General features: G+C 46.7%; 10 protein-coding genes across 10 annotated transcripts; all 10 read right to left on the minus strand.

The window, feature by feature from the left end:
* Window positions 1-19,426: 19,426 nt before the first annotated feature.
* LOC136454364 (E3 ubiquitin-protein ligase SINA-like 5) lies at window positions 19,427-20,089 on the minus strand. Its single transcript, XM_066454811.1, has 2 exons — window positions 19,973-20,089; window positions 19,427-19,855 (listed from the first exon to the last, which is right to left on the minus strand). Exons 1-2 carry the CDS (start codon window positions 20,087-20,089, stop codon window positions 19,427-19,429), a joined length of 546 nt encoding a protein of 181 aa, XP_066310908.1.
* A 1,205-nt stretch (window positions 20,090-21,294) lies between these two features.
* Window positions 21,295-22,906, minus strand: LOC136454365 (putative E3 ubiquitin-protein ligase SINA-like 6). Its single transcript, XM_066454812.1, has 2 exons — window positions 22,820-22,906; window positions 21,295-21,723 (listed from the first exon to the last, which is right to left on the minus strand). Exons 1-2 carry the CDS (start codon window positions 22,904-22,906, stop codon window positions 21,295-21,297), a joined length of 516 nt encoding a protein of 171 aa, XP_066310909.1.
* A 253-nt stretch (window positions 22,907-23,159) lies between these two features.
* On the minus strand, window positions 23,160-24,760 carry LOC136454366 (putative E3 ubiquitin-protein ligase SINA-like 6). The gene is made up of 2 exons (XM_066454813.1): window positions 24,674-24,760; window positions 23,160-23,588 (listed from the first exon to the last, which is right to left on the minus strand). The coding sequence occupies exons 1-2, from the start codon at window positions 24,758-24,760 to the stop codon at window positions 23,160-23,162; spliced, it is 516 nt and encodes a 171-aa protein (XP_066310910.1).
* A 253-nt stretch (window positions 24,761-25,013) lies between these two features.
* Window positions 25,014-25,427, minus strand: LOC136454367 (putative E3 ubiquitin-protein ligase SINA-like 6). The gene has a single exon (XM_066454814.1). The coding sequence runs from the start codon at window positions 25,425-25,427 to the stop codon at window positions 25,014-25,016; it is 414 nt and encodes a 137-aa protein (XP_066310911.1).
* Window positions 25,428-26,071: 644 nt separating this feature from the next.
* LOC136454368 (indole-2-monooxygenase-like) lies at window positions 26,072-28,990 on the minus strand. Its single transcript, XM_066454815.1, has 4 exons — window positions 28,789-28,990; window positions 27,712-28,166; window positions 26,953-27,387; window positions 26,072-26,829 (listed from the first exon to the last, which is right to left on the minus strand). The coding sequence occupies exons 1-4, from the start codon at window positions 28,988-28,990 to the stop codon at window positions 26,203-26,205; spliced, it is 1,719 nt and encodes a 572-aa protein (XP_066310912.1). The 3' UTR covers window positions 26,072-26,202.
* An 11,055-nt stretch (window positions 28,991-40,045) lies between these two features.
* On the minus strand, window positions 40,046-41,660 carry LOC136454369 (putative E3 ubiquitin-protein ligase SINA-like 6). Its single transcript, XM_066454816.1, has 2 exons — window positions 41,574-41,660; window positions 40,046-40,474 (listed from the first exon to the last, which is right to left on the minus strand). The coding sequence occupies exons 1-2, from the start codon at window positions 41,658-41,660 to the stop codon at window positions 40,046-40,048; spliced, it is 516 nt and encodes a 171-aa protein (XP_066310913.1).
* Window positions 41,661-41,913: 253 nt separating this feature from the next.
* On the minus strand, window positions 41,914-43,528 carry LOC136454371 (putative E3 ubiquitin-protein ligase SINA-like 6). Its single transcript, XM_066454817.1, has 2 exons — window positions 43,442-43,528; window positions 41,914-42,342 (listed from the first exon to the last, which is right to left on the minus strand). The coding sequence occupies exons 1-2, from the start codon at window positions 43,526-43,528 to the stop codon at window positions 41,914-41,916; spliced, it is 516 nt and encodes a 171-aa protein (XP_066310914.1).
* Window positions 43,529-43,781: 253 nt separating this feature from the next.
* On the minus strand, window positions 43,782-45,382 carry LOC136454372 (putative E3 ubiquitin-protein ligase SINA-like 6). The gene is made up of 2 exons (XM_066454818.1): window positions 45,296-45,382; window positions 43,782-44,210 (listed from the first exon to the last, which is right to left on the minus strand). Exons 1-2 carry the CDS (start codon window positions 45,380-45,382, stop codon window positions 43,782-43,784), a joined length of 516 nt encoding a protein of 171 aa, XP_066310915.1.
* Window positions 45,383-45,635: 253 nt separating this feature from the next.
* Window positions 45,636-46,049, minus strand: LOC136454373 (putative E3 ubiquitin-protein ligase SINA-like 6). Its single transcript, XM_066454819.1, has one exon. It carries the CDS (start codon window positions 46,047-46,049, stop codon window positions 45,636-45,638), a length of 414 nt encoding a protein of 137 aa, XP_066310916.1.
* Window positions 46,050-46,692: 643 nt separating this feature from the next.
* Window positions 46,693-49,611, minus strand: LOC136454374 (indole-2-monooxygenase-like). The gene is made up of 4 exons (XM_066454821.1): window positions 49,410-49,611; window positions 48,333-48,787; window positions 47,574-48,008; window positions 46,693-47,450 (listed from the first exon to the last, which is right to left on the minus strand). Exons 1-4 carry the CDS (start codon window positions 49,609-49,611, stop codon window positions 46,824-46,826), a joined length of 1,719 nt encoding a protein of 572 aa, XP_066310918.1. The 3' UTR covers window positions 46,693-46,823.
* Window positions 49,612-69,033: the final 19,422 nt, after the last annotated feature.

The raw sequence follows: 69,033 nt of genomic DNA on the forward strand, positions 1-69,033 counted from the left end.
CCCTATCACCTTCCTCGCTGTCAGAGGGGATCTCCACTACCTCGATCTCATGGCCTACCGGTAGACGTTCCGCCTCTAGACTGGCTGCATCTCCCCCTGGCACCTCTAGCTCTGACCGGGAGGGTGAACCATGCGGCTCTCTGCCCAGCAAGGCTGAGAGCTCGGTCTCCCTCTCCTCTTTTGACGCAACCAGTGGGGGAGGGGCCATAAGGGTCACCTCTGATACAGCCTTCACTGCCGCCAGGATCGCCACCATCACCTCCGTCGCCGCCGCCGTACTTGCAATCGGCTGTGAAGGCACCGACGCCACCCTGCTCTCCCCGCCACTCGTCACGGCGCGCTGCAAGGTGGGCCTCCACTCCTCCCATATGGAAGTTGCGGTGATGCTCAGTCCCGTCAGCATCTTGCCGCTGTCGAAAAGAACAGGTCAGTCACACTCCAAAAACTCAACTATGAGATCAGAAAGGAACAAAGAATACATACCGGGATGCAAGCGATAGGGCTCTGAAGCCTCGACCCACCGACAATGGGCCCGTTGGATGGGAACCTCCCACGGGATGTGACTCGTGCCCCCTCACTTCAACTGGGGGAGTCGATCCGGCCGGCTCCTGATCGGCCCACGAATCACTGCGGCCTCTGGCTCGGGGCACACCGACTAGAGCAGCTGGTGGGCCATCCTCCCATTATGGGTCACGCACTGGTGCCAGCCCTGACTATTGTACCTTCGGTCCTTGCGGGGTCAGTGCGGCATGCTTGCTCTTGTTAGAGCAGGCACGCCTAGCGGCACTCGACCTCCCACCATCCCTTCCGAGGGTCGTGATGGCGAGAGGTCGTGTGTCTTGCGAGTGCCGTGTGACTAAGGTGGTTGAAAGGGGTCAGGGCTGACCCCATCTTTAGCGCCTGGCCTGCTCTGCTCGGCTCTTGCTTGGCCTCGGTCGTTTGGGCCCTTGCTGACTGTTGCGTTGCAGGCCACGTGGCCTGCTAACTAATCGGTACTTTGAGACACCCAGGGTTGTGACCCCGACAACTTCCATTCTCAAGTAGCAAGGAGATGTTGTATTGAAAGCGCATGTTGCAAACATATGTTTCAGGTGTTTCAAAGGTATGTTGCAAGTGGTTGCATTAGTGTTGCAAAAGTAGATCGGGATGTTGCACATGTGCAATGGCTATACATGTATGTTTCAAGTGTATGTTCAAAATGTTTCATTTGTATCAGACGTATGTTACAAGTATTTTTATCAGGATGTTGCAAAAGTAGATATAGATGTTACATATGCATGCATGTTGCAAGCGTATTTTTCAAGTAGATTTGGTGTTTCATACGTTTGTTGCAAGTGTTCATCTGGATCTTGCATATGTTTGCAATAGTTTTCAAGTGTTTTTAGGTATTTTTTTGTAAATATTTCAGACGCATGTTTCAAGTGTTTCATCTATCTTTTTTGTATGTTGCAACTGTTGCATTTGAATGTTTCAAAAGTAGATCAGGGGTTGCACATGGGAAGCAGCTGGCGACGTGGGCTACGTTCGAGGCGGCGCGGGCTCGCTGCTAGGGTGCTCGCCCATAAGCCCGACGCGATGGGGTGCTCGCTCACTCGTTGAGCGGGTGTCGTTCGACGCTAGAGCCCCGAATCGAACGTCCGAACGCTAGCTAGTCCGTATATAGAGTGGATCCACGATTGGCTTGAAAACTGCCTCATATGCAAGACATCGCGTCCCTTGTTGCATTGGCATTGCCAATTTGTCATAGGGATTAGAAACAAGACTTATTTATGTGCCCACATTTTTTGCACTTAGTTGTAATATGGCATTTTTCAAGTTATAAGCAAAGATATTAATCCCTTATATTTTGAACAAGCACATAGCTCGATATGAAGTACTTGGTTCAATGTGAAGTACTTTGGGTCTAGTTGGAATGCGAGAATTTCACGGGTGTCGTGCATTAATTTGATATGAACCAATTCAATTTCACATGAAAAACACAATAACAGAAAATTTCTCATGTCCCAAAGAGGTCTTTAGGCCTAGTTCCCAGTAGTGGTTTTATGTGTGCTTTATAAACATTAGATAAGTTGATGTGATATAGACGAGACTGGTCTACGTTGTCTCAGGGAACACACGCAAGTCGCACCAAGACTTCCTACTTGCATGCAACACTGAAACCCGCGAATGGATCATGACATTTTCTAAATAGCACCAACCAGACGGCCGGAGAACCCACACAGCGAATGCTAGCTACCCATCCATGATCCATGTGGCAACAGTGAACCGATGAACGATCGAATAATCAGGAATAATCACTGTCATCCTCTCGTCACTGTCACTTTCACCCCACCAATCACATACGAACGTGATGCTGACCGTGGGCACGACGCCCGCTTCGTTTTCCTCGTCGGAGAACTGGGGCAGAACGCAGAGGAACTCCGTCGTCGGAGGCCAGTCGGAGAGCGGCAGGGGCTGTATATCGTCCAGCGCCGTCGTGCCGCGATGAGAACAAAAGCACGAGAACTCCACCCTACACCCGAACCCGGTGGGCTTCAGATACGGCGGAACGCCGACGAGGGAGACGGCGCGCCCAGGCGGCCGCGCGGTCGGCTTCACGTTCACGAGGAAGAGCTGGCCGTCTTCCTCGCAGCAGAGGACCTGCGCGCCCGGTTCGTCGATGCCGAGATCGAACTCCTTGAAGTAATCGAACGTCGTGGACGGCCAGCCGTGGTGGCCGGTGAGGTGGTCCAGGAGCTGCTCCGGCGGACCGGCGAAGCCGCAGCCCGGCTCTGGGCATAGGCACGGCGTCAAATTAAGAAAATCTGAAGAGACTTTCTACTATGTCCATCAACTTGTAAACTCGCGTAAGGCATGATACAACAGATTGATCGCAATCTATTTGCAAATTGGTGTTGACGTTGTATACAAGCTAACCATTCCAAACTTAAATAAGTAGCATAAAAGTGATCTCTCTTTGCTGGTCGACATTAAAGATGGAGCCATTTGTTGGTGGGTTTTTTTTTATTATGTCAAATTCCCTCCGAGACACTGCGTCTAATAAAATATTTATTTTTCGCTCCGGAGAAGAGAGAACAATAGTGAAATGTCATTTTTACCCTTAGCCCTTTCTTCTTCCGCCCTTCTTTCTATTCTCTGCCTCACCTCTGCCTCCATTATCCCATGCCGCCACCAACCACGCTGCCACCCTCCCGCGCATCCACCTCCCTGCCGCGTCGAACATCGGCGAGCTCGCGCGGCACTCCTTCTCCACCCTTGAGCCCACATTGCCAATGCTGTGTCATCTGCACCCCTACTTCCCACGCGCTGCCGCCTCTCTGCTCACCACCCGCCGCCACAGAGTCGAGCACCGCCAGCCCCTGGGGAGCCTCTTCTGCTCGTGAGTCCGCATCGTCGCCATCGTGCCATCTGCGGCCCTGCTCTCCACACGTCGTCCCCCCTCTGCTCGCCACCTAATGTCTATCTGAGAGCCCACCTAAGCCTCACGCCGCTTCTCGCACGTGACGCCCTAGCGCCATTGCCGCCGCCGCTCCCCGCCTTCCACCACCGCTAGTCTCCCTGCCTTCCCCCTCCGGCATCTAGCCGGAGGCCAGAGGGAGTGTGGATCCATCATTTTTAATAAGTTTTTCTAGTATATCGAGTCCTTAAGGTCAGGGTCTTTCTATGCCAAGTTTCTTGGTATTGGAGATTTATCTCCTCCTCTCCGGCGACGACGAGGGGGCAGGGTGGAATTGTTTTCTCCATGGCGGCTCTGTTGAAGATGAGGGCAACAACTACGACGTCAACTACTTCATCGGCATGACGACATGGAGACTTTCACTAGTAGAGAAACGACCTTTGATCCCACCTCGAAATTTAGCTTTAGTCCCGGTATTTTTTGCGCCCGGGAGTAGACAGACCTTTAGTCCCGGTTTGTAGCTCCAACCGGGACTAAAGGTCCCTGCCCAACGGCTACTGCGGCAGGCTTTTGCTGCAGGGGACCTTTAGTCCCAGTTGGAGCTACCAACCGGGACTAAAGGTTCACTTTTACTCCCGGTTTGTACCTCCAACCGGGAGTAAAAGTCTATTCCCGGCTGGAGGCTCCATCCGGGACTAGAAAGAGACATTTAGTCCCGGTTTCTGTATACAACTGGGACTACAGTTCCCCTCCTATGTACCCCTTGTTCCTCCCCGAGCCCGAGCCACTTCGAGCTCAGTGTTCTTGCTTCATCGCCGGTCTCTCTTCTTCCTCATCACCGGTGATCACAAGATTTCTTCCATTCCTCCATCGATTCTTCGGTTCTAAAGGTTACCAACTTTATACTCTCATGTTTCATCAGTAGCTTATTTCATTTTGTGGACTAGATATATGTGGTTTTTTTATGGTAGTTTTTTTATTTGTAAGCCATTTAAGCTCAAAATCACTTTAAAGTTTGCATATTTGGATGAAGGAAGGTTAAAGTAGTTATTCAAAACTAGTATTGAGCTTTCATTTCTAGCATGCATAGCCCACTTCATGCTTTAGAGATATAGAGAATTTTAGAGTTTTTTTTAATTTTATTTGTTTATAAAATGAGAAATTTATATTATATTAAAAATGAGTATAGAGAGTAGATGGCAACTGCTTCTGGGTCCTCGGCCTCTCATCGGGTTACAAAGCGACTGAGGCCGGACCTCTCTCTCATTGCATGCGGCAAGTGTGAGGAGAAGATTATGATGGAGTACCGGGTGAGGAAGGAGTGTCCCAACAAGGGCCGTATCTTCTACAAGTGTCCAGATCGCAATGTGAGTTATTTTGTCGCATTTGATGATTATGGTAAATTTATACTTATTTTCATGATGATTGTGATTAAAGTTCTAATTTTTTGTTTTAATTTCAGTGGGATGGCACTGGATGTTCAGGCTGGTACTGGGAGGAAGAGTATGTTGAACATGTGCAAAACTCTCTTGCACAGGCGGTTACGGCAGCTGATGAGGCAGTGATCCTACGGAAGAAGCCCATAGATGTTGAACAAACGCATGATCTGTCTATTTTAGTTGGGATTGGTCGCGAAATCCTTATGCTGCTGAAGTGCATTTTAACTTTAGTTTTTTAGTGATAGTTGGGATTGTCTACATTGTAGCGAGACTTTCATAAATTAATACCATGTGTGGTGGCATGCATGTCGTATAATTAACTAATTATGTTCTAGGTTTTAATATAGTATGCATGTCATGTAATGCAGATGAGACGGTATTGGATGTACAATGCTGATCGCTGCTCCCAAGAGTTTATTGAGGGCGTGCATTCTTTCTTACGTGTGGCTGAGGCAAACAAACGTGATGGTTTCATGTGCTGCCCATGTGTCATATGTAAGAATTTGAAGGAATATGCTAGCTCAAGGAGTCTTCATTCACACTTGTTGAAGTCGGGTTTCATGCCAAACTATATTTGTTGGACGAAGCACGAAGAAACTGGGGTTGTAATAGAACAAGGTGAAGAAGAACAATGGGACGATGATGACATTATTGCTGAATATGGGGCCTTCAATGATACTGCAATGGGGGAAGCTGAAGAAGAGGTAGGGGCAGAAGATGAGCCCGCTGATGATCTTGGTCAGGCCATTCGTGACGCACAAAGAGAATGATAAAGTGAAAAGGAGAAGATCAAGTTCGAGCGCATGCTAGAGGATCACAAGAAATTGCTATACCCAACTTGTGATGCGGGGCAGAAAAAGTTGGGTACCACACTGGAATTGCTGCAATGGAAGACAAAGAATGGTGTATCTGACAAGGGATTTGGGGAGTTACTGAAAATCCAAAAGAAGATGCTTCCGAAGGATAACGAATTGCCCGCCACAACGTACGAAGCAAAACAGGTAGTCTGCCCTTTGGGATTAGAAATCCAGAAGATACATGCATGTCCTAATGACTGCATCCTCTACCGTGGCGAGGAGTACGAGAAGTTAGATGCATGCCCGGTATGTCATGCATTGCGGTATAAGATCAGGCGAGATGACCCTGGTGATGTTGAGGGCGAACGTCCCACGAAGAAAATCCCTGCCAAGATTATGTGGTATGCTCCTATAATACCACGCTTGAAATGTCTGTTCAGAAACAAAGACCATGAAAAGTTGTTGCGATGGCACAAAGAAGACCGTAAGGTAGATAATATGTTGAGACACCTTGCTGATGGGTCCTAGTGGAGAGCAATCGATAGAGAATTCCCGGAGTTTACAAATGATGCAAGAAACTTAAGGTTTGCTTTAAGTACAGATGGTATGAATCCTTTCGGGGAGCAGAGTAGTAGTCATAGCACTTGGCCTGTTACTCTATGTATCTACAACCTTCCTCCCTGGTTATGCATGAAGCGTAAGTTTATTATGATGCTAGTGCTCATCCAAGGCCCAAGGCACCCTGGCAACAACATCGATGTGTACCTGAGGCCACTAGTTGAAGAACTTCTACTTTTGTGGAACAGACCAGGTGTACGTGTGTGGGATGAGCACAAACAGGAGCACTTTGACCTGCGAGCATTGTTGTTTGTAACAATCAATGATTGGCCTGCTCTAAGTAATCTTTCAGGACAATCAAACAAGGGATATAATGCGTGCACGCACTGTTTTGATGACATTAAAGGTATATTCTTGAAAAAATGTCGAAAGGTCATGTACCTTGGCCATCATCGATTTCTTCTTGTGAATCACCCCCTAAGAAAGAAAGGCAAGCATTTTAAAGGTAAGGCAGACCACCAGACCAAGCCGGGCAACCAAACTGGTGAGGATGTACTCAATATGGTCAAGGATGTGAAAGTAGTATTTGGAAAGGCATATGGCAGCGAACCTGTTTCGAATGACGCTGACGGTCACGCACCCATGTGGAAGAAGAAGTCCATATTTTGGGAGCTACCCTATTGGCAAGTCCTAGAGGTTCGTAGTGCGATCAACATGATGCACCTGACGAAGAATCTTTGTGTGAACCTATTAGGCTTCATGGGTGTGTATGGGAAGCCTAAGGATACACTTGAAACATGACAGGACCTGCGGTGTTTGAAAGAATGAGACAACATGCATCCAGAGAAGACAGATGATGGACGCCATTACTTAAGTCCTACCAGCTACACTCTTAGCAAAGAAGAGAAGGAAAGCATGTTTGAATGCCTAGCAAGCATCAAGGTACCATCTGGATTCTCCTCGAATATAAAGGGTATAATAAATGTGACAGAGAAGAAATTCCTAAACTTAAAGTCCCATGACTGCCACGTGCTCATGACACAATTGCTTCCCATTGCATTAAGAGGAATTCTACCTCCAAATGTACGTCTAGCCACCGTGAAGCTATGTGCATTCCTAAATGCAATTTCTCAGAAGGCAATCGATCCAATGGATCTAGCTAAACTATAGAATGATGTGGTTCAATGTCTTGTCAGCTTTGAGTTGGTGTTCCCTCCTTCCTTCTTTAATATCATGACACGCCTAGTTCACCTGGTCAAGGAGATTAGCATTCTCGGTCCTGTGTTCCTGCACAACATGTTCCCCTTTGAGAGGTTCATGGGAGTCCTAAAGAAATATGTTCACAACCGTGCTCGACCAAAAGGAAGCATCGCCAAGGGCTATGGAACAGAGGAGGTCATTGAGTTTTGTGTTGACTTTATTCCCGACCTTGACCCGATTGGTGTTCCTGAATCACGACACGAGGGGAGACTAAGTGGAAAGGGGACACTAGGGAAGAAACCATATATTGGTATGCAGGACAATTATTTTAATAAAGCACACTACACAGTTCTACAAAACTCCTCTTTGGTGGATCTATATATCGAGACACATAAAGAGTTGCTCCGATCCGAGTTTCAAGGGAAGTCTGAAGCTTGGATTACGTGTCAGCACATGGAAACTTTCAGCGACTGGTTGCGAAAAGAATGTCAGGGTGATGAGAGTATTGATGAGCAACTTTATTTGTTGGCTAGGCAGCTATCATGGCATATCCTCACATACAAAGGGTACGAGATAAATGGGAATACATTTTACACAGTAGCCCAAGATAAAAGAAGCACCAACCAAAACAGTGGTGTCCGCATAGATGCCACCGACCCTAATGAAAATAAGCAAACATATTATGGCCGCATAGAGGAGATATGAGAACTAAACTATGCACCTACTTTTAAGGTACCTTTGTTCAAGTGCCAATGGGTAAAGGCGACTGGAGGCGGGGTAGCAGTCGACAACCAGTATAGAATGACAACCATGGACCTCAACAATATTGGGTACAAAGACGAACCGTTCATCCTTGCCAAGGATGTGAATTAGGTGTTCTATGTCAAGGACATGGCTACAAAACCGAAGAGAGGGAAAAACAACAACGACCCAATCAATGAGTCAAAGCGCCACATAGTTCTTTCAGGGAGAAGAAACATCATCGGAATTGAAGACAAGTCAAACATATCAGAAGATTATGAAAAGGATGACCAAATTCCACCCTTCACGGTGACTAAAGACCCAAGCATCCAGCTAAATGATGAGGACACTCCATGGTTACGGCACGATCATAACCAAGGGATATATGTTAAGAAAAAGTTCACTACTGTGCCCGCTTGATATATATAGTGATGTATTAGACCTATTATGTAATAATTGTGACTTCAGATTTTATTGTCGTGTTTTCATATTTTCTACGGTTCAAATGAATTTTCTGCTAGACGGTGGATTTCCCGTGGAGAATGTGTGATGAAAAACCAAATGATGAACGCTAATAAGATGTGAAAACTAATTTCCTGTCAAAAAACAATAGTTTTAATGATTTTAATTAAGTAGTATATTTTTGCATGGTGTAAATTGTAATTATTATTTACACTATGTCAAATATTTATATGGTAAAACAAAAGAGTTTAGTTTACAAATTTTTGTTGCGTATAATAATGAAAAACCAAGTCAAAGAATTTTTTTATAATTTTGTTGGATAATATTTTATTTATTAGGCAATTAATAACTCTCTACATATTTATATAAAAGAAATATATAAAAAAGGAAAAAACTTACTTTACTCCTGGGTGGATCAACCACTCGGGACTAAAGGTGGTGCTTTAGTCCCGGGTGTATACACTAGCCGGGACAGATCCCCCTTTACTCCCGGGTGGATCAACCACCCGGGACTAAAGATAGAGCTGCAGTTTTCGCAGCCCGCCCAAATGCCCTTTACTCCTGGGTCGTGGGTACACCCGGGACTAAAGCTCAGACCTTTAGTCCCGGTTGTAATAATAGCCCGGGACTAAAGATTCTTTAGTCCCGATTGGTAGCTCCAACTGGGACTAAAGATATCCCTTTATAACCCACGCCCTAGTTCTCTTTCTCTCTATCTCCGCCACGCCGTCGCCTCATCTTCTCCACCAGATCGATCCAGCAGTGCCGCCGCTCCCAGGCGACCACCCTACCCTCGCCTCGTCAGCGTGCCTCTTCTCCGGCCGGCCAGCGCGCTTCTTCTCTGGCCAGCCAGCGCGCCTCGCTCGTCCTCGCTGGAGTGCGCGCCGTCCTCGCCCCCAGCCCCAACCTCGCTTGTGCTCACCGGAGCACGCCGAGCCTTCACCGCGCTGCCACACCGGAGCTCGCCCGAGCCTTCCCCGCGCGCGCTGCCTCACCGGAGGGCGGCCGAGTCTTCCCCGCGCTGCCACACCGGAGCTCGCCCGAGCCTTCTCCGAGCGCGCTGCCTCACTGGCCGAGCCTTGTAATTAGTTTCGATCTCTTGTATGTGCCTGTCTGTAGCATTGTATGTTTGAGCATGTTTGAGTTTCTGTAAAACACGACGTGCGGGACGGCGGAGAACTTGTGCTGCTGATCGACTCCACACGGCTACGGTGCCCAGCGGTGCGGCTCATTTCCATCGGTAGCGCCAGGCAGGTGTCAGTCATCGTCGTTCAGCTCTACCGATCATGGTTTTGCGGTTGCGTTGCTGTCTCGTGCACTTCGTTCGTAGAATCAGAGCCCAAACAGCCGGCCTGACAGTTTTTGTTTTGTTGCTGTGGTCCAGGGTGCAATGCAACGCAATGACAATTGACAATGCATTGCTAGGTCAAAATATGGTCGTTTCTATGGACTCCGCGACTAAACATTTTAATTTAACTTTTTATGAAATGAAAAACTTAGAAAATAGTTAAAAAATTATAGAAAATCTGTACTAGTTGAACTTGCGGACCGTGATTAGCTCGGCGAGCATGTTCTCTACCGAGCGGTAATGGACGTTAAGGAGGAGCTTTGATTCTACGTGGGAGAGCGGCAATGGTCATGGAAGACCGTGTTCCCTTCCTCGTAGAATCGGAGCTCTTCCTTGGCCACGTACGGTGCCGTCCGGTGGAGAAATGCTCGCCGAGATGATCACGTAAGCAAGGTCAACTAGTACGGATAGTTATTTATTGAAACATGTTTTTGAGCTATAATTTGATGGATATTTGATAACTTTAGACCTACAAATGTCACAAATGTTACTATCCTCGGCAACCTAAATGTCCGCGAGCTCGCTGATATCGAGCAGGTCACTTAGAATTTTTTTTCCATGAAATGAAATACATAGAAATCATGCCTTTTATTTTTTAGAATTAATTTTTCCATGAAATAAAAAACTTAGAAAATAGTTAGAAAATTGTAGAAAATTCGTATTAGTTGAATTTGTGGACCGTGTTCATCTCGGCGAGCATGTTCTCTGCCGAGCGGTAACGGACGTCAAGGAGGAGCTTTGATTCTACAAGGGATAGCGGCAACGGTCGTGGAAGACCGTGTTCCCTTCCTCATAGAATCGGAGCTCTTCCTTGGCCAAGTACGGTGCCGTCCGGTGGAGAAATGCTCGCCGAGATGATCACGTCAGCAAGGTCAACTAGTACAGATGGTTATTTATTGAAACATGTTTTTGAGCTATAATTTGATGGATATTTGATAACTTTTGACCTACAAATGTCATCTGCAAATGTTACTATCCTCGGCAACCTAAACGCCCGCGAGCTCGCCGATATCGAGCAGGTCACTTAGAATTATTTTTTTCATGAAATGAAATACTTAGAAATCATGCCTTTTATTTTTTAGAATTAATTTTTCCATGAAATGAAAAACTTAGAAAATAGTTAGAAAATTGTAGAAAAACTGTACTAGTTGAATTTGCGGACCGTGTTCATCTCGGCGAGCATGTTCTCTACCGAGCGGTAACGGACGTCAAGGAGGAGCTTTGATTCTACGAGGGAGAGCGGCAACGGTCGTGGAAGACTGTGTTCCCTTCGTCGCAGAATCGGAGCTCTTTCTTGGCCAAGTACGGTGCCGTCCGGTGGAGAAATGCTCGCCGAGATGATCACATAAGCAAGGTCAACTAGTACGGATGGTTATTTATTGAAACATGTTTTATTTTTTATAGATATATCTAGTGCAGTAAAAGCTAGATGGCTGCCCCGAGAGACAACATGGATGAAGAAATGATGAATATTATCAACACCGGCACTCAATTTGCCGATGGTGACCAACAGGATGTAGATGACGTGAGTCAATACCTAGCTCTTGAAGAAAACCAAGAAAATATTGTACAAGAAAATACTGGCGAGGTATATATATATATATATTTATATATATATTTGAATATTGTATATATATTTGAATATCTATCATCTATTATGTGTACACATGATATTTATTTATTCTTTTTTATACGTAGCCCTCTGGATCGACGACCACAACGGCGAAAAGCAAAAATATTCGAGGCCCGAAAAAGCCATTGGAGGGACGCTACATAATATCAGAATTCAATATCGAGATAGGTGAACCACTTGGTCCACATGCAAGGAAATTCGTGCAACACTATGGGTACCTTGTAAGGGACAGAGTTCCGATCAGTGCCCGTGAATGGAAGCAAAAGATCAACAAGCCTCATGTTAGTTTTGTCTCTGATCTTGATAAGAATTTAATTTGGGATGATATACTTCAACATTTCACGTTGGAAGCGGATGATTATGATGATATCAATGATCGTGAATTGAAGGAGCTAGTTTGAAAGTGGGCTATGAAGAAGATGGCCACACAATTCTAGACTTGGAAGAAATCCCTATACACGAAATACGTCAAGAAGAACCTAACGCCCAATTTCAATACTAGTGGCCTGCTCGCGAAGTTGAGGCCCTACTGGAATAATTTTGTACAGTACAAGACATCGGAAGAGGGTGAGGAACGGGTCAGAAGGAACCAAGAGAATACCCGACAGAAGGTATACCACCATGGCATGGGATCTGGTGGCTACGCGACTACCATTCCCAAGTGGGAAAAAATAGAAGCGGACATTCTTGCCAAGGGTATCACACCAGAATCACTCAATTGGCCCAAACGCGCAAAGAATTGGTTTTTCGCTCATGGGGGAAGACTAGACCTAGAGACCGGGAAGCTGGTTCATGGCCCAAAACTCAAAAGAGTAACACAAAGATTATCTTATGTTCTACAAGCTAAAGCTATTGGTGTGTTCAGGCCCAATAGAGAGAAGGATGAACTGACGTATGCCATCGGGACTGCTGAACACTTTGGCCGAACAAGAGGTTTAGGACGAAACATTTCTTGGGAGCATGGTTTCCCTAACGACAGAGATACCTATAGAAGCCGGCAGAGAAGGAAGGATAAGGAAGCAGCGTGGATCAACAGGTTGGAGGAATATGTTCGTGAGTCACGGGAGGCGTTGCTTCAAGCACATGAGCGCGAAAAAAACATGCAAGCTAGAATGCAAGATGAAATCATAAAGCAAGTGTAAATAGCAATGAGTGCCCAAAGGCAGGCATCAGATGCAGGAATCAACATTAATATTAGCCCCCCTAATCAGTTGAAAAGCAGTTGCGCTTCCACGGAGTTGCCAAATCAAGATGACGTAATGCTACGTTTCCCTGTGGATGACATCACTACATCATTTACATCATGTGAGCTACATATTCCAAAAGAGAATGCCACAATCATGGTGGCTCTTAGTGTTTTTTCTCCTCCAGATCCTACCAAGACACCAAAAATCCATGGGGCAATAATACCACCTGGATATGTTAGTGTCTCAGTGGATAGAGTTAACAAAGATTTTAGTGATCTGGCTCTTGATATTCTAGGAGGTGATGGGGAGAAAACTCTAGGAGAAGTAGAGAAGACATTCATACTATGGTGCAAGCGCTACATCATTATTCCTGGGGTCTCTAGTCCACCGCCGCTTCCTCAATTACCATACAATAGGTGCGGACATAAGTGAACAAAAAAATTCACTAATTTTCTATTGACATGCATGATTAAAAATAATAATTTCTTATACCTAATTATTCTTTTTTGTACCCACACAGCAGGATCTCCGCCAACCTAAGTCCAATTATCCAATCTCCAGATCATCGTAGTGCTCCAGGAAATTAGGTGGCAACGCCGCCACCGCTGCCACCTCCAAGGAGGTCTCCAACGCCTCCAAGGAGGTCTCCAATGGCTTCCCCGCTTCCCTTGATGACTAAGAAGTCAGCTCCTAAGAGGTCCGCCCCGCAAACGAAGCCATTGGCCCACCAGCCGGCAAAGAAGAAAGCCACATCTAATCCAATTATTCCCCAAAAACTGTCTTACGAGAAAAGTGAAAAGGAATTAAATGCTATAGTACAAAAAGATGTGGATAGTTTCTTCGAAAAAGTGAAAAAGCAACGAGAAGTGAGGGAGAACCCGGAGAAACCGTACTTCTACCTACCTCCAGATCTTCTAAGAAAGAAGGTGGACCAGAAAAAGCGGGAATCTCAAAAGACCCTGCCAAAATCGGACTACGACCGCTCTCTCACCAAGTCATTTGAGGCGGCGCAGAAAAAGACTAGACCAGGGAAAGGTGTTGCACAACTCGAACAACAATCGCAACAATCAGTCCCCCCTCTTATCGTTCGTAATGAATATGGTTCGAACTTAGACTTAGACGTCGATTTTGAGGAGCTAGCTCGGTTTTACGAGGAAACTGGTTTGGACCTTGCCCAAGTGCTCGCTGAAGGACCATCTGCTCTGAAAGTGGATCCTTGGAAGAAATTTGAACATGGAAAGAGTCTATGCAACCCTGAGGCCTTAGGTGATCTAGGTACGCAAATGTACCTGCTAAACAAGTGGTACATGGCGGCGTATGAACGGGGAGAGGCCTTTGTTCCTGTCAGAGTTAGAAACCAACATTACTTCCGTGGCGATGACATTATATATGTCGAGTTTGTAGAATTACACCAACTATGCCACCTGGACTCTCTCGACAAAAGTCTCATTAGCTGCTATTGTTTGTAAGTGTGATTATTTTCTACTATTAAAGTGTATATATATAAAGCTACATGTATATATATAAATTATATATCCTCACACTATATTTTTATATATGCAGATATGAGATGACAGAACTCAGAAAGAGAAAGGATAATGATATTGGTTTCATTGATCCAAATGTCGTATTCAAACACCCTAACCCCCGCCTCAATGGAAAGCTGAACTCAAGAAAAATCTCATGAGGTTCTTAGTGAACCAACAAAACAAGAACATACTCTTCCCCTACAACTTCAAGTGAGTGTTAAATAATTAATGTCAATCATATGGATATTTGTTCAATTATTTGCTTACTAACTAAGCTATCTCCCACATATATATATGTTGACTCTAGTTAATGTCGATCATATTTGTATATAAAAACATATGCAGCAATCACTAGATATTGATGGTCTTCGATATGGCCAATAGTCGCTTGAGCATCTTAGACTCGTTAAGAAAAGAGCAAACAGAGTACCAAGACATGATAGATATTATCCAAGGGTAATTTGATCTCTCTAGCAACTATATATACCCCGATCTCTTAACTGTAACAATTATTAAAGGCCAAATTAATTTTTTGTTTTATTGGGTGCAGTGTTTGGAAAAGTTTCATTGAGGAACACCACATGAAACATTGCAAAGCGCCACTGGATGTAATCGCACACAAAGTAAGTACTATATATATATATATATATAATTCAATTAACACCATGCATGCTTTCAATTCACTGGATCTTTTTTCTCGTAAAAGTGGGTTCTGAGGCAAGAACAGGGGAACAACTACTGCGGATACTATGTTTGCGAGTTCATCATGGCGTACGTAAAAAGAACTCCTGAAGAGATCCTCAAAGTACGTTATATAAATATATTCATATATTCACAATTTCTTTTGTTGCTCATATATATAAGTAATCACGTGACCAACACACACATATATATATATTAATACTTTTCCTTTAACTTTTATTGAAGACTCTATGGTTGAAGGAAAAAGTCATACGACGTGACCAACTGAAAGCAATTCAAGAGACCATAGCAGGATTTCTTAATGACCAGGTCCTCAACCCCGTCGGCGAGTTCTATAATGACGTCAACGAAACATGGAAGCCAAACTAGATGGAGTGAATTTGTTATCCCAAGGATATGATAGAATATACAATGCAAGCTTTATTTGTAATATATATATATATATATATATATATATATATATATATATATATATATATATTATATGTACATAAAATAACGTACAATATATGTATATGCATGTAATATATACGTTAGTTTCATACTTTAGTTTGTATAAAATGTTCGAACATTATAAACGTGTAGAATACATATATTACTACCAGCGTAGAATGCGTATTCAAAAACCAAAACGAATCATCAATTAAAAATAGAAACAAAAAGAAAAAAAGGAAACCTTTAGTCTCGGTTGGTAATACCAACCGGGACTAAAGGGCCGCCCCACGTGGCCAGGCCGGCAGGCCTCTTTAGTCCTGGTTGGTCTTACCAACCGGGACTAAAGGATGGGCCCTTTAGTCCCGGATTCGTGCTTCCGGTTGAGAAACCGGGACTGAAAGTGTTTCCCAACCGGGAGTAAAGCCCGTTTCTCTACTAGTGTTTTCTTTCTGGACGGTGATATCAAGGCCGAGATGATGTCGCCGCCATATTATAATTTTCTCTGATCTCATATCCATTTTGTTGTGGTTAGATCTGGCCACGATGAAGGACTAGGGAGAATAAGTTGCAGATGAGTCTTCCTGATTCTTCGGTGGCAGAAAGAAGAAAGAAGACACAAGAAAGAAGAAGCTTCTCAACTCCGTCTGCAGGAATGTTGGTCGTCGTTCGTTGGGCATATGTTCTCAGGCCTTTTGCCGAGTGTTTGCCTATGCGGTCATCCATACGAAACGTCATACAAGTTTGGATTTCAGATTTGGAGCTATTCACAGCGTGGGTATAATTTTTAGATAAAAATCAGTTTTTGGATATTTGTAGTGTATTCTAAAGTGCTTGTAACATGATGATGTTTATTTATAGTGTATTCTAGAGTGCTTGTAACATGATGATGTATCCAGATATAATTTAATATAATTCTTTTTTCGTCTAAGAAAAGCCTTACGCTGCTTGAGTTTAGGGAGCAATGGCCAGCTCGCCGTGCGGCCTCTCTGGCCATGGGCGCTGCTGCCGTTACCTGGTTGCAAAAGTGGAAGGAAAAAGGGAAGAAAGGGAGAGGGGAAGAAGAAAGGAGGAAAAAATGGCATTTTACCACTCTTTCCTCTCGTCCAGAGCAAGAAATAAATATTTTATTGGATGGTGTCCAGGAGCAGAGCCAATTTGACAACAACAAACATGTCCACCAGTAAATTGCTTCATTTTCAGTGTCCACCAGCAAAGGAAGAGGTCACTTTCTATGTAGCTTTTTTTGCCAAATAAGTAAAGGTGACTCCAGTAGTACCTCTAAAACAAATTCCCTACTTGGCCGAATAGGTTCCCAACTTGGTTGAATATGTCTATTGTCACCAGAAATACTCCTATTTTTCAGCCCCTACTCTACTATATATACACAATGGCATAAGCCTATCTCCGCTCATGCCTTTTCAAATTTAACATATGGAGTTGTCCTAAGTCAAACTAATTTAAGTTTGATAAAGTTTATAGAAAAGAGCACCAATATTATTACATCAAGTTAGTAATGTTAGGTTTACCATGAAATATGTTTTTATAATATACTTATTTGGTATGCAAAAGGGTCTCTAGCTAAGTTGGTTAGGTGGCTCGAGTAACACTCCTTAGGTCCTTTACACCCCGTAGGAGCGAATTTTTAGGTTGAGGTTTAAAAAAACCCTCGTCTGTCCCACATCAAAGCACAAGTCTAAGGTCCAACTTTGGTCATAGTCGTTCTCACATTTTTAGTATAATTATTTGGTATCATGGTTGTTATAACCTTTTACTATAATTTTTACTATAAGGTTAGACAAAATTGAGATAGTTTGACTTAGCATGATTGTAAATTTTAATTTATTTGGGATGGAACAAGTATTGTCTTTGTTGCCACAACATTTTTAAGAAACCAGTGAAAAAGCGAGTTTCATGGCACGATTACAACTCAATATGAGTCATAAAATTAAATGTCTATAAAACCATAGAATAAAACTTTTCATTGAAAACGAGTGTTTTATTCATATTTTATTTCATTCTATATGACATGGCAGGTTTGGAAACAACGTCATAAAACTTATAACTGAGACTGGCCTAAGAAAGAAACGAAGTCTTTGTATCGGCCGATGCGTGAGGAAACGAGCCGAGCTGCGTTGGGGAGAAACCGGTCGTTTGTTTCCTTCTCTGCCTAGATCTCCTGCTCCAGCTACGCTCCCGCGCCTCTCTCCCATCTTCCCATGTGGTCGTGTCCTCCCGCCTCCTTCGTGCTCGAGCTATACGACTGCGGCGCTGCATAGAAGTCACTTAAAGGCACATTTTCGACGCATTCATCTCACAATAGATTTTCACGGATTTGGGGAAAAACCTAGTGGGCAATTAATTGGTACTTCATTTTTAAGTTGACCACAAACTGCTTACGCTAATTTTAGTGGAGAGTTTTATAGCGTCATTTCTAAAAATGTAGAATGCAATAATGAAACATGATGAAGCAGTCACTCTCAAATCGTTTATTCTTTTGTTTCATAAACATTTAATTCTATAACTCGTTTTTGTTTCATGAACATTTAATTCCATGACTCGTTTTTGTTTCACGAACATTTAGTTCTATGACTCCTCTAGAGATGGAAACCGAGCCAAGAGAGTTTCATCACCATTAAACTCATATCTTCTCTCTTCTTAAAATTACGACCACATAATAAAAAATGCTTATGTAGCAACCTATTAAATGTAAAGGAAGCTAACACTAAGACTAGCCTTGGGTACTCCCAACCTAGAAACCAGATCGTTTCTATGACCATTAATTAGCGTAACAACTAAGCAAAAGTTGATGTAGCATCGTTGTTAATGAAGAGAGAGAAGAAACTATGGGCATTAATTAGTGTGACAACTAAACACAATATTGATGTGTAACTACTTGACTTGGTAAGTATGGAACATATTCTCAATAATTGTGACTGCCGTCTTAGTGGGGAGTTTCATGCCATTATTTTCAAGAATTTTATGTCATATAGAATGAAATTAAACATAGATGGAATATCTCAATGGAAAGTTTCATTCTATGATTTCATAGACATTTAATTTCATGATGACTCATAGAGAGTTGATAATCGTGCCAAAAAAGTTTCATCTATATGAAACTCACTTCTCTTTGTTCTCGAAAATGTTGCCACATCATCAAAAACGCTTATATGACAGCGTATTAAATGTAAATAAAACTCTGATGAAAATCTCACAGCCCTATACTCCCTCGGTGCGAATCATTTAAATTATAAAAACTATGTTAAGTTTGACTTATCTTTTTTTATATATATAGGAAAGAATAACGACATCTATGATACCAAATAAATACTTTATAAAGATATATTTTATAATGCTGGTGATATTAATTTGGTTCTATAAATATAGATGTTCTTTTCTATAAAATTAATCAAAATTTAAATAGTTTGACTTAGGCCAACTCTAAAAATTAACTTATTTTGAAACGTAGAGAACAAGAGATTACTGAAACAATCATATATATAGTACGAGCTAACTAGATCATGGCTTCGGCGATACAAAGCATCTCAACCTCAACGCCAACCCACTAAATGATCAAAATATCCAAATGTAACACCAAGAGTCCAAGACGGAGATCCCACAAAAGTCTACTGATGAGTAATCAAGAATTACCACGGTCATCCTCGTCACTCATTGCCATATCCTCATCGCTCTCAACGTAGTTATTATCGTCCAGGTCGTCTTCTTCATCAACAGCATCAATACACATGCGATGTTGACCGTGAGCACTATGCCAGCGTCGTCCGGTCCGTCCGATACCTTGTTGGGCACAAAAACACAGATGGGGCGCCGAGAACCATAGGACCTCAGGGGCCGTAGCTCTCATGTCGAAGTGCCGCGATTGCGCGTAGAGCACGATCAAGAAAGACACCGAGCACTGGAATCCGGTGGCGGTGGGTTTAAGGTGCTCAACGGAGACGAGGGAGACGGCAAACCCAGGTGTCTCCGCCGCCGCTTGCACTCTAGCTCACGAGGAAAAGCTGCCCGTCGTTCTTGCAGCGGAGAACATGCGTGCCCGGTTCGACGATGCGAAGATCAAAGGGCACCCAGTACTGGAACGTCGTCGACGGCCACTTGTGAAGGCCGGCGACGGCGGTGAGGTGGTCCAGGAGCTCCCCCCTCTTCCCGGCTAAGTCGCAGCCAGGCTCCGGGCACTCGCACGGTGCGTGCGGACACATCAACCGGTGCTTGACATGATAGTAGTAGGCGGTGTTCTCGGTGCACCCGTTCTCGGCGTAGTGGCAGTCAACGAGGATGGATTCGACGGCGTGCTCCACGCTGAGGCTTCGCGCGAGGTTGCCAGCGGTACATCGGACAGAGTAGCCGAACGTGCACTTCTCTTCCGGCAGATCGCCGCGGCAGGGCGAGCAGATCATGTGCCCCTCGGGACACTAGAAGGAAACACGATGCAAAGACTTGCGTCAGAACACATGCATTTTTATTCCAGAACACCAAGCCATTGCCAAGTTGATCCATCAACAAAACGTTCTTTTGTCAAATGAATTAACCTGGAATATCGGAGGCCTGAGGGGCTCATTGCATTCGCCGCAACAGAATGCCGCCTCCTCTATGCTGCACTTGATCCTCTTGGCGCTGCTCTCTCCTTGTTCCTGAACATCTCCCATATACCCTTGCTGCTGCTGCTGCCGTCGTTCTTCTCCATCTCGACGAACCAAAAAAGGAGAGAGAGAGAGAAAAAAAAAAACAATCCACCCCACTACTACTAGCAATAATAATAGGCTATTATCTCGCCACTGGTTCCAGTCTTCCAGATATATACTTTTATAAGTAACTGAGATGTGCATGCGCGCGGTAGATGGAAAGGTTACATCAAATTAAGTGCATGCATGCATGATTACTTGGCTAATTACTGCTCGTCAAACTGAAAGAATATGAGAAGGCGTTGAGTATCAATCAATTTATAGGCTCTCGTTCTCGTGTAAGGCAATGCACAAGACGTGCAAGGCATGACATGATACAGCAGATCGATCTCAATTTGGACTAACCAAACCAAGGACTCAGGAGATCATGATACAGCTGCTCGAAAAGGATCTTGTCGGGCACCACGTGCAGTGTCTCACTAAGAGCGAGTATAATAGCAGGCTGTAAGCTGACTAAATGCTAAGGTGGAGGAGAGAGGGGAGGAGAGAGATGAGAAGCGGGCTGTAAGCTTACAGCCGGCTTGGGCATAAGAACCAAGAAAGTCTGTGAGAAAGACAAGTGGGTCATGTATTAACTGTAAAGAGCTAACTACTATATGAGTGGGCTAAGAGAAGACTAAAAGAAACCTTACAGCCAGCAAACCGGTTGTATTATTAGCCTTGCTCTAAGAGGGTGCAGGAGGGGGAGGAGTACTTGGACATGCCTAAGCTATGATTGGGTGGGGAAGGAGTTTTGGAGGGGTCTGGCTAGAGGAGGAGATTGGAGTGTTGATATTTTATACCTAGGGTTTATTTCATTAGTTGAGCTATATTGGTGGGTTGAATTTACCTCGTCACTCATTGCCATATCCTCATCGCTCTCAACGTAGCTATTATGGTCCAGGTCGTCTTCTTCATCAACAGCATCAATACACATGCGATGTTGACCGTGAGCACTATGCCAGCGTCGTCCGGTCCGTCCGATACCTTGTTGGGCACAAAAACACAGATGGGGCGCCGAGAACCATAGGACCTCAGGGGCCGTAGCTCCCATGTCGAAGTGCCGCGATAGCGCGTAGAGCACGATCGAGAAAGACACCGAGCCCTGGAATCCGGTGGCGGTGGGCTTAAGGTGCTCAACGGAGACGAGGGAGACGGCAAACCCAGGTGTCTCCGCCGCCGCTTGCACTCTAGCTCACGAGGAAAAGCTGCCCGTCGTTCTTGCAGCGGAGAACATGCGTGCCCGGTTCGACGATGCGAAGATCAAAGGGCACCCAGTACTGGAACGTCGTCGACGGCCACTTGTGATGGCCGGCGACGGCGGTGAGGTGGTCCAGGAGCTCCCCCCTCTTCCCGGCTAAGTCGCAGCCAGGCTCCGGGCACTCGCACGGTGCGTGCGGACACATCAACCGGTGCTTGACATGATAGTAGTAGGCGGTGTTCTCGGTGCACCCATTCTCGGCGTAGTGGCAGTCAACGAGGATGGATTCGACGGCGTGCTCCACGCTGAGGCTTCGCGCGAGGTTGCCAGCGGTACATCGGACAGAGTAGCCGAACGTGCACTTCTCTTCCGGCAGATCGCCGCGGCAGGGCGAGCAGATCATGTGCCCCTCGGGACACTAGAAGGAAACACGATGCAAAGACTTGCGTCAGAACACATGCATTTTTATTCCAGAACACCAAGCCATTGCCAAGTTGATCCATCAACAAAACGTTCTTTTGTCAAATGAATTAACCTGGAATATCGGAGGCCTGAGGGGCTCATTGCATTCGCCGCAACAGAATGCCGCCTCCTCTATGCTGCACTTGATCCTCTTGGCGCTGCTCTCTCCTTGTTCCTGAACATCTCCCATATACCCTTGCTGCTGCTGCTGCCGTCGTTCTTCTCCATCTCGACGAACCAAAAAAGGAGAGAGAGAGAGAAAAAAAAAAACAATCCACCCCACTACTACTAGCAATAATAATAGGCTATTATCTCGCCACTGGTTCCAGTCTTCCAGATATATACTTTTATAAGTAACTGAGATGTGCATGCGCGCGGTAGATGGAAAGGTTACATCAAATTAAGTGCATGCATGCATGATTACTTGGCTAATTACTGCTCGTCAAACTGAAAGAATATGAGAAGGCGTTGAGTATCAATCAATTTATAGGCTCTCGTTCTCGTGTAAGGCAATGCACAAGACGTGCAAGGCATGACATGATACAGCAGATCGATCTCAATTTGGACTAACCAAACCAAGGACTCAGGAGATCATGATACAGCTGCTCGAAAAGGATCTTGTCGGGCACCACGTGCAGTGTCTCACTAAGAGCGAGTATAGCAGGCTGTAAGCTGACTAAATGCTGAGGTGGAGGAGAGAGGGGAGGAGAGAGATGAGAAGCGGGCTGTAAGCTTACAGCCGGCTTGGGCATAAGAACCAAGAAAGTCTGTGAGAAAGACAAGTGGGTCATGTATTAACTGTAAAGAGCTAACTACTATATGAGTGGGCTAAGAGAAGACTAAAAGAAACCTTACAGCCAGCAAACCGGTTGTATTATTAGCCTTGCTCTAAGAGGGTGCAGGAGGGGGAGGAGTACTTGGACATGCCTAAGCTATGATTGGGTGGGGAAGGAGTTTTGGAGGGGTCTGGCTAGAGGAGGAGATTGGAGTGTTGATATTTTATACCTAGGGTTTATTTCATTAGTTGAGCTATATTGGTGGGTTGAATTTACCTCGTCACTCATTGCCATATCCTCATCGCTCTCAACGTAGCTATTATGGTCCAGGTCGTCTTCTTCATCAACAGCATCAATACACATGCGATGTTGACCGTGAGCACTATGCCAGCGTCGTCCGGTCCGTCCGATACCTTGTTGGGCACAAAAACACAGATGGGGCGCCGAGAACCATAGGACCTCAGGGGCCGTAGCTCCCATGTCGAAGTGCCGCGATAGCGCGTAGAGCACGATCGAGAAAGACACCGAGCCCTGGAATCCGGTGGCGGTGGGCTTAAGGTGCTCAACGGAGACGAGGGAGACGGCAAACCCAGGTGTCTCCGCCGCCGATTGCACTCTAGCTCACGAGGAAAAGCTGCCCGTCGTTCTTGCAGCGGAGAACATGCGTGCCCGGTTCGACGATGCGAAGATCAAAGGGCACCCAGTACTGGAACGTCGTCGACGGCCACTTGTGATGGCCGGCGACGGCGGTGAGGTGGTCCAGGAGCTCCCCCCTCTTCCCGGCTAAGTCGCAGCCAGGCTCCGGGCACTCGCACGGTGCGTGCGGACACATCAACCGGTGCTTGACATGATAGTAGTAGGCGGTGTTCTCGGTGCACCCGTTCTTGGCGTAGTGGCAGTCAACGAGGATGGATTCGACGGCGTGCTCCACGCTGAGGCTTCGCGCGAGGTTGCCAGCGGTACATCGGACAGAGTAGCCGAACGTGCACTTCTCTTCCGGCAGATCGCCGCGGCAGGGCGAGCAGATCATGTGCCCCTCGGGACACTAGAAGGAAACACGATGCAAAGACTTGCGTCAGAACACATGCATTTTTATTCCAGAACACCAAGCCATTGCCAAGTTGATCCATCAACAAAACGTTCTTTTGTCAAATGAATTAACCTGGAATATCGGAGGCCTGAGGGGCTCATTGCATTCGCCGCAACAGAATGCCGCCTCCTCTATGCTGCACTTGATCCTCTTGGCGCTGCTCTCTCCTTGTTCCTGAACATCTCCCATATACCCTTGCTGCTGCTGCTGCCGTCGTTCTTCTCCATCTCGACGAACCAAAAAAGGAGAGAGAGAGAGAAAAAAAAAACAATCCACCCCACTACTACTAGCAATAATAATAGGCTATTATCTCGCCACTGGTTCCAGTCTTCCAGATATATACTTTTATAAGTAACTGAGATGTGCATGCGCGCGGTAGATGGAAAGGTTACATCAAATTAAGTGCATGCATGCATGATTACTTGGCTAATTACTGCTCGTCAAACTGAAAGAATATGAGAAGGCGTTGAGTATCAATCAATTTATAGGCTCTCGTTCTCGTGTAAGGCAATGCACAAGACGTGCAAGGCATGACATGATACAGCAGATCGATCTCAATTTGGACTAACCAAACCAAGGACTCAGGAGATCATGATACAGCTGCTCGAAAAGGATCTTGTCGGGCACCACGTGCAGTGTCTCACTAAGAGCGAGTATAAGCTGACTAAATGCTGAGGTGGAGGAGAGAGGGGAGGAGAGAGATGAGAAGCGGGCTGTAAGCTTACAGCCGGCTTGGGCATAAGAACCAAGAAAGTCTGTGAGAAAGACAAGTGGGTCATGTATTAACTGTAAAGAGCTAACTACTATATGAGTGGGCTAAGAGAAGACTAAAAGAAACCTTACAGCCAGCAAACCGGTTGTATTATTAGCCTTGCTCTAAGAGGGTGCAGGAGGGGGAGGAGTACTTGGACATGCCTAAGCTATGATTGGGTGGGGAAGGAGTTTTGGAGGGGTCTGGCTAGAGGAGGAGATTGGAGTGTTGATATTTTATACCTAGGGTTTATTTCATTAGTTGAGCTATATTGGTGGGTTGAATTTACCTCGTCACTCATTGCCATATCCTCATCGCTCTCAACGTAGCTATTATGGTCCAGGTCGTCTTCTTCATCAACAGCATCAATACACATGCGATGTTGACCGTGAGCACTATGCCAGCGTCGTCCGGTCCGTCCGATACCTTGTTGGGCACAAAAACACAGATGGGGCGCCGAGAACCATAGGACCTCAGGGGCCGTAGCTCCCATGTCGAAGTGCCGCGATAGCGCGTAGAGCACGATCGAGAAAGACACCGAGCCCTGGAATCCGGTGGCGGTGGGCTTAAGGTGCTCAACGGAGACGAGGGAGACGGCAAACCCAGGTGTCTCCGCCGCCGATTGCACTCTAGCTCACGAGGAAAAGCTGCCCGTCGTTCTTGCAGCGGAGAACATGCGTGCCCGGTTCGACGATGCGAATATCAAAGGGCACCCAGTACTGGAACGTCGTCGACGGCCACTTGTGATGGCCGGCGACGGCGGTGAGGTGGTCCAGGAGCTCCCCCCTCTTCCCGGCGAAGTCGCAACCAGGCTCTGGGCACTCGCACGGTGCGTGCAGACACATCAACCGGTGCTTGACATGATAGTAGTAGGCGGTGTTCTCGGTGCACCCGTTCTCGGCGTAGTGGCAGTCAACGAGGATGGATTCGACGGCGTGCTCCATGCTGAGGCTTCGCGCAAGGTTGCCGGCGGTACATTGGACAGAGTAGCCGAACGTGCACTTCTCTTCCGGCAGATCGCCGCGGCAGGGCGAGCAGATCATGTGCCCCTCGGGACACTAGAAGGAAACACGATGCAAAGACTTGCGTCAGAACACATGCATTTTTATTCCAGAACACTAGGTGTACCTTTCTGTGTAACCGTAGATCTGGGTAAGGCTCCTCGCCTTAGCGTAGTTGGGCCGCAGCAACGTAGACGCAAGTTCGCCCTGGATGCCACCTCGCGGACGCCGGTGCTCGGCACGGTGGTGAGAAGCGAGGTGGCGATCCAGTGGACCGGTGGAGACCCTGCAGAGGCGACGGCGGTGTGGTGGGACATCCCGTCACTGGCAGCACACTGTAGATCGGATTAGGGTTTCTATCAGTGGGATCATGGCGGCTCAGACCAACCTCGTCACTCGAGCCGTGATCCCCACCTATCTTTATATGTGCTGTGCGACAGGGTCCACCAACTTATTAGGGTTGGGCATCCCCGATCAGGACGCAGAGGCAAGGGCTCAATAGATCGTTGGGCCTATTGGTGGAGATCAACTAACAAAACGTTCTTTTGTCAAATGAATTAACCTGGAATATCGGAGGCCTGAGGGGCTCATTGCATTCGCCGCAACAGAATGTAGCCAATCCAAATAATTGCGTACATTATGAGCCACAATTTTATTTTTTTGAGGAAGTGCACAATGAATTTTCATGAACAAACGATGCTTTATTTATTCAGCAAACACTTCTGATTAACAAGTCCAATACTCACATATGAGCTACTGCTGTCATGATAGGCATTACGCGCTATCTTCTAGGCACACAAGAATACCAAATACTTAACTAGTTCTGAGGCAATACAGGTACAAGGAGAAGCTTCTCTGTTCGGTGCACTGTGACCCCAAATGATTCTGTCATATCAATGCCACTTTTCTTCAATTCTGGTGGTAGCTCCCAGTTGAAGTGGTACACCAGGTTTGCTAGCATGATCTCTATAGCAGAAATCGCAAAGCTTATTCCTGGGCAAATCCTTCGCCCAGCCCCAAATGGCAAGTAGAGGAAATCGTGTCCCCTATAGTCCATGGTCATGGCACTGCCACCTTCCAAGAACCGCTCAGGCATGAACCTCTCAGCACTCTCCCAGTAGGTTGGATCCCTAGCAAGAGCCCAAGCATTCACGATGACACGCGTTCCAGACGGTATTGTGTAGCCCTCTATGTTACATTCGGCCATGGAGAGGTGCGGCACAAGGAGAGGAGCTGGTCCATGGAGTCGGAGTGTCTCTTTGATGACCGCCTTTAGGTAGGACATGCCATTCAGATCGTCTTCAGTAACAATTTCTTTCCCCTTCGGTATAGTCATCCTCAGCTCGTTTTGGAGCTTGGTCATGACGTTGGGGTTCTGCATGAGCTTAATCATAGCATATTCCAACACTATGAATGATGTATCAATGCCAGCTTGGAACATGACCTACATATAAGTGGATACATAAGTACATAACAATCAGTAGTGGACCTTATTTAGAACACTAGCTAGCATTATTGTGCTTGCTAAAAAAAATGGCTATGTGCGCAATTTATTTAAATGCCATACCACCAGTTGTGCCTTAATATGGTCCCTCGTGAGCTTGTACTCTTGCTGGACAGAGAGCAACAAATCAATGAAGTCACTTTCCTTGTCGACATGCTGTGACTCCGACCTTGCTGCATTTGCATGGTCATCAATGAGCTTATCAAGAAGCTCGTTCCATCCCTTGTTCACCTTCTGAGCCTTAGCGCATACCATCCTCTTGACCATGTCCAGCTTCACCAAGACGGGGAAGTAGTCCTCGAGGTTGAAGCCACCTATGAGCGACGAGTTCGCCTCAGCCAGCTCTCGGAAGAGCTTGTTACGGCCTTCCTCCCTGAAATACTCGCCTGACACAGCGTGACACACTATGTCGTTGGCGAAGGAGCTGAGAAGGTCGCTCAATTCGACAGCCGTGCCGGAGATCGCCGCCTCGCGAATCTTGGCCATCACCAACTTCACCTGCCAATTGAGCGGTTGACCGGAGTTTAGTAGAGTGAGGTGACAATTTATATAGAACAAAGTGATTGATTTACTATTGTGTTTTAATCAGCACATCAAATACAGAACAAGTCACATAGTATTGTGATTTTCATGTACGCGTGCAGTTGCAGTATGCCAGTACAGTGAATCAACAGTTGCAGTTTCAGTTGATGATGACAGAGATAAGAGATTGAAGAACCTGTTTGAATCAACAGTTGATGATGACAGAGATATATATAGAATTTTTTTTGGCTGTTTACTAATAACAGATTGTTATCTAGGGATTATATATTACTACAGTACCTCTCGCTCACGAGCCTGACGGTAGGCCCGAACCTTCTTGTTGGTGAGGAGGTGCGTTGTGGAGATCTTCTTGACTTGGCGCCAGTGCTCGCCGTAGGGCGCGAAGGCGACATCGGTGGAGCCGTAGAAGAGGATGTCAGCCACGGGGGAGTAGGCCCGGGACGCGAACACCTGGTCGTGCGTGCGCAGGACGGCCTGCGCGGCGCGCGGGGAGGAGACGACGAGCGTGGGGACGGCGCCGAGGCGGAGGAGCATGAGGCCGTCGCGGCTATGATCGGCGGCGAGGTCGCGGAGGGAGACGTGCGGGAGGGGCCCTACGAGGTGTAGGTGACCAATGACGGGGAGCTTGCGCGGAGGCGCTGGGAGCCTTCTCAGCAGCTCTTCTTCCCTTGCTCTGGCTAAGGATGGCAACGGGTATATACCCGTCGGGTATCGTCGGAACGTTTTCTTCCCCGCTACGGAGAATTTATCCCGTACCCATCCCCATTAACTGTTTCGGGTATAGATTATTGCCCATCCCCGTACCCGTCGGGTATCGGTCGGGTAACAGATACCCGACGGGTACTGCATACCCAATAAACAAGGACACTTGGGGTCGCAGCTTTGCAATCGGAGACGTTTCTTCTTCACCCGGGTATAAGTGTCGGAGTCTCGGAGATGCCGAGGAGAAGGAGCGAGGTTGCGAGGAGGACGAGCAAAGGTGGCAGAGAGACCGAACTGAGGAAGCGAGGGGCACGAGCGCTCGTGAGACAGGCGTGCTTGTGCTGCTGGCGGAGATGGTGAGGAAAAATTGAACGAGGGTTCCTAGAACACACAAATTATATATATGACTGTTCAGATTTGGACCAAAATATCTATGTTGAGCTTCTTTGGGCCTAATACTCGCATGACAGCTCAAATAGTCGGGTTCCCCAACGGGTAACGGGTACGGGTAAACAGGGAACGTTCCCGTACCCGCTATGCCCGTCGGGTATGGATTCTTGCCCATTTAGATGCCCGCGGGTAAAGATATGATCCCATCCCCGTCCCCTAATGGATCAAATACCCGTCGGGTATCGGGTATCGGGTCCCCGTTGCCATCCTTGGCTCTGGCCGTGACGACCCCTGCCGACGACGTCGCACAGCGGCGCCGGCGCATGAGTAGGAGGAGAATTACAGGGCAAGCCAGCAGAAGAGAGTAGTAGCAGATCAGTGCTGCTTGTGGAGGTGATTCGCGCAGCTGTTCATGGAGGCCATGCTGTTGTTGCACCTGCACTTCTTCCTGCAGCACTTCAGCCATGGCTCTGCAACACTTTGGCTGGAATAGCTAGCTTGCTGTTTGGCGGTTTTTACTGAACCGTGGCGTGTGGCTTTTCCAATGCGACCCAGCTGTTATATAGCTCTAGTGTTCCAAGATCCGAATTTTTTATTTTTCAGCTTTTTTTAATATTCACTGATAATTTTTGTTTATGGACCTGACCTCAGCGGCAAGGCCAGCGATACCTAACGCCGACGTGAATAAGATCTCGAGGCTGTAGATCTTGGCGTCGTGCTCGAGGTCGTAGATCTCGGAGCCTAGCTGCTACCTGTGAAATAAAAAATTCAGCCACTGCGGCCCCAACCTGTAAACCCCGGCGAGCGATGCGGCGGCTGCCGAAATCCCTCCTCTTCGCCTGCCTCTCCAGGCCCCTCCGCTACCGTCCCCTGCTCCCGCTCCCGCCGCTTCACCCTTCGCCTCCCCAGCCCCGCGCCCGGGTCCCCGCCTCCTCCCCTTCTCCACTCAAACCATAGCCCCGGGCCCTCCTCCTCCCCCCGCGCCAGATGCGGCGTCGACGGCCGAGCCCGCGGCCTCGCGCTTCTGGAGGCTGCGGAGCTGCACGAGTCCAAGGGAGACCACCAGGAGGACCTCGGCCTCGCCCTCAAGGCGCTCGCGCCACTGCAGGCGTCCCACGGCGGGTGGTCGCTCCCCGTCGCGCGCGCGCTCCGCCTCGCCGGAGCCGCGGCCGCCCGCGCCGGTAGCCTCAGCGACGTGCTCGAGTCGCTCGGTGCCGCCGCGGAGATCGTCGACTACCTGGCACCCGCGCGGTGCGAGGGGGTGCCTAAGGAGGTGGCGGCTGTCGGCAAGGATGGGGTGGCTCCTCCTGCATAGTACTCAAAAAGCTGATGAGTCTGTTCCTTATCTGGAGAGAGCGGTTGATAAGTTGAAGAGTTGCTTTGGACCACGGCACTTTGGGTTAGGTTTTGCTTATAGGAATCTGGGGCAGGCCTATCTTGAAATGGACCAACATCAGTCAGCTGTGAAGTCCATTGAGTCATTACCCAATTTTTGTGGCCTACATGACCTTATATTTGCTGCTTATCTGTTCAAAAAACTCGACTGCTGCTTGCCTGCTTATCTGTTAGAATAGATTGATTGAATAGTTTAAAATTGGTATAAGCAATACTGCAATAGGATGTTGATTAACTGATTAGATATGTTGATTAACTGATTAGATACAATCCTTTGTTATTTATGTACATGTGAGGATGGATTTTAACCCAATGAAAAATCTAATGTTCTAAGAAATGACCTACTGACGCAGAAACTAATGTCATTGCGATGCTGTAAATAATACCTGTTGTTTTTATGCAAGAAAAAATGCAGTGCCTACCAGGTAATGGTGAACCTACACGCCTTCATCGACGTTGTTCCGATACTAGCGATGTTCTGTGGCAATGAATTCCCCTGTTTTAGCGCATGAATGAATATAATAGAGCCTGGATGGAGCACCTGTGATCCTTACTTCTTTGCCTATATTTTTGTAATTATAATCACTTTTGTTTTGCTGTAAACACATTTTAGCATAGTGACTCTCGGTGGCTTTACACTTGATAATGTCAATATATACAACTGAATGCAACATTTGTTTTGTGGGAATGTGTAGCATGGTGCCTTGTAGAGTAACTGTTTTTACACCACAGATACCGTTTTGGCCATTTTTACATTTAACGCTACTAGAAATACTTAAAACAATCTAGAAATTGGCAAATATTTTGTTGATTTGACTTTGTTGGCCTGCGCTCTCGTATAAAGACAAATGTGTGAGCAATTAGAGTTTTGACCGACTTATGATCGACTTATGACAAAGTAGTACACAAAGAAAAGTGCTGATTCGATGAAGTCTGGTCGCCTGTGAAGCAAGTTTACGTGCCTAAGAAGAAGTTCCCAACACTACTACAACTATATTGCTCATATTAACGCTACGGCAATATCTAGGGTAACACATATTAAACATTTATTCATCAAACTTGGTAAACAACCTATTATTACGAATTTGAAAAATATGGTAAATCTAAATCAATATATTATACGTGATCAATGGTTATTACAGATTGTCAGCCTTTTGCTTCAGCCATGTTCTAGTCACGTCTAGCAGGCCATTAATCTAACCAATTTCATCACAACCATCTTCTGGTTACGGCTGGTGTCGACAGAATATCGTCGGCAGTCCACCGAGGGGTATCCCGCGATGGTAGATTTATCGGTGGGGGTGCGCGTGATCAGGAACCAGATGGTGACACAAGGCGCAGAGACAGCGATTTAGACAGGTTCGAGCCGTCTGATCGACGTAATACCCTACGTCCTGTGTCTTTGGTGTATTGTATTGATCTGTAGTAGATAGATCGTGTCCACTAGGGGACCCCTGTCTCTCCTTATATAGTCTGGAGAGGCAGGGTTACAAGTAAAGTATCCTATTTGATACTATACAATGTCTTACGGTGCACGCCGAGCAGCGCCGTGCACGCCTTGATCTTGTGGGCGGGGCCATCTCTGATGGTGCGGCCCATGTCTTGTCTTGTGGATACCGGGGGCCATACCCCCACAGCTAGTCCCTGAGCCTGACAATAGGTGACGTAGTCGCGTGGTGCTAGGGTCAGAAAGTAGAAGACCAGCCGAGCAGGCAGCCAGTCCCCGGGCGTAGCCTCGAGATGAGAACAAGCACATTCACCGCAAGGTAAAGTGTGCTCACTTAGTCCCCGAGCCTGCTGGAAGATGAAGAATGAATCTTGTAGCAGGGTCAAAGAAAAAGAAGTCTAAAAGCTTGCCGACGTCGTCTGACATGCACGTATCAAGACCCTAGACGTGCTGCCCAAGATCAGCACCCTGATCCGAACAGCATGGAGTAGCTTGATAGCACACCGACGAGACGTAGCAAGATTCGAGCAGCAAGGGAGTCCCTGGCGTCGCTGGCGATGTCCGAGCACTGAAGAGCGAGGAGTCCCCGGCGTCACTGGCGATGTCCGAGCACCGAGGAGCGAGGAGTCCCCGGCGTCGCCGACGATGACTGAGCACTGAGGAGTCCTCAACATAGGCGGCGATGTCCGAGCATCGAGGAGTCCCCGGCGAAGCTGGCGATGCCCGAGCACCGAGGATCGAGGAGTCCCCGACATCACTGGCGATGACCGAGCACCGAGGAGCGAGGAGTCCTCGGCGTCGTTGGCGATGACCGAGCACCGAGGAGCGAGGAGTCTCCGACATCGCTGGCGATGACCGAGCACCGAGGAGCGAGGAGTCTCCGGCATTGCTGGCGATGATCGAGCACCGAGGAGCGAGGAGTCCCCGGCGTAGGCGACGATGTCCGAGCACCGAGGAGTCCCCGGCGTCGCTGGCGATGACCGAGAGCTGAGGAGCGGGGAGTCCTCAGCGTCACTGATGATGACCGAGCACCGAGGAGCGAGGAGTCCCTGGCGTCACTAGCGATGACCAAGCACCGAGAAGCGAGGAGTCCCCGGCGTAGGCGGCGATGTCCGAGCACCGTGGAGCGAGGAGTCCCCGGCGTCGCTGGTGATGACCAAGCACCGAGGAGTGAGGAGTTCCCGACATCGCTGGTGATGTCCGAGCACCGAGAAGCGAGGAGTCTCCGGCATCGCTAGCGATGACCGAGCACCGAGGAGCGAGGAGTCCCCAGCATCGCTGACGATGTCCGAGCACCGATGTAGCTGACGACGTCCGTGCGGTGAAGTGTGCCCACTTAGTCCTCGAGCACAAAGTATCCGTGCGTCGAGGAGTAATCGGCGTAGCTGGTGATGAAGCACGAGCGACGAATAGTCTGGTCAACTGGTCGGCGGTGTAGTGAGCATTGAGTAGAAGCGACCGACGAACAGTTCGATCAACTGGTCGGCGACGGAGTCCATGAACCAAGCGGTCCGACCAGTTGATCGGTGGAGAAGTCCGAGCACTAGGTGGTCTGATCACCTGGACGATGATCCTGCAATACAAACACGTAGAACGGGTAGTACATGATGTAAACATAAATGAACTCTAGAGAAAAATCAGCAATGGTGATGAAACAACATATGTAGTGGCGATCAGTTGGCATGAAGATATATTTATATTTTATATAAACCGCCTGAATAGTTAGTGTGTAGCTGAGTCTCCAGCCCTAGCTAACCCATTAACCATAACGCGGAGCGTGGAGCTCGTGCACGTGTAGGAGGAACAAGCGCCGCTAAGGAGCCGCTGCTGACCACCCATAACGCAGAGGGCAGACGCTCGTGCACGTGTCGGGAGGATCCGGAGATAGGGCCGTCTCTAGAGGCGTCCGAGCATCAACAGGACTGTTCGAGGGTTCGAAAAATCGTTTGGAGAGCAAATATGGAGAAAACAACTCGGAGAAACATTATGGCGATATACGGAGATTGGAGAATATTTAGAAGAATATTAAAGCGTGACTTAGCTTTAGACGGAGCGTCTGGTCGGCCGAGTATGGCATTATCTGGTCGACGTTGACGATGAGCACCTGGCGGGCGGTGAGTTATTGGTGAAGACGACCTCGGATGTGGTTTCAAGATCGGATCTACTATCACGGAGGCTGATGTAGCCAGCGATGAATCATCGTCATGGACCGACATGGATCTCCATGAGATTGACGACGAGAACGCGTTGTTGATTTGAGGTCCATCACGGCTTGCAGGTCCCTCAAAAAAGCATCAAAGTCCCTACAAATATCATGAAAGCTAGCAGCCCATTGATCTAACCAATTTCATGAGCAATCACTGGTCACGGCTCATATAAGATGGGGGACAAACTGGTTGCCAGCTTCAGGTTTCATGGAATGCATGTTACAACAGAGAAGAAACCACAAAGGAGGTTGACATATTTCATTGTAGAATCTGTTTTCTTTTCTCCAAGTCCAGCACCACGGCATCCACCGCCAACCTACATCCTCTCAAAGTGCCATGTTGGTAGCATTCCCTTTCATAAATTCAAAAATTGAATTTAGCACAATACAAGAATGGAAGTACTATCATAAAAACTGAATTCGCAGTATTTGGATTTTTTTTAAAGGCATGCAAACAATCATGAAGGAACCAAATCGCAAACAAAAAAATCATGAAGGAACTTAAGTACAAGAATGGAAGTACTATCATAAAAACTGAATCCACAGTGTCATGATTTTTTTTGAAAGGCATGCAAACAATTATGAAGGAACCTTACTGCAAAAAAACATGAAGGGACCTAAACCAGCAGACAAAGGAAATTAGCTAAACATGCAATCATTTAACCCGAGAGAGTACCTTAACAGAAGGCAACAACTCGTTGTTTGTACCCTCTCAGGAACAAGTCTAAGCATCTCACAGCCTCTCATAGTCCTCTTTGACATTAAAATCACTATGACTACGACCGCTCTCTCACCAAGTCATTTGAGGCGGCGCAGAAAAAGACTAGACCAGGGAAAGGTGTTGCACAACTCGAACAACAATCGCAACAATCAGTCCCCCCTCTTATCGTTCGTAATGAATATGGTTCGAACTTAGACTTAGACGTCGATTTTGAGGAGCTAGCTCGGTTTTACGAGGAAACTGGTTTGGACCTTGCCCAAGTGCTCGCTGAAGGACCATCTGCTCTGAAAGTGGATCCTTGGAAGAAATTTGAACATGGAAAGAGTCTATGCAACCCTGAGGCCTTAGGTGATCTAGGTACGCAAATGTACCTGCTAAACAAGTGGTACATGGCGGCGTATGAACGGGGAGAGGCCTTTGTTCCTGTCAGAGTTAGAAACCAACATTACTTCCGTGGCGATGACATTATATATGTCGAGTTTGTAGAATTACACCAACTATGCCACCTGGACTCTCTCGACAAAAGTCTCATTAGCTGCTATTGTTTGTAAGTGTGATTATTTTCTACTATTAAAGTGTATATATATAAAGCTACATGTATATATAAATTATATATCCTCACACTATATTTTTATATATGCAGATATGAGATGACAGAACTCAGAAAGAGAAAGGATAATGATATTGGTTTCATTGATCCAAATGTCGTATTCAAACACCCTAACCCCCGCCTCAATGGAAAGCTGAACTCAAGAAAAATCTCATGAGGTTCTTAGTGAACCAACAAAACAAGAACATACTCTTCCCCTACAACTTCAAGTGAGTGTTAAATAATTAATGTCAATCATATGGATATTTGTTCAATTATTTGCTTACTAACTAAGCTATCTCCCACATATATATATGTTGACTCTAGTTAATGTCGATCATATTTGTATATAAAAACATATGCAGCAATCACTAGATATTGATGGTCTTCGATATGGCCAATAGTCGCTTGAGCATCTTAGACTCGTTAAGAAAAGAGCAAACAGAGTACCAAGACATGATAGATATTATCCAAGGGTAATTTGATCTCTCTAGCAACTATATATACCCCGATCTCTTAACTGTAACAATTATTAAAGGCCAAATTAATTTTTTGTTTTATTGGGTGCAGTGTTTGGAAAAGTTTCAATTGAGGAACACCACATGAAACATTGCAAAGCGCCACTGGATGTAATCGCACACAAAGTAAGTACCTATATATATTATATATATAATTCAATTAACACCATGCATGCTTTCATTCACTGGATCTTTTTTCTCGTAAAAGTGGGTTCTGAGGCGAAGAAACAGGGGAACAACTACTGCGGATACTATGTTTGCGAGTTCATCATGGCGTACGTAAAAAGAACTCCTGAAGAGATCCTCAAAGTACGTTATATAAATATATTCATAATATTCACAATTTCTTTTGTTGCTCATATATATAAGTAATCACGTGACCAACACCACACATATATATATATTAATACTTTTCCTTTAACTTTATTGAAGACTCTATGGTTGAAGGAAAAAGTCATACGACGTGACCAACTGAAAGCAATTCAGAGGACCATAGCAGGATTTCTTAATGACCAGGTCCTCAACCCCGTCGGCGAGTTCTATAATGACGTCAACGAAAACATGGAAGCCAAACTAGATGAGTGAATTTGTTATCCCAAGGATATGATAGAATATACAATGCAGCTTTATTTGTAATATATATATATTATATATATATATATATATATCATATACTATATATATATCATATTATATGTACATAAAATAACGTACAATATATGTATATGCATGTAATATATACGTTAGTTTCATACTTTAGTTTGTATAAAATGTTCGAACATTATAAACGTGTAGAATACATATATTACTACCCAGCGTAGAATGCGTATTCAAAAACCAAAACGAATCATCAATTAAAAATAGAAACAAAAAGAAAAAAAGGAAACCTTTAGTCTCGGTTGGTAATACCAACCGGACTAAAGGGCCGCCCCACGTGGCCAGGCCGGCAGGCCTCTTTAGTCCTGGTTGGTCTTACCAACCGGGACTAAAGGATGGGCCCTTTAGTCCCGGATTCGTGCTTCCGGTTGAGAAACCGGGACTGAAAGTGTTTCCCAACCGGGAGTAAAGCCCGTTTCTCTACTAGTGTTTTCTTTCTGGACGGTGATATCAAGGCCGAGATGATGTCGCCGCCATATTATAATTTTCTCTGATCTCATATCCATTTTGTTGTGGTTAGATCTGGCCACGATGAAGGACTAGGGAGAATAAGTTGCAGATGAGTCTTCCTGATTCTTCGGTGGCAGAAAGAAGAAAGAAGACACAAGAAAGAAGAAGCTTCTCAACTCCGTCTGCAGGAATGTTGGTCGTCGTTCGTTGGGCATATGTTCTCAGGCCTTTTGCCGAGTGTTTGCCTATGCGGTCATCCATACGAAACGTCATACAAGTTTGGATTTCAGATTTGGAGCTATTCACAGCGTGGGTATAATTTTTAGATAAAAATCAGTTTTGGATATTGTAGTGTATTCTAAAGTGCTTGTAACATGATGATGTTTATTTATAGTGTATTCTAGAGTGCTTGTAACATGATGATGTATCCAGATATAATTTAATATAATTCTTTTTTCGTCTAAGAAAAGCCTTACGCTGCTTGAGTTTAGGGAGCAATGGCCAGCTCGCCGTGCGGCCTCTCTGGCCATGGGCGCTGCTGCCGTTACCTGGTTGCAAAAGTGGAAGGAAAAGGGAAAAGAAAGGGAGAGGGGTAAGAAGAAAGGAGGAAAAAATGGCATTTTACCACTCTTTCCTCTCGTCCAGAGCAAGAAAATAAATATTTTATTGGATGGTCGTCCAGGAGCAGAGCCAATTTGACAACAACCAAACATGTCCACCAGTAAATTGCTTCATTTTCAGTGTCCACCAGCAAAGGAAGAGGTCACTTTCTATGTAGCTTTTTTTGCCAAATAAGTAAAGGTGACTCCAGTAGTACCTCTAAAACAAATTCCCTACTTGGCCGAATAGGTTCCCAACTTGGTTGAATATGTCTATTGTCACCAGAAATACTCCTATTTTTCAGCCCCTACTCTACTATATATACACAATGGCATAAGCCTATCTCCGCTCATGCCTTTTCAAATTTAACATATGGAGTTGTCCTAAGTCAAACTAATTTAAGTTTGATAAAGTTTATAGAAAAGAGCACCAATATTATTACATCAAGTTAGTAATGTTAGGTTTACCATGAAATATGTTTTTATAATATACTTATTTGGTATGCAAAAGGGTCTCTAGCTAAGTTGGTTAGGTGGCTCGAGTAACACTCCTTAGGTCCTTTACACCCCGTAGGAGCGAATTTTTAGGTTGAGGTTTAAAAAAACCCTCGTCTGTCCCACATCAAAGCACAAGTCTAAGGTCCAACTTTGGTCATAGTCGTTCTCACATTTTTAGTATAATTATTTGGTATCATGGTTGTTATAACCTTTTACTATAATTTTTACTATAAGGTTAGACAAAATTGAGATAGTTATGACTTAGCATGATTGTAAATTTTAATTTATTTGGGATGGAACAAGTATTGTCTTTGTTGCCACAACATTTTTAAGAGAACCAGTGAAAAAGCGAGTTTCATGGCACGATTACAACTCAATATGAGTCATAAAATTAAATGTCTATAAAACCATAGAATAAAACTTTTCATTGAAAACGAGTGTTTTATTCATATTTTATTTCATTCTATATGACATGGCAGGTTTGGAAACAACGTCATAAAACTTATAACTGAGACTGGCCTAAGAAAGAAACGAAGTCTTGTATCGGCCGATGCGTGAGGAAACGAGCCGAGCTGCGTTGGGGAGAAACCGGTCGTTTGTTTCCTTCTCTGCCTAGATCTCCTGCTCCAGCTACGCTCCCGCGCCTCTCTCCCATCTTCCCATGTGGTCGTGTCCTCCCGCCTCCTTCGTGCTCGAGCTATACGACTGCGGCGCTGCATAGAAGTCACTTAAAGGCACATTTTCGACGCATTCATCTCACAATAGATTTTCACGGATTTGGGGGAAAAACCTAGTGGGCAATTAATTGGTACTTCATTTTAAGTTGACCACAAACTGCTTACGCTAATTTTAGTGGAGAGTTTTATAGCGTCATTTCTAAAAATGTAGAATGCAATAATGAAACATGATGAAGCAGTCACTCTCAAATCGTTTATTCTTTTTGTTTCATAAACATTTAATTCTATAACTCGTTTTTGTTTCATGAACATTTAATTCCATGACTCGTTTTTGTTTCACGAACATTTAGTTCTATGACTCCTCTAGAGATGGAAACCGAGCCAAGAGAGTTTCATCACCATTAAACTCATATCTTCTCTCTTCTTAAAATTACGACCACATAATAAAAATGCTTATGTAGCAACCTATTAAATGTAAAGGAAGCTAACACTAAGGACTAGCCTTGGGTACTCCCAACCTAGAAACCAGATCGTTCTATGACCATTAATTAGCGTAACAACTAAGCAAAAGTTGATGTAGCATCGTTGTTAATGAAGAGAGAGAAGAAAACTATGGGCATTAATTAGTGTGACAACTAAACACAATATTGATGTGTAACTACTTGACTTGGTAAGTATGGAACATATTCTCAATAATTGTGACTGCCGTCTTAGTGGGGAGTTTCATGCCATTATTTTCAAGAATTTTATGTCATATAGAATGAAATTAAACATAGATGGAATATCTCAATGGAAAGTTTCATTCTATGATTTCATAGACATTTAATTTCATGATGACTCATAGAGAGTTGATAATCGTGCCAAAAAAGTTTCATCTATATGAAACTCACTTCTCTTTGTTCTCGAAAATGTTGCCACATCATCAAAACGCTTATATGACAGCGTATTAAATGTAAATAAAACTCTGATGAAAATCTCACAGCCCTATACTCCCTCGGTGCGAATCATTTAAATTATAAAAACTATGTTAAGTTTGACTTATCTTTTTTATATATATAGGAAAGAATAACGACATCTATGATACCAAATAAATACTTTATAAAGATATATTTTATAATGCTGGTGATATTAATTTGGTTCTATAAATATAGATGTTCTTTTCTATAAAATTAATCAAAATTTAAATAGTTTGACTTAGGCCAACTCTAAAAATTAACTTATTTTGAAACGTAGAGAACAAGAGATTACTGAAACAATCATATATATAGTACGAGCTAACTAGATCATGGCTTCGGCGATACAAAGCATCTCAACCTCAACGCCAACCCACTAAATGATCAAAATATCCAAATGTAACACCAAGAGTCCAAGACGGAGATCCCACAAAGTCTACTGATGAGTAATCAAGAATTACCACGGTCATCCTCGTCACTCATTGCCATATCCTCATCGCTCTCAACGTAGTTATTATCGTCCAGGTCGTCTTCTTCATCAACAGCATCAATACACATGCGATGTTGACCGTGAGCACTATGCCAGCGTCGTCCGGTCCGTCCGATACCTTGTTGGGCACAAAAACACAGATGGGGCGCCGAGAACCATAGGACCTCAGGGGCCGTAGCTCTCATGTCGAAGTGCCGCGATTGCGCGTAGAGCACGATCAAGAAAGACACCGAGCACTGGAATCCGGTGGCGGTGGGTTTAAGGTGCTCAACGGAGACGAGGGAGACGGCAAACCCAGGTGTCTCCGCCGCCGCTTGCACTCTAGCTCACGAGGAAAAGCTGCCCGTCGTTCTTGCAGCGGAGAACATGCGTGCCCGGTTCGACGATGCGAAGATCAAAGGGCACCCAGTACTGGAACGTCGTCGACGGCCACTTGTGAAGGCCGGCGACGGCGGTGAGGTGGTCCAGGAGCTCCCCCCTCTTCCCGGCTAAGTCGCAGCCAGGCTCCGGGCACTCGCACGGTGCGTGCGGACACATCAACCGGTGCTTGACATGATAGTAGTAGGCGGTGTTCTCGGTGCACCCGTTCTCGGCGTAGTGGCAGTCAACGAGGATGGATTCGACGGCGTGCTCCACGCTGAGGCTTCGCGCGAGGTTGCCAGCGGTACATCGGACAGAGTAGCCGAACGTGCACTTCTCTTCCGGCAGATCGCCGCGGCAGGGCGAGCAGATCATGTGCCCCTCGGGACACTAGAAGGAAACACGATGCAAAGACTTGCGTCAGAACACATGCATTTTTATTCCAGAACACCAAGCCATTGCCAAGTTGATCCATCAACAAAACGTTCTTTTGTCAAATGAATTAACCTGGAATATCGGAGGCCTGAGGGGCTCATTGCATTCGCCGCAACAGAATGCCGCCTCCTCTATGCTGCACTTGATCCTCTTGGCGCTGCTCTCTCCTTGTTCCTGAACATCTCCCATATACCCTTGCTGCTGCTGCTGCCGTCGTTCTTCTCCATCTCGACGAACCAAAAAAGGAGAGAGAGAGAGAAAAAAAAAAACAATCCACCCCACTACTACTAGCAATAATAATAGGCTATTATCTCGCCACTGGTTCCAGTCTTCCAGATATATACTTTTATAAGTAACTGAGATGTGCATGCGCGCGGTAGATGGAAAGGTTACATCAAATTAAGTGCATGCATGCATGATTACTTGGCTAATTACTGCTCGTCAAACTGAAAGAATATGAGAAGGCGTTGAGTATCAATCAATTTATAGGCTCTCGTTCTCGTGTAAGGCAATGCACAAGACGTGCAAGGCATGACATGATACAGCAGATCGATCTCAATTTGGACTAACCAAACCAAGGACTCAGGAGATCATGATACAGCTGCTCGAAAAGGATCTTGTCGGGCACCACGTGCAGTGTCTCACTAAGAGCGAGTATAATAGCAGGCTGTAAGCTGACTAAATGCTAAGGTGGAGGAGAGAGGGGAGGAGAGAGATGAGAAGCGGGCTGTAAGCTTACAGCCGGCTTGGGCATAAGAACCAAGAAAGTCTGTGAGAAAGACAAGTGGGTCATGTATTAACTGTAAAGAGCTAACTACTATATGAGTGGGCTAAGAGAAGACTAAAAGAAACCTTACAGCCAGCAAACCGGTTGTATTATTAGCCTTGCTCTAAGAGGGTGCAGGAGGGGGAGGAGTACTTGGACATGCCTAAGCTATGATTGGGTGGGGAAGGAGTTTTGGAGGGGTCTGGCTAGAGGAGGAGATTGGAGTGTTGATATTTTATACCTAGGGTTTATTTCATTAGTTGAGCTATATTGGTGGGTTGAATTTACCTCGTCACTCATTGCCATATCCTCATCGCTCTCAACGTAGCTATTATGGTCCAGGTCGTCTTCTTCATCAACAGCATCAATACACATGCGATGTTGACCGTGAGCACTATGCCAGCGTCGTCCGGTCCGTCCGATACCTTGTTGGGCACAAAAACACAGATGGGGCGCCGAGAACCATAGGACCTCAGGGGCCGTAGCTCCCATGTCGAAGTGCCGCGATAGCGCGTAGAGCACGATCGAGAAAGACACCGAGCCCTGGAATCCGGTGGCGGTGGGCTTAAGGTGCTCAACGGAGACGAGGGAGACGGCAAACCCAGGTGTCTCCGCCGCCGCTTGCACTCTAGCTCACGAGGAAAAGCTGCCCGTCGTTCTTGCAGCGGAGAACATGCGTGCCCGGTTCGACGATGCGAAGATCAAAGGGCACCCAGTACTGGAACGTCGTCGACGGCCACTTGTGATGGCCGGCGACGGCGGTGAGGTGGTCCAGGAGCTCCCCCCTCTTCCCGGCTAAGTCGCAGCCAGGCTCCGGGCACTCGCACGGTGCGTGCGGACACATCAACCGGTGCTTGACATGATAGTAGTAGGCGGTGTTCTCGGTGCACCCATTCTCGGCGTAGTGGCAGTCAACGAGGATGGATTCGACGGCGTGCTCCACGCTGAGGCTTCGCGCGAGGTTGCCAGCGGTACATCGGACAGAGTAGCCGAACGTGCACTTCTCTTCCGGCAGATCGCCGCGGCAGGGCGAGCAGATCATGTGCCCCTCGGGACACTAGAAGGAAACACGATGCAAAGACTTGCGTCAGAACACATGCATTTTTATTCCAGAACACCAAGCCATTGCCAAGTTGATCCATCAACAAAACGTTCTTTTGTCAAATGAATTAACCTGGAATATCGGAGGCCTGAGGGGCTCATTGCATTCGCCGCAACAGAATGCCGCCTCCTCTATGCTGCACTTGATCCTCTTGGCGCTGCTCTCTCCTTGTTCCTGAACATCTCCCATATACCCTTGCTGCTGCTGCTGCCGTCGTTCTTCTCCATCTCGACGAACCAAAAAAGGAGAGAGAGAGAGAAAAAAAAAAACAATCCACCCCACTACTACTAGCAATAATAATAGGCTATTATCTCGCCACTGGTTCCAGTCTTCCAGATATATACTTTTATAAGTAACTGAGATGTGCATGCGCGCGGTAGATGGAAAGGTTACATCAAATTAAGTGCATGCATGCATGATTACTTGGCTAATTACTGCTCGTCAAACTGAAAGAATATGAGAAGGCGTTGAGTATCAATCAATTTATAGGCTCTCGTTCTCGTGTAAGGCAATGCACAAGACGTGCAAGGCATGACATGATACAGCAGATCGATCTCAATTTGGACTAACCAAACCAAGGACTCAGGAGATCATGATACAGCTGCTCGAAAAGGATCTTGTCGGGCACCACGTGCAGTGTCTCACTAAGAGCGAGTATAATAGCAGGCTGTAAGCTGACTAAATGCTGAGGTGGAGGAGAGAGGGGAGGAGAGAGATGAGAAGCGGGCTGTAAGCTTACAGCCGGCTTGGGCATAAGAACCAAGAAAGTCTGTGAGAAAGACAAGTGGGTCATGTATTAACTGTAAAGAGCTAACTACTATATGAGTGGGCTAAGAGAAGACTAAAAGAAACCTTACAGCCAGCAAACCGGTTGTATTATTAGCCTTGCTCTAAGAGGGTGCAGGAGGGGGAGGAGTACTTGGACATGCCTAAGCTATGATTGGGTGGGGAAGGAGTTTTGGAGGGGTCTGGCTAGAGGAGGAGATTGGAGTGTTGATATTTTATACCTAGGGTTTATTTCATTAGTTGAGCTATATTGGTGGGTTGAATTTACCTCGTCACTCATTGCCATATCCTCATCGCTCTCAACGTAGCTATTATGGTCCAGGTCGTCTTCTTCATCAACAGCATCAATACACATGCGATGTTGACCGTGAGCACTATGCCAGCGTCGTCCGGTCCGTCCGATACCTTGTTGGGCACAAAAACACAGATGGGGCGCCGAGAACCATAGGACCTCAGGGGCCGTAGCTCCCATGTCGAAGTGCCGCGATAGCGCGTAGAGCACGATCGAGAAAGACACCGAGCCCTGGAATCCGGTGGCGGTGGGCTTAAGGTGCTCAACGGAGACGAGGGAGACGGCAAACCCAGGTGTCTCCGCCGCCGATTGCACTCTAGCTCACGAGGAAAAGCTGCCCGTCGTTCTTGCAGCGGAGAACATGCGTGCCCGGTTCGACGATGCGAAGATCAAAGGGCACCCAGTACTGGAACGTCGTCGACGGCCACTTGTGATGGCCGGCGACGGCGGTGAGGTGGTCCAGGAGCTCCCCCCTCTTCCCGGCTAAGTCGCAGCCAGGCTCCGGGCACTCGCACGGTGCGTGCGGACACATCAACCGGTGCTTGACATGATAGTAGTAGGCGGTGTTCTCGGTGCACCCGTTCTTGGCGTAGTGGCAGTCAACGAGGATGGATTCGACGGCGTGCTCCACGCTGAGGCTTCGCGCGAGGTTGCCAGCGGTACATCGGACAGAGTAGCCGAACGTGCACTTCTCTTCCGGCAGATCGCCGCGGCAGGGCGAGCAGATCATGTGCCCCTCGGGACACTAGAAGGAAACACGATGCAAAGACTTGCGTCAGAACACATGCATTTTTATTCCAGAACACCAAGCCATTGCCAAGTTGATCCATCAACAAAACGTTCTTTTGTCAAATGAATTAACCTGGAATATCGGAGGCCTGAGGGGCTCATTGCATTCGCCGCAACAGAATGCCGCCTCCTCTATGCTGCACTTGATCCTCTTGGCGCTGCTCTCTCCTTGTTCCTGAACATCTCCCATATACCCTTGCTGCTGCTGCTGCCGTCGTTCTTCTCCATCTCGACGAACCAAAAAAGGAGAGAGAGAGAGAAAAAAAAAACAATCCACCCCACTACTACTAGCAATAATAATAGGCTATTATCTCGCCACTGGTTCCAGTCTTCCAGATATATACTTTTATAAGTAACTGAGATGTGCATGCGCGCGGTAGATGGAAAGGTTACATCAAATTAAGTGCATGCATGCATGATTACTTGGCTAATTACTGCTCGTCAAACTGAAAGAATATGAGAAGGCGTTGAGTATCAATCAATTTATAGGCTCTCGTTCTCGTGTAAGGCAATGCACAAGACGTGCAAGGCATGACATGATACAGCAGATCGATCTCAATTTGGACTAACCAAACCAAGGACTCAGGAGATCATGATACAGCTGCTCGAAAAGGATCTTGTCGGGCACCACGTGCAGTGTCTCACTAAGAGCGAGTATAAGCTGACTAAATGCTGAGGTGGAGGAGAGAGGGGAGGAGAGAGATGAGAAGCGGGCTGTAAGCTTACAGCCGGCTTGGGCATAAGAACCAAGAAAGTCTGTGAGAAAGACAAGTGGGTCATGTATTAACTGTAAAGAGCTAACTACTATATGAGTGGGCTAAGAGAAGACTAAAAGAAACCTTACAGCCAGCAAACCGGTTGTATTATTAGCCTTGCTCTAAGAGGGTGCAGGAGGGGGAGGAGTACTTGGACATGCCTAAGCTATGATTGGGTGGGGAAGGAGTTTTGGAGGGGTCTGGCTAGAGGAGGAGATTGGAGTGTTGATATTTTATACCTAGGGTTTATTTCATTAGTTGAGCTATATTGGTGGGTTGAATTTACCTCGTCACTCATTGCCATATCCTCATCGCTCTCAACGTAGCTATTATGGTCCAGGTCGTCTTCTTCATCAACAGCATCAATACACATGCGATGTTGACCGTGAGCACTATGCCAGCGTCGTCCGGTCCGTCCGATACCTTGTTGGGCACAAAAACACAGATGGGGCGCCGAGAACCATAGGACCTCAGGGGCCGTAGCTCCCATGTCGAAGTGCCGCGATAGCGCGTAGAGCACGATCGAGAAAGACACCGAGCCCTGGAATCCGGTGGCGGTGGGCTTAAGGTGCTCAACGGAGACGAGGGAGACGGCAAACCCAGGTGTCTCCGCCGCCGATTGCACTCTAGCTCACGAGGAAAAGCTGCCCGTCGTTCTTGCAGCGGAGAACATGCGTGCCCGGTTCGACGATGCGAATATCAAAGGGCACCCAGTACTGGAACGTCGTCGACGGCCACTTGTGATGGCCGGCGACGGCGGTGAGGTGGTCCAGGAGCTCCCCCCTCTTCCCGGCGAAGTCGCAACCAGGCTCTGGGCACTCGCACGGTGCGTGCAGACACATCAACCGGTGCTTGACATGATAGTAGTAGGCGGTGTTCTCGGTGCACCCGTTCTCGGCGTAGTGGCAGTCAACGAGGATGGATTCGACGGCGTGCTCCATGCTGAGGCTTCGCGCAAGGTTGCCGGCGGTACATTGGACAGAGTAGCCGAACGTGCACTTCTCTTCCGGCAGATCGCCGCGGCAGGGCGAGCAGATCATGTGCCCCTCGGGACACTAGAAGGAAACACGATGCAAAGACTTGCGTCAGAACACATGCATTTTTATTCCAGAACACTAGGTGTACCTTTCTGTGTAACCGTAGATCTGGGTAAGGCTCCTCGCCTTAGCGTAGTTGGGCCGCAGCAACGTAGACGCAAGTTCGCCCTGGATGCCACCTCGCGGACGCCGGTGCTCGGCACGGTGGTGAGAAGCGAGGTGGCGATCCAGTGGACCGGTGGAGACCCTGCAGAGGCGACGGCGGTGTGGTGGGACATCCCGTCACTGGCAGCACACTGTAGATCGGATTAGGGTTTCTATCAGTGGGATCATGGCGGCTCAGACCAACCTCGTCACTCGAGCCGTGATCCCCACCTATCTTTATATGTGCTGTGCGACAGGGTCCACCAACTTATTAGGGTTGGGCATCCCCGATCAGGACGCAGAGGCAAGGGCTCAATAGATCGTTGGGCCTATTGGTGGAGATCAACTAACAAAACGTTCTTTTGTCAAATGAATTAACCTGGAATATCGGAGGCCTGAGGGGCTCATTGCATTCGCCGCAACAGAATGTAGCCAATCCAAATAATTGCGTACATTATGAGCCACAATTTTATTTTTTGAGGAAGTGCACAATGAATTTTCATGAACAAACGATGCTTTATTTATTCAGCAAACACTTCTGATTAACAAGTCCAATACTCACATATGAGCTACTGCTGTCATGATAGGCATTACGCGCTATCTTCTAGGCACACAAGAATACCAAATACTTAACTAGTTCTGAGGCAATACAGGTACAAGGAGAAGCTTCTCTGTTCGGTGCACTGTGACCCCAAATGATTCTGTCATATCAATGCCACTTTTCTTCAATTCTGGTGGTAGCTCCCAGTTGAAGTGGTACACCAGGTTTGCTAGCATGATCTCTATAGCAGAAATCGCAAAGCTTATTCCTGGGCAAATCCTTCGCCCAGCCCCAAATGGCAAGTAGAGGAAATCGTGTCCCCTATAGTCCATGGTCATGGCACTGCCACCTTCCAAGAACCGCTCAGGCATGAACCTCTCAGCACTCTCCCAGTAGGTTGGATCCCTAGCAAGAGCCCAAGCATTCACGATGACACGCGTTCCAGACGGTATTGTGTAGCCCTCTATGTTACATTCGGCCATGGAGAGGTGCGGCACAAGGAGAGGAGCTGGTCCATGGAGTCGGAGTGTCTCTTTGATGACCGCCTTTAGGTAGGACATGCCATTCAGATCGTCTTCAGTAACAATTTCTTTCCCCTTCGGTATAGTCATCCTCAGCTCGTTTTGGAGCTTGGTCATGACGTTGGGGTTCTGCATGAGCTTAATCATAGCATATTCCAACACTATGAATGATGTATCAATGCCAGCTTGGAACATGACCTACATATAAGTGGATACATAAGTACATAACAATCAGTAGTGGACCTTATTTAGAACACTAGCTAGCATTATTGTGCTTGCTAAAAAAAATGGCTATGTGCGCAATTTATTTAAATGCCATACCACCAGTTGTGCCTTAATATGGTCCCTCGTGAGCTTGTACTCTTGCTGGACAGAGAGCAACAAATCAATGAAGTCACTTTCCTTGTCGACATGCTGTGACTCCGACCTTGCTGCATTTGCATGGTCATCAATGAGCTTATCAAGAAGCTCGTTCCATCCCTTGTTCACCTTCTGAGCCTTAGCGCATACCATCCTCTTGACCATGTCCAGCTTCACCAAGACGGGGAAGTAGTCCTCGAGGTTGAAGCCACCTATGAGCGACGAGTTCGCCTCAGCCAGCTCTCGGAAGAGCTTGTTACGGCCTTCCTCCCTGAAATACTCGCCTGACACAGCGTGACACACTATGTCGTTGGCGAAGGAGCTGAGAAGGTCGCTCAATTCGACAGCCGTGCCGGAGATCGCCGCCTCGCGAATCTTGGCCATCACCAACTTCACCTGCCAATTGAGCGGTTGACCGGAGTTTAGTAGAGTGAGGTGACAATTTATATAGAACAAAGTGATTGATTTACTATTGTGTTTTAATCAGCACATCAAATACAGAACAAGTCACATAGTATTGTGATTTTCATGTACGCGTGCAGTTGCAGTATGCCAGTACAGTGAATCAACAGTTGCAGTTTCAGTTGATGATGACAGAGATAAGAGATTGAAGAACCTGTTTGAATCAACAGTTGATGATGACAGAGATATATATAGAATTTTTTTTGGCTGTTTACTAATAACAGATTGTTATCTAGGGATTATATATTACTACAGTACCTCTCGCTCACGAGCCTGACGGTAGGCCCGAACCTTCTTGTTGGTGAGGAGGTGCGTTGTGGAGATCTTCTTGACTTGGCGCCAGTGCTCGCCGTAGGGCGCGAAGGCGACATCGGTGGAGCCGTAGAAGAGGATGTCAGCCACGGGGGAGTAGGCCCGGGACGCGAACACCTGGTCGTGCGTGCGCAGGACGGCCTGCGCGGCGCGCGGGGAGGAGACGACGAGCGTGGGGACGGCGCCGAGGCGGAGGAGCATGAGGCCGTCGCGGCTATGATCGGCGGCGAGGTCGCGGAGGGAGACGTGCGGGAGGGGCCCTACGAGGTGTAGGTGACCAATGACGGGGAGCTTGCGCGGAGGCGCTGGGAGCCTTCTCAGCAGCTCTTCTTCCCTTGCTCTGGCTAAGGATGGCAACGGGTATATACCCGTCGGGTATCGTCGGAACGTTTTCTTCCCCGCTACGGAGAATTTATCCCGTACCCATCCCCATTAACTGTTTCGGGTATAGATTATTGCCCATCCCCGTACCCGTCGGGTATCGGTCGGGTAACAGATACCCGACGGGTACTGCATACCCAATAAACAAGGACACTTGGGGTCGCAGCTTTGCAATCGGAGACGTTTCTTCTTCACCCGGGTATAAGTGTCGGAGTCTCGGAGATGCCGAGGAGAAGGAGCGAGGTTGCGAGGAGGACGAGCAAAGGTGGCAGAGAGACCGAACTGAGGAAGCGAGGGGCACGAGCGCTCGTGAGACAGGCGTGCTTGTGCTGCTGGCGGAGATGGTGAGGAAAAATTGAACGAGGGTTCCTAGAACACACAAATTATATATATGACTGTTCAGATTTGGACCAAAATATCTATGTTGAGCTTCTTTGGGCCTAATACTCGCATGACAGCTCAAATAGTCGGGTTCCCCAACGGGTAACGGGTACGGGTAAACAGGGAACGTTCCCGTACCCGCTATGCCCGTCGGGTATGGATTCTTGCCCATTTAGATGCCCGCGGGTAAAGATATGATCCCATCCCCGTCCCCTAATGGATCAAATACCCGTCGGGTATCGGGTATCGGGTCCCCGTTGCCATCCTTGGCTCTGGCCGTGACGACCCCTGCCGACGACGTCGCACAGCGGCGCCGGCGCATGAGTAGGAGGAGAATTACAGGGCAAGCCAGCAGAAGAGAGTAGTAGCAGATCAGTGCTGCTTGTGGAGGTGATTCGCGCAGCTGTTCATGGAGGCCATGCTGTTGTTGCACCTGCACTTCTTCCTGCAGCACTTCAGCCATGGCTCTGCAACACTTTGGCTGGAATAGCTAGCTTGCTGTTTGGCGGTTTTTACTGAACCGTGGCGTGTGGCTTTTCCAATGCGACCCAGCTGTTATATAGCTCTAGTGTTCCAAGATCCGAATTTTTTATTTTTCAGCTTTTTTTAATATTCACTGATAATTTTTGTTTATGGACCTGACCTCAGCGGCAAGGCCAGCGATACCTAACGCCGACGTGAATAAGATCTCGAGGCTGTAGATCTTGGCGTCGTGCTCGAGGTCGTAGATCTCGGAGCCTAGCTGCTACCTGTGAAATAAAAAATTCAGCCACTGCGGCCCCAACCTGTAAACCCCGGCGAGCGATGCGGCGGCTGCCGAAATCCCTCCTCTTCGCCTGCCTCTCCAGGCCCCTCCGCTACCGTCCCCTGCTCCCGCTCCCGCCGCTTCACCCTTCGCCTCCCCAGCCCCGCGCCCGGGTCCCCGCCTCCTCCCCTTCTCCACTCAAACCATAGCCCCGGGCCCTCCTCCTCCCCCCGCGCCAGATGCGGCGTCGACGGCCGAGCCCGCGGCCTCGCGCTTCTGGAGGCTGCGGAGCTGCACGAGTCCAAGGGAGACCACCAGGAGGACCTCGGCCTCGCCCTCAAGGCGCTCGCGCCACTGCAGGCGTCCCACGGCGGGTGGTCGCTCCCCGTCGCGCGCGCGCTCCGCCTCGCCGGAGCCGCGGCCGCCCGCGCCGGTAGCCTCAGCGACGTGCTCGAGTCGCTCGGTGCCGCCGCGGAGATCGTCGACTACCTGGCACCCGCGCGGTGCGAGGGGGTGCCTAAGGAGGTGGCGGCTGTCGGCAAGGATGGGGTGGCTCCTCCTGCATAGTACTCAAAAAGCTGATGAGTCTGTTCCTTATCTGGAGAGAGCGGTTGATAAGTTGAAGAGTTGCTTTGGACCACGGCACTTTGGGTTAGGTTTTGCTTATAGGAATCTGGGGCAGGCCTATCTTGAAATGGACCAACATCAGTCAGCTGTGAAGTCCATTGAGTCATTACCCAATTTTTGTGGCCTACATGACCTTATATTTGCTGCTTATCTGTTCAAAAAACTCGACTGCTGCTTGCCTGCTTATCTGTTAGAATAGATTGATTGAATAGTTTAAAATTGGTATAAGCAATACTGCAATAGGATGTTGATTAACTGATTAGATATGTTGATTAACTGATTAGATACAATCCTTTGTTATTTATGTACATGTGAGGATGGATTTTAACCCAATGAAAAATCTAATGTTCTAAGAAATGACCTACTGACGCAGAAACTAATGTCATTGCGATGCTGTAAATAATACCTGTTGTTTTTATGCAAGAAAAAATGCAGTGCCTACCAGGTAATGGTGAACCTACACGCCTTCATCGACGTTGTTCCGATACTAGCGATGTTCTGTGGCAATGAATTCCCCTGTTTTAGCGCATGAATGAATATAATAGAGCCTGGATGGAGCACCTGTGATCCTTACTTCTTTGCCTATATTTTTGTAATTATAATCACTTTTGTTTTGCTGTAAACACATTTTAGCATAGTGACTCTCGGTGGCTTTACACTTGATAATGTCAATATATACAACTGAATGCAACATTTGTTTTGTGGGAATGTGTAGCATGGTGCCTTGTAGAGTAACTGTTTTTACACCACAGATACCGTTTTGGCCATTTTTACATTTAACGCTACTAGAAATACTTAAAACAATCTAGAAATTGGCAAATATTTTGTTGATTTGACTTTGTTGGCCTGCGCTCTCGTATAAAGACAAATGTGTGAGCAATTAGAGTTTTGACCGACTTATGATCGACTTATGACAAAGTAGTACACAAAGAAAAGTGCTGATTCGATGAAGTCTGGTCGCCTGTGAAGCAAGTTTACGTGCCTAAGAAGAAGTTCCCAACACTACTACAACTATATTGCTCATATTAACGCTACGGCAATATCTAGGGTAACACATATTAAACATTTATTCATCAAACTTGGTAAACAACCTATTATTACGAATTTGAAAAATATGGTAAATCTAAATCAATATATTATACGTGATCAATGGTTATTACAGATTGTCAGCCTTTTGCTTCAGCCATGTTCTAGTCACGTCTAGCAGGCCATTAATCTAACCAATTTCATCACAACCATCTTCTGGTTACGGCTGGTGTCGACAGAATATCGTCGGCAGTCCACCGAGGGGTATCCCGCGATGGTAGATTTATCGGTGGGGGTGCGCGTGATCAGGAACCAGATGGTGACACAAGGCGCAGAGACAGCGATTTAGACAGGTTCGAGCCGTCTGATCGACGTAATACCCTACGTCCTGTGTCTTTGGTGTATTGTATTGATCTGTAGTAGATAGATCGTGTCCACTAGGGGACCCCTGTCTCTCCTTATATAGTCTGGAGAGGCAGGGTTACAAGTAAAGTATCCTATTTGATACTATACAATGTCTTACGGTGCACGCCGAGCAGCGCCGTGCACGCCTTGATCTTGTGGGCGGGGCCATCTCTGATGGTGCGGCCCATGTCTTGTCTTGTGGATACCGGGGGCCATACCCCCACAGCTAGTCCCTGAGCCTGACAATAGGTGACGTAGTCGCGTGGTGCTAGGGTCAGAAAGTAGAAGACCAGCCGAGCAGGCAGCCAGTCCCCGGGCGTAGCCTCGAGATGAGAACAAGCACATTCACCGCAAGGTAAAGTGTGCTCACTTAGTCCCCGAGCCTGCTGGAAGATGAAGAATGAATCTTGTAGCAGGGTCAAAGAAAAAGAAGTCTAAAAGCTTGCCGACGTCGTCTGACATGCACGTATCAAGACCCTAGACGTGCTGCCCAAGATCAGCACCCTGATCCGAACAGCATGGAGTAGCTTGATAGCACACCGACGAGACGTAGCAAGATTCGAGCAGCAAGGGAGTCCCTGGCGTCGCTGGCGATGTCCGAGCACTGAAGAGCGAGGAGTCCCCGGCGTCACTGGCGATGTCCGAGCACCGAGGAGCGAGGAGTCCCCGGCGTCGCCGACGATGACTGAGCACTGAGGAGTCCTCAACATAGGCGGCGATGTCCGAGCATCGAGGAGTCCCCGGCGAAGCTGGCGATGCCCGAGCACCGAGGATCGAGGAGTCCCCGACATCACTGGCGATGACCGAGCACCGAGGAGCGAGGAGTCCTCGGCGTCGTTGGCGATGACCGAGCACCGAGGAGCGAGGAGTCTCCGACATCGCTGGCGATGACCGAGCACCGAGGAGCGAGGAGTCTCCGGCATTGCTGGCGATGATCGAGCACCGAGGAGCGAGGAGTCCCCGGCGTAGGCGACGATGTCCGAGCACCGAGGAGTCCCCGGCGTCGCTGGCGATGACCGAGAGCTGAGGAGCGGGGAGTCCTCAGCGTCACTGATGATGACCGAGCACCGAGGAGCGAGGAGTCCCTGGCGTCACTAGCGATGACCAAGCACCGAGAAGCGAGGAGTCCCCGGCGTAGGCGGCGATGTCCGAGCACCGTGGAGCGAGGAGTCCCCGGCGTCGCTGGTGATGACCAAGCACCGAGGAGTGAGGAGTTCCCGACATCGCTGGTGATGTCCGAGCACCGAGAAGCGAGGAGTCTCCGGCATCGCTAGCGATGACCGAGCACCGAGGAGCGAGGAGTCCCCAGCATCGCTGACGATGTCCGAGCACCGATGTAGCTGACGACGTCCGTGCGGTGAAGTGTGCCCACTTAGTCCTCGAGCACAAAGTATCCGTGCGTCGAGGAGTAATCGGCGTAGCTGGTGATGAAGCACGAGCGACGAATAGTCTGGTCAACTGGTCGGCGGTGTAGTGAGCATTGAGTAGAAGCGACCGACGAACAGTTCGATCAACTGGTCGGCGACGGAGTCCATGAACCAAGCGGTCCGACCAGTTGATCGGTGGAGAAGTCCGAGCACTAGGTGGTCTGATCACCTGGACGATGATCCTGCAATACAAACACGTAGAACGGGTAGTACATGATGTAAACATAAATGAACTCTAGAGAAAAATCAGCAATGGTGATGAAACAACATATGTAGTGGCGATCAGTTGGCATGAAGATATATTTATATTTTATATAAACCGCCTGAATAGTTAGTGTGTAGCTGAGTCTCCAGCCCTAGCTAACCCATTAACCATAACGCGGAGCGTGGAGCTCGTGCACGTGTAGGAGGAACAAGCGCCGCTAAGGAGCCGCTGCTGACCACCCATAACGCAGAGGGCAGACGCTCGTGCACGTGTCGGGAGGATCCGGAGATAGGGCCGTCTCTAGAGGCGTCCGAGCATCAACAGGACTGTTCGAGGGTTCGAAAAATCGTTTGGAGAGCAAATATGGAGAAAACAACTCGGAGAAACATTATGGCGATATACGGAGATTGGAGAATATTTAGAAGAATATTAAAGCGTGACTTAGCTTTAGACGGAGCGTCTGGTCGGCCGAGTATGGCATTATCTGGTCGACGTTGACGATGAGCACCTGGCGGGCGGTGAGTTATTGGTGAAGACGACCTCGGATGTGGTTTCAAGATCGGATCTACTATCACGGAGGCTGATGTAGCCAGCGATGAATCATCGTCATGGACCGACATGGATCTCCATGAGATTGACGACGAGAACGCGTTGTTGATTTGAGGTCCATCACGGCTTGCAGGTCCCTCAAAAAAGCATCAAAGTCCCTACAAATATCATGAAAGCTAGCAGCCCATTGATCTAACCAATTTCATGAGCAATCACTGGTCACGGCTCATATAAGATGGGGGACAAACTGGTTGCCAGCTTCAGGTTTCATGGAATGCATGTTACAACAGAGAAGAAACCACAAAGGAGGTTGACATATTTCATTGTAGAATCTGTTTTCTTTTCTCCAAGTCCAGCACCACGGCATCCACCGCCAACCTACATCCTCTCAAAGTGCCATGTTGGTAGCATTCCCTTTCATAAATTCAAAAATTGAATTTAGCACAATACAAGAATGGAAGTACTATCATAAAAACTGAATTCGCAGTATTTGGATTTTTTTTAAAGGCATGCAAACAATCATGAAGGAACCAAATCGCAAACAAAAAAATCATGAAGGAACTTAAGTACAAGAATGGAAGTACTATCATAAAAACTGAATCCACAGTGTCATGATTTTTTTTGAAAGGCATGCAAACAATTATGAAGGAACCTTACTGCAAAAAAACATGAAGGGACCTAAACCAGCAGACAAAGGAAATTAGCTAAACATGCAATCATTTAACCCGAGAGAGTACCTTAACAGAAGGCAACAACTCGTTGTTTGTACCCTCTCAGGAACAAGTCTAAGCATCTCACAGCCTCTCATAGTCCTCTTTGACATTAAAATCACTATGACAACATCTCTTAGCCTATCTTAGCTGATGTTAGAATGAATGTCATGGAATTTTTTTGTCTTAACACAGGACTATTAGAACACCGTGTAGAATTGAAAAGTCAATTTTTGGTCTTAACACAGGGCTATCAGAAAAACAGAAACAGAGGATTAAGAGCACGCTACAAAAATGGCAACAAAAAAATAGTGCCTTAAATTTTGTCAAAAATTATGTCTCATGGCCTTCTTGCCATAAGGACCAAATGACCAACAACATTGTTGTGTGGTGGTGTCATCTATAAAAGTAGATATCCAGAACTCAAATAATTACTATCCAAATAAATCTATGCAATAAGAATGTTTGTTATTCACCTTACAAATATGTGATACCTGAAGGTTTTGTGGTGTCAAAATGGCAACCTTGCTCATACATGAAGCATGAAGCAGTGAAAAAAAGATTAGAATCATTACCCACCTTGTATGTTTTTGCCACAAAATAGATTGATGCCAGCGCTTAAGGGATAGAAAGTGTCATCAAGATCTGAAAATGAAATACGAAAACATCATTATTTGATTGTACCACAAGATGAAGAAATAAATGCAGCAACAAATTATTCTAGATTTTTAAGAGCAGGGAACACACCAAACAGCAAGCACTCATAGTTTTGACTTTCAAGAATAGCCTCCATTATCAACGTCAAAATCTGCAAAAACATTTTCCCAAATTAATTGAGACTAGTTTTCTGATTAGTTATTATTTGAGAGCTGAAAACTTATATAAAAGCTGGGTTTTCCTCTGTAAAAAAAGATTATATAAAAAAGATGCAAGTTTTGGAATATAGAGACTTCTACAAGTCTTGACTGACATCGGTCACCGGCACTTCTTGCACACTGGAATTCTCACCTTGGCCGCCTCCCGCATAGTCTCATTTTGTGGGCGCTAACAAGTAGCCCTGGGCAAATTTTACCGAGAATCGAGAACCGAACCGAATTTATTGAGAACCAAAATCTCGGTTCCCTGTTCGGTTCCCATTTCCTACGAACCGAAATTTGTTCGGTTAATTCGGTTCCTCCCCTCAGTTAACCAAACTAACCGAGGAACCAAACTCCCACCTCCCGGAGACCTGGAGTCCTGGCGCTCCCCTGCGACGGCCGACCTCCCGCGGCGCGGCATCCCCGCCCAGAGTCCGGCGCGCCCTCCTGAGTCGCTGATTTTTTGGAAGCCGGAGTTGGTCGGTTAGTTCGGTTTGGAACCTATCGGGTACCATAAAAAGGGGTCCCCTAAGCGAAAACTGAAAAAATCGCTTAGACCCTGTCAAAATCAAAGCCAAGAGACAACTATTGGCTAACCCCTAGCCTTGTCCGAGGCCACCAACTCTCCACCTCGCTCGAGGCCTCGCACGAAAGGCCTCAGACAGGCTACCAATTCTCCATCTTGCTCGAGGCCTCGCACGTAAGACCTCGGACGAGTAACTGATTCTCCGTCTCGCTCGAGGCCTCGCACGTAAGGCCTCAGACGAGTAACCGATTCTCCATCTCGCTCGAGGCCAGCTCGGCGAATAGCCCCGCCGCCTCCGCCTCGACCGATCTCCTTGATAGAATGTCACGTCCAACCAAACATGACCAACCACTCTCACGATGTTAGCCAGACGATGGCTCGACACAGCAGAGTGACCAACGAAATGGGAGTCGCATTAACACCATGCCGTCCGAGATAGGACGAGGCAGGGGTTACCGACAGCTATGCCCAGCACTATGCCCATGACTGACGCCCATACTACACTGTGCTGCCTAACCCCAACTACTCCGAGGATAGCGCGGCATGGGGAGTCGAGTCTGGGTCACTATGGCCACAGAATCAGCGTACAGGACCAACTGCTCCTTCCAAGCCTCGGCAATCCACTTCAGAGTCTCAACAGCCTCGGAATTCATGCCCGCCGAGCCCCCACGATGGCTCGGCCTCGGCACCAACTAAGCCTTGGCTCTTCACACCATCAACACACAGCAACCGACACATCGCCTGCCATGCCATGCATCAAGCTATCACTGGAGCTCCCACGTCGCACAGGATCAGGTGTGACCGACGCGTTGCACCAGTGCATCAAGGACAGGACCACTCCATCAACCATGCCACCATAGTGACAAGCTATAGGGCTCGGACATGTCGCCTCTGTTCGCGCGATGCTATGTAGCAACCCCATGTATCACCCCTGTCCCCCCTTCAACTATAAAAGGGAGAGACCGGGGCTGTTTCTAGGGAGGGAGAGACACGAACGGGCACACAAGATAGACAAACACAAACACAGATGGACTCACGACACTCACACACACTCAGGCATAGACAAACTCACGGGATATACGAACACATACAGTGCTTTGTAACTCACTCTCCCTCGCTGCCTAAGATCAACGTCTCAAGCAATTCACGTCACTCCACGCAGAGACCTGGGACTAGCTCCCTCTCTCGCCCTGCTTGTAAACCCCTACTATGAGCACCTCAGTGCAAGGAATACAAGATCGATCTCTCAGACTGGACATAGGACACCTATTGCCCGAACCAGTATAAACCTTTTGTCTCTTTGCATCACCATCTAGGATTAGGGGCACGCAATACATTTTCACTAGTTGGTTGAGGGCCCGCCAGTCCAAAACACTGATAGTTGGCGCGCCAGGTAGGGGTGCTACTATGTGTCATCTTCGTCATCCCGACAAGTTCTGGATGGCAGACCCCGTGCGACCACTGCATCTTAGCACGATAATCTGGTTTGGGAGCCTAGAGTTCATGTCTCTAGGATATGAGTACAATATAGTACTCCTCTCACCCAGAGTCCCACCGACCATCGATGACATCACGCCCCGGCATCCTAGGCATAGGCGGCACCCAGGCCGCCGCTCTCATCATGCTCGCTAGGCACGGCACAGGTAGGACCACCCCGACCCCACACAAGCTTAGGGCGACTCGCTGCGCTCCGCCGGTGTCCCCTGCCCAACTGTTGGCATAAGGTCCCTGGTTGGGGACCTGTCTAGCCTGAGCCTAGACAAGGGAAAGGCACCGATGGTGCACAGCGACGCCCCATCATCAAGCTCTGCCCTACCACCTCCTAGGGAGTTGACTCTAGTGGAGCAAAGCCCGGCGATGGCACCATCCCCATACCCCTTCAGGTTAAGGAATGTCGCTGCCACCTATGCTTTCGCCTATGCTTCCGCTCACACGGAACCCTTAGGATGCCACCAACGCTTCGCCCTTGACCTCAACACCATGACCTCGACCCAAACCCATGCTGACTCCTTGGAGGAGGACGAGGCATGGGCCGGTGTGGACTTCTTTGGGCTCCGCGACCCTGAAGCCATGTGCCGCTTCCTGGCTATGAGTGACTACTGCTTCGGCTACTCCAACTCTGATGACGAAGGCACTTATGACCCCAGTCGTGAGTGCTTCCACATCGAGCTCGGGATGCCGAGCACAGGCGATGAGGACGAAGGGGTAGGCTCTCGCTCCCTGTCCCCTAGGGGGGCGGGCGGCGCCGCACCTTCGCGTGTCGAGCCCCGAGCAGCACGGAACGAGAACCTTGCCCCCAAAGGGCCTCGACGCCCAGACCTGGAGCAACTCCGTGAGCTTCAGGCCAAGGTCGAATAAGATCGACTCCTTCTACAGCAGCTCCAAGACACACTCAAGCAAGAGCAGCGGGGTCGTGGCGACAGTAGAGCAGCCCGATGGAGGGCTCGCGATGTCCATCGCCGCATCAACAACAACGAAGGGGGTGAGCAACCCCCTATCTTCAATCGCGCTAGTCAGAACGTCATGGCTATGGCGATGCTTCTTCGAACGATGCCCGAGCCCTCTACCATGATGGGGCAACGGGTCGACGGCGAGCTCCGAGACCTCCTCGAGATCGCCGCGGTGCAGCAGGCCAAGAGCTCCACCTCACGACGGCACGAGGGCGCTTTGGAACTACCCACGACATTGCTTCGATGGGATGAGAGGCCTCGGTTCGTCCCGAGCCTGCTCGGGCGCCAATAGCCAACAGGGCCCCCTCGGTACATGATCGCCTCGACGCCCGACGCGAGGCGCAAGGCGACCACGATGTGGTCAGTAGGCGACAGCGCCACAACAACGAGGGGCCCACCCGAGGCTACCATCCACACCAAGGTGGCTGCTATGATAGTGGGGAGGACCGCAGTCCTTCTCCTGAGCCGCCTGGCCCTTGAGTCTTTAGTAGAGCTATCCGTGCTGCTCATTTCCTGGCCCGGTTTCAGCAACCGGCCAACCTCACGAAGTACAGTGGCGAGACCAACCCCAAACTTTGGCTGGCTGATTACCGCCTAGCCTATCAGCTAGGCGGTGCGGAGTGCACCATGCTCTAGTGTTATTACGCCAAGCTCGAGCTCCCCGATGATGACGCCAAGAAGAGGGGCGCCGGCGACAGGGACGACGACAAGGACGACGGGTTCCCCGAGGTGCACAACGCCTTCATGATCTTTGGTGGGCCTTCAGCGTGCCTCATGGTGCGCCAGCGGAAGAGGGAGCACCGGGAGGTCTTCTCGGTGAAGGTGGCCGCTCCCTGGTACCTCCACTGGTCTCGGGAGGTGATCACCTTTGATCGGGATGACCACCCCGATTATGTCCCAAACCCCGGGCAGTACCCACTTGTCATTGACCCCATCATCGGCAACACCTGGCTCACTAAGGTGTTGATGGACAGAGGTAGCAGCCTCAACATCCTCTACGCCAACACCCTAGAACTCCTAGAGCTCGACCAGTCATAGCTCTAGGGTGATGACGCGCCTTTCCATGGCATCATGCTAGGGAAACGCACGTGACCCCTTAGGCGCATCAACTTGCCCATTTGCTTTGGCACTCCCTCCAACTACCACAAGGAGGTCCTCACCTTCGAGGTGGTTGGGTTCAAGGGGACCTACCACGCCATCCTAGGGCGGCTGTGCTACGCCAAGTTCATGACGGTCCCCAACTACACCTATCTCAAGCTCAAGATGCCGGGTCCCAATGGCGTTATCATGGTCGAGTCCACGTATGAGCATGCATACGACTACGACATCGAACGCATCGAGTACACCGAGGCTCTTGTGGAAGCCGAGACCCTCATCATCAACCTCGACCGGCTTGGTGATGAGGCGCCTGACTCCAAGCATCTGAAAGCTTTAGTTTGGTTTTGGTGAATTGATGAAACTCTAAGTGCTAACCTAGTTTATCAAGTGATCATGAGATAGGAAGCACACTTCAAGTGGAGAAGCTAATGAAGATCATAACATGACAATGGTGATGGCATGGCATTGATCAAGGGCTTAAACTTGAAAAGAAGAAAGAGAAAAACAAAAAGCTCAAGGCAAAGGTATTATTTGTAGAAGCTATTTTGTTTTGGTGATCAAGACACTTAGAGAGTGTGATCACATTTAGGTTTGATAGCCGTACTATTAAGAGGGGTGAAACTCGTATCGGAATACGGTTATCAAAGTGCCAATAGATGCTCTAACTCATTGCATATGCATTTAGGATCTAGTGGAGTGCTAACACCCTTGAAAATGTTTGTGAAAATATGCTAACACATGTGCACAAGGTGATACACTTGTTGGTTAGCACACTTGAGCAAGGGTGAAGAGAATGGAGGAGATGCTAGCGTCGGTCAAGTGACCGAACGCTGGATCCAAAAGCACCGGATGCTGACTGCCTGCGTCCGGTCACGCTGACTGGTGGTACAGTGGCTAGGGTTTACCACCGGACGCTGGGCTGTGTCCGGTTGAGGTGGACTGGACGTGTCTGGTCAAGGAAAACTGGTTTTTGACCCTTACTGTACTCAACAGGACGCTAAGGCTCCAGCGTCCGGTCAGTTTTGCCGGAGCGTCCGGTCAGCTTCATAGCCGTTGAAATCTGATGAACAGTGTTTGAAGCTGGTGACATGTGGCGTCCATCAGTGGACTGGACGCTGAGTCTAGGGTCCGGTCAGTTTGACCGGAGCATCCGGTCAGAGCGCAGTGTGCCCAGTGAAGGGGTACAATGGCCCTATTTTGTGGGGGCTTCTATTTAAGCCCCATGGCCAGCTGTGGCTCACATCTTTGGCCATTTTCATTGACATGGCAACCTTGTGAGCCTAGCCAAAGTCCTCCCACTCATCTCCATCATTGATTCATCATCATAGTGAGATTGGGAGTGAATCCAAGTGCATTGCTTGAGTGTTTGCATATAGAGGCACATGGTGTTCGTATTTCGCTGTGGATTTTGCTTGTTACTCTTGGTGGTTGCCGCCACCTAGATGGCTTGGAGCAGCGAGGATCATCGAGCGGAGGTGGTGATTGTCTCCGGCTACGATCATGGTGATTGTGAGGGGTTCTTGACCTTTCCCCGACAGAGCGCCAAAAGGTACTCTAGTGAATTGCTCGTGGCTTGTGTGATCCTCATCTTGTGTTGGTTGTGCAGCACCCTATTGAGGGTTTGGCGTGTGAAGCCAATTAGCGCGTGAACCTCTAAGTGAGTGAATCGCCACAACGAGGAGTAGCTTGCCGGCAAGCAAGTGAACCTCAGTAAAAATCATTGTGTTCATCCTTTGATTCTGAGGTGATTGGTCTTCGTTGTTATTCATCCTTGTGATTGATTGGTTCACTCCTCGACACGACAGTATAACTATCTTAATCACTCTCTTTACTTTACCGCAAACTAGTTGACAAGCTCTTTAGTGTAGCTAGTTGTGAGAGCTTGCTTGCTTGGTTGGTGTGGCTCTTTAGTTAGCCTTTGAGAGCACACTAACATAGGGTAGTGTCATAACTATTGTGTGAATAGACACTATCTAAACTAGAATTGTGGTAGGTGGCTTGCATTTTGAGTAGGCTAGCGCAACACTTGCTTCACCTCATAATTGTCTAACCTTTTGTTAAGTGTTGTTGTAGAAATTTTTATTAGGCTATTCACCCCCCCTCTAGCCATTAGGACCTTTCAAGTGGTATCGAAGCCGAGGTCACCGTTATTTGAGGCTTAACAACCTTCGGTGTAAAAATGGCTCAAATCAACAACACCAAGAAGCCACCCCAATTTGATGGTACAAATTATCCTTATTGGAAGTCAAAGATGACCACACACATCAAGTCAATCAATAGAAAAGTGTGGAAGGTGGTAGAAACCAAAATTAAAATTGGTGATCTAGAGAATCCCACCGCCACCGAAGAAGTGCTTCTCCAAAACAATGACATTGCTCTAAGTGCTATTAATGATGCAATTGATGAGAGAACATTTGAGCAAATCAAGAATATTGAGATGGCTCATGAGGCATGGAAGAAGTTGGAAGAATCATTTGAGGGTACTCAAGCCGTGAAGGGTGCAAAGGCATACATTCTCAAAGAGAAGTTTGCAAGCTTCAAGATGAAGGATGATGAGAGTTTGCCGGAGATGTTCCATAGGCTTCAAGTGCTTATCAATGATCTCAAAGCACTTGGAGAAGAGGTGAAGGACAAGGACTTCTCCCACAAGTTCTTGAGATGCTTGCCTTCAAGATTTAGTACATTGGTCACCATTCTAGTGAGAAGCGGTTTGGACACCATGACACCAAACCAAGTATTGGGAGATATTATGACTGATGATACCTATAGAGATGATGATGAGAAGGAAGAAAAGAAGGAGAAGAAAAATGCGAAGAAGGATGAGAAGAAGAAGAGCGTGGCATTCAAAGCCACATCATCCAAGGGCAAAGCTAAGCAAGAAACATCAAGTGAAGAAGATGAATCATGGGATGATGATGATGATGATGAGAAGATGGCTCTATTTGTTAAGAGATTTGGCAAGTTCATGGTGAAGAAGGGCTACCATGCTAGAAGAAAGAAGTATTCATCCAAGAACAAAGAAGAGTCAAGAAGGTGCTTCAAGTGTGGAAGCAAAGATCATCTTGTTGCTCAATGCCCATACAATAGTGACAATGATGATGAGAACAAGAAGAACAAGAAGAAGGACAAGAAGGAAAAGAAAGAGAAGAAGGACAAGATGGCCTTCAAGAAGAAGAAGGGTGGTTCCTATGTAGTCACTTGGGATAGTGATGCTTCCTCAAGTGATGATGATGATGATAGTGATGATCACAAGACCACCAAGAAGAAGGTTCTTGCAAGCATTGCCATCAATGAGAAGCCTTCTCTCTTCGAATCTTCATCATGCTTCATGGCTAAGGCCACTAAGGTACAATCTTGTGATGATGAAAGTGATGAAGAACATATTGATGATAATGAACATGAAAAGGAAAATGATAGTGTTAGTGATGATGATGAACCTACTAAGGATGAATTATTTGACATGCTAGAAGATGCTAGAGAACACTTTGATATCAAGAGAAGGGAATGCAAAAGCTTGCGTAAGGAACTAAAAGCCCTTAAGCAAGCCTTTGATGAGCTCAATGCATCTCATGAGAGGCTAGAGGAAGCTAATGAGAAGCTTGGCAAAGCTCACAAAAAGCTTGAAAAGGCTCATTCCTCTTTACTTGATAAGCAAAATAAAAAGAGGCATGTTGAAACTTGTAATGTAGGTTTAACTTATGATATAATTGATGAATCACTATCTATGCCTATCATTGTTGCTACTACTAATCCTTCTTGTAGCACTTCCACTTCTACCTCTTCTAGTAGTGATGATCTTACTTGTGATGCCTCACTAGTGGTTGAGAATGAGAACCTCAAGAAGGAGGTCACTAAGCTCACTCACACCTTGGCTAAGGCTTATGGTGGCGAGGACTGCTTGCTTATGGCCTTGGGTAGCCAAAGAGCTTCTCTCTACAAAGAGGGATTAGGCTATACCCCCAAGAAAGGCAAGGCTGCCTTTGCTCCTCACAAGACTAGTTTTGTGAAGAACAATGGTCGATTTTGCACTAGTTGTAAGCAAGTTGGTCACAAAGAGCAAGAATGCAAAAACAAGAGCAAAAATGCTAATGTATCCTCCGTTAAGTTTAATTCTTCATATATGCTTGTTAAGGGTACAAATGGTGTGAAGGATAAGTTCATTGGCAAACCATGGATGGGCTCAAAGAAGAAAGTCATTTGGGTACCAAAGAGCTTAGTAACTAACCTTCAAGGACCCAAGCAAATTTGGGTACCTAAAAAGAATTGATCTTCTCTTGTAGGTCAATTACAAAGCTAGAGGAAGGCATTGGGTTCTTGATAGTGGGTGCACTCAACACATGACCGGTGATGCAAGAATGTTCAACTCAATCAACACCAATGGCAATGATGGTTATGATAGTATCATATTTGGTGACAATGGCAAAGGCAAGGTCAAAGGGCTTGGTAAGATTGCAATATCCAATGACTTGAGCATATCCAATGTGTTGCTAGTAGAGAGCTTGAACTTCAATTTGCTATTAGTGGCTTAATTGTGTGATCTTGGATTCAAATGCATATTTGGGGTAGATAATGTAGAAATCATAAGTGTAGATGGCTCTAATTTGATCTTCAAAGGTTTTAGATATGAGAATCTATACTTGGTTGATTTCAATGCTAGTGAAGCTAGATTATCTACATGCTTGTTCACTAAGTCTAGCATGGGTTGGTTATGGCATAGAAGGCTTGGTCATGTTGGAATGAAACAATTGAATAGATTTATTAAGCATGACTTAGTTAAAGGCTTGAAAGATGTTGTGTTTGAAAAGGATAAGCTTTGTAGCTCTTGTCAAGCCGGCAAACAAGTTGGAAACACCCATCCTAAGAAAAGTATGATGAGCACTAGTAAAGCATTTGAGTTATTGCACATGGATTTATTTGGGCCAACACAACACACTAGTATCGGTGGAAACAAATATGGATTTGTGATAGTGGATGACTACACTAGATACACATGGGTATTCTTTCTAGTGGACAAAAGTGATGTATTTGCAACATTCAAATCATTTGTCAAGGGCATTCACAATGAGTTTGAAACAACCATCAAGAGAGTTAGAAGTGACAATGATAGTGAGTTCAAGAATACTAGAATTAATGAGTTATGTGATGAATTTGGAATTAGGCATCAATTCTCGGCCAAGTACACATCCCAATCAAATGACCTTGTTGAGAGGAAGAATAGAACACTTATTGATATGGCAAGGTCTATGCTTAGTGAGTACAATGTGAGTCAATTTTTTTGGGCCGAAGCTATCAACACGGCTTGCTATTGTAGCAACCGCCTCTATTGTCACCGATTGAAAGAGAAGACACCTTATGAGCTCTTAAATGGTAGAAAGCCCAACATTGCATATTTTCGAGTCTTTGGTTGCAAATGTTATATCTTGAAGAAAGGTACAAGATTGGGCAAGTTTGACAAGAAATGTGATGAAGGATTCCTACTTGGTTACTCTACTACAAGCAAAGCATATAGAGTTTGGAATTTGGATAGTGGTACTCTTGAGGAAGTTTATGATGATGAATTTGATGAAACTAAGGGTTCACAAGAAGAGAATAAGAACTTGGAAGATGTTAGAGGCATTCAACTTTCAAATGCCATGAAGAACATGGATATTGATGAATTGAGGCCTAGGCAAATGATTGATGATGAAGATGATCAAGTGCAAGTGCTCTCCAACTCAAATGTGCAAGATGATACAAATCAAGTTAGTGCAAGTGACTCTCATGACAATGAACAAGATCAAGTGGCTAGTACATCATCTCAACCCAATGATCAAACAAGTGCAAGCAATCAAGTTTCAATACTCCAACCAACAAGTATTGCAAGAGATCATCCTTTGGATACAATCATTGGTGATATTTCTAGAGGTATGCAAACAAGATCAAGATTGGCATCATTTTGTGAACACTTCTCATTTGTGTCATCCATTGAACCAAAGAAGATAGATGAAGCTTTGAAGGATGTTGATTGGGTCAATGCTATGCATGAAGAGCTTAACAACTTCACAAGAAATCAAGTATGGGAGTTGGTAGAAAGACCAAAGGGACACAATGTGATTAGAACCAAATGGGTCTTTAGAAAAAAGCAAGATCAAGATGGGATAATGGTAAGGAACAAAGCAAGATTGGTAGCACAAGGATATACATAAGTTGAAGGTCTTGACTTTGGAGAAACATATGCCCCGGTTGCTAGATTAGAAGCAATAAGAATCTTTCTAGCCTATGCTTGTGCCCACAACATCAAGCTCTATCAAATGGATGTTAAGAGTGCATTTCTCAATGGCTACATCAATGAAGAAGTATATGTTGAGCAACCTCCTGGTTTTGAAGATGATAAGAAGCCCAACTATGTGTACAAGTTGAAGAAGGCATTGTATAGTTTGAAGCAAGCACCTAGAGCATGGTATGAGAGATTGAGGGACTTCCTCCTCTCTAAAGGGTTCATAATGGGCAAGGTTGACACCACTCTTTTCATCAAGAAGATTGGAAAAGATCTATTTGTTTTGTAAATCTATGTTGATGATATCATATTTGGATCAACCAATTAAGAATTTTGTGATGAGTTTGGAAAGATGATGGCTAATGAGTTTGAGATGTCCATGATTGGAAAATTGAGTTACTTCCTTGGTCTTCAAATCAAGCAATTGAAGAATGGTACTTTTGTGAGTCAAGGCAAGTACATCAAGGACATGATCAAGAAATTTGGCATGATTGATAGCAAAGTCATTAGCACACTAATGGGAACCAATGGCAATTTGGATAATGATGCAAGTGGAAACATGGTGGATCAAAAGTTGTATCGGTTTATGATTGGAAGCCTACTCTATGTGACCGCATCAAGGCCGGATGTTATGTTTAGTGTATGCATGTCTGCAAGATTTCAAGCCTCACCAAGAGAAAGTCATTTGAAGGCTACAAAGAGGATATTGAGGTACTTAAAGCATACACCAAATGTTGGTTTGTGGTATCCCAAAGGAGCAAAGTTTGAGTTAGTTGGTTACTCTGACTCGGATTATGCAGGATGCAAGGTTGAAAGGAAGAGCACATCGGGCACATGTCAATTGTTGGGAAGATCACTTGTTTCTTGGTCATCAAAGAAGCAAAATAGTATTGCATTATCAACCACCGAAGCCGAATACATATCCGCCAGTAATTGTTGTGCACAAATACTTTGGATGATGGCCACTTTGAGTGACTTTGGAATCAAGTTCAAGAAAGTGCCATTGTTATGTGACAATGAGAGTGCAATCAAGCTAACCAACAATCCGGTTCAACATGCAAGAACAAAGCACATTGATGTCCACCACCATTTTATAAGAGATCATCAACAAAAAGGGGACATTTGCATTGAGAGTGTAGGCACCGAAGATCAACTTGCCGATATATTCACCAAGCCATTAGATGAGAAAAGGTTTTGCAAGCTAAAGAATGAGTTGAACATATTGGATTTCTTAAATATGTGTTGATGCACTCCCCACTTATATGACATGCCTCTCCTTCGAGCAATCCAAGGTAAAAGTTGATTGGCATGGCATACATCCTTTCTAAGGACATCTTTAGTGCATCTAGTCATATTTTCAATCTTATTAGGACCTTTCAAGTGGTTCTATTTTATTAGGCTTATTCATGAAAATCAAATGAATTTGATGCTTATATGGTATCACTATTACTTCTATGCTTGATTTGATCTAGTGATAGCATATGACATGTTTATGGGCTTGTAAACCTAGTATTTAATCTAGAAAATGAGCTATAAGTGTTTAACTCAACATGGTACAAGATAACCCTTATTTGGAGGTGTGAAGAAGCTTGTCCTTGGATCAAACTGAGTTAAATATCTTTGGCATATATTCTAGTTTGAACCAAATTTGGAAAAATGATCCTCACCCCATTGATTGACATTGATAATCTCGACTCTACAAGTAATACTATCTATATTTAGAACCTTTGTGGTCATTGATGACAAAGGGGAGAAAAACAAAGATAAGGGGGGAGAAACAAAGAGGGGAGAAACAAAGAGGAGAGAAACAAAGATAGTGACATATGACATAGGGGGAGAGATATGAAAAAGGAAAGGGATCAATTAAAATTTTGCGCACACAAGTAGGGGGAGCAAGCTCATGAACTTGTATGGTGCATTTGAATGTGCATTTCATATGTTTGCTTGCATGGCACATGTATTAAATTTACACATCCTTGCTTGTGTTAGTTGTAAGATTGAATGATGAAATGACATCACTAGATAATTTTCATTTTTTCAAGTAAGCCTTTACAAGTGGTATTTTTCTAAAGTATGTTTCCAAGTGGTTTTGAGCTAACCATGGTGCTAAGGATGATATATTGGTGCACTCCGATTGGTATCATGCTTCAAAGGTCCATCTCTTATACCTTAGCATCATGTGGTAGACATTGACTCCTATATTTTCTATCTAAGCATATGTGCAAGCTTCAATCCAAACTCTTAGCACATATATAGGGGGAGCAATTGCCACCATTTGGGGTTCATGAAACTTGTCCATATCCTTCTACACGTGGTAAATATGCTTGGGCAAGCAACATGAATTCAATTGAATTTTAATTCATATCTTTGTATAAGGGTTGTCATCAATTACCAAGAAGGGGGAGATTGAAAGCTCTAGTTTGGTTTTGGTGAATTGATGAAACCCTAAGTGCTAACCTAGTTTATCAAGTGATCATGAGATAGGTAGCACACTTCAAGTGGAGAAGCTAATGAAGATCATAACATGACAATGGTGATAGCATGGCATTGATCAAGGGCTTAAACTTAAAAAGAAGAAAGAGAAAAACAAAAAGCTCAAGGCAAAGATATTATTTGTAGAAGCTATTTTGTTTTGGTGATCAAGACACTTAGAGAGTGTGATCACATTTAGGTTTGATAGCCGTACTATTAAGAGGGGTGAAACTCATATCGGAATACGGTTATCAAAGTGCCAATAGATGCTCTAACTCATTGCATATGCATTTAGGATCTAGTGGAGTGCTAACACCCTTGAAAATGTTTGTGAAAATATGCTAACACATGTGCACAAGGTGATACACTTGGTGGTTAGCACACTTGAGCAAGGGTGAAGAGAATGGAGGAGATGCCAGCATCGGTCAAGTGATCGGACGCTGGATCCAAAAGCATCGGACGTTGACTGCCTACGTCCGGTCGTGCTGACTAGCGGTATAGTGGCTAGGGTTTACCATCGGACACTGGGCTG

The sequence above is a fragment of the Miscanthus floridulus genome, chromosome 5 (assembly GCF_019320115.1).
Source record: "Miscanthus floridulus cultivar M001 chromosome 5, ASM1932011v1, whole genome shotgun sequence".
Lineage (NCBI taxonomy): Eukaryota > Viridiplantae > Streptophyta > Magnoliopsida > Poales > Poaceae > Miscanthus > Miscanthus floridulus.

What these genes read in the sequence shown, in the direction of transcription:
- LOC136454368 (XM_066454815.1), bottom strand. Translation starts at nt 28,990, where the DNA reads ATGGCTGAAGTGCTGCAGGAAGAAGTGCAGGTGCAACAACAGCATGGC. An exon ending in GTCAGGCTCGTGAGCGAGAG is followed by an intron (nt 27,388 to 27,711) that starts GTACTGTAGTAA and finishes CTCAATTGGCAG; the next exon opens with GTGAAGTTGGTGATGGCCAA. An exon ending in ATATTAAGGCACAACTGGTG is followed by an intron (nt 26,830 to 26,952) that starts GTATGGCATTTA and finishes ACTTATATGTAG; the next exon opens with GTCATGTTCCAAGCTGGCAT.
- LOC136454369 (XM_066454816.1), bottom strand. Translation starts at nt 41,660, where the DNA reads ATGTGTATTGATGCTGTTGATGAAGAAGACGACCTGGACCATAATAGC. An exon ending in ATATGGCAATGAGTGACGAG is followed by an intron (nt 40,475 to 41,573) that starts GTAAATTCAACC and finishes GTTTCCTTCTAG; the next exon opens with TGTCCCGAGGGGCACATGAT.
- LOC136454365 (XM_066454812.1), bottom strand. Translation starts at nt 22,906, where the DNA reads ATGTGTATTGATGCTGTTGATGAAGAAGACGACCTGGACCATAATAGC. An exon ending in ATATGGCAATGAGTGACGAG is followed by an intron (nt 21,724 to 22,819) that starts GTAAATTCAACC and finishes GTTTCCTTCTAG; the next exon opens with TGTCCCGAGGGGCACATGAT.
- LOC136454373 (XM_066454819.1), bottom strand. Translation starts at nt 46,049, where the DNA reads ATGATCTGCTCGCCCTGCCGCGGCGATCTGCCGGAAGAGAAGTGCACG.
- LOC136454372 (XM_066454818.1), bottom strand. Translation starts at nt 45,382, where the DNA reads ATGTGTATTGATGCTGTTGATGAAGAAGACGACCTGGACCATAATAGC. An exon ending in ATATGGCAATGAGTGACGAG is followed by an intron (nt 44,211 to 45,295) that starts GTAAATTCAACC and finishes GTTTCCTTCTAG; the next exon opens with TGTCCCGAGGGGCACATGAT.
- LOC136454367 (XM_066454814.1), bottom strand. Translation starts at nt 25,427, where the DNA reads ATGATCTGCTCGCCCTGCCGCGGCGATCTGCCGGAAGAGAAGTGCACG.
- LOC136454371 (XM_066454817.1), bottom strand. Translation starts at nt 43,528, where the DNA reads ATGTGTATTGATGCTGTTGATGAAGAAGACGACCTGGACCATAATAGC. An exon ending in ATATGGCAATGAGTGACGAG is followed by an intron (nt 42,343 to 43,441) that starts GTAAATTCAACC and finishes GTTTCCTTCTAG; the next exon opens with TGTCCCGAGGGGCACATGAT.
- LOC136454374 (XM_066454821.1), bottom strand. Translation starts at nt 49,611, where the DNA reads ATGGCTGAAGTGCTGCAGGAAGAAGTGCAGGTGCAACAACAGCATGGC. An exon ending in CACGGCCAGAGCCAAGGATG is followed by an intron (nt 48,788 to 49,409) that starts GCAACGGGGACC and finishes AATTCTCCGTAG; the next exon opens with CGGGGAAGAAAACGTTCCGA. An exon ending in GTCAGGCTCGTGAGCGAGAG is followed by an intron (nt 48,009 to 48,332) that starts GTACTGTAGTAA and finishes CTCAATTGGCAG; the next exon opens with GTGAAGTTGGTGATGGCCAA.
- LOC136454366 (XM_066454813.1), bottom strand. Translation starts at nt 24,760, where the DNA reads ATGTGTATTGATGCTGTTGATGAAGAAGACGACCTGGACCATAATAGC. An exon ending in ATATGGCAATGAGTGACGAG is followed by an intron (nt 23,589 to 24,673) that starts GTAAATTCAACC and finishes GTTTCCTTCTAG; the next exon opens with TGTCCCGAGGGGCACATGAT.
- LOC136454364 (XM_066454811.1), bottom strand. Translation starts at nt 20,089, where the DNA reads ATGGGAGATGTTCAGGAACAAGGAGAGAGCAGCGCCAAGAGGATCAAG. An exon ending in TCAGGCCTCCGATATTCCAG is followed by an intron (nt 19,856 to 19,972) that starts GTTAATTCATTT and finishes GTTTCCTTCTAG; the next exon opens with TGTCCCGAGGGGCACATGAT.